Below are 57,742 nucleotides of genomic sequence, written 5' to 3'. Positions count from 1 at the left end.
AAAGCGTGGTGGGCGACTGAAACAGCTGAATTTAGACTTGGAAGCTGCGGGCACGTCGAGAGTCACGGAATTACATGAGCTAGAGGAGTTCCGGTATCTTGCTTTTGAGAGCACACGACTATATAAAGAGAAAATGAAGAGGCTTCACGATCAGAACATCATTGAACGAAATTTCAAACCTGGGGACAGGGTACTGCTTTATAACTCAAGACTGCGGTTATTCCCGGGTAAGCTAAAGTCAAGGTGGTCTGGACCATTTCGTGTGGTTGAGGTGTTTCCATCCGGAGCTGTGGAAGTTGCTACTGAAGATGACTCTCGTACATTTAGAGTCAATGGTCAGCGGTTGAAATTGTATATGGGCATGAATGAGCCTAAGGAGATGACCGAGCTGCATTTGAATGAACCCCAGAGGTCGAGCGAACCTTAATTTCGCTCACATGAGTCGTGCCGCGACGTTAAATCAGGCGCTACGTGGGAGGCAACCCATGACATTGTTGTAATTGTAACCTTTGTAATCTAAAAAAAAAAAAAAAAAAAACTGGGCGTTAGAATCAGAGAGGGGGCTCGACCGCGGTTCCACCGCGACCGCGGAGAAACCGCGGTCAGAAGGCCTCGCGGAAACTCACTGCCGCGGTTCTACCGCGACCGCGGCAGAACCGCGGCAGATACAGACGCGGCCAGGTAAGTATTAGTTTTTTTAATCTTAATTTTTTTTTCTTTTTTTTAACACACAAAACAACCCCCCCCCCCTATCTATTCCCCAATTATTCCGCCCCAACCCCCATTCCTCTCTTTCTCTCTCTCTCTTCAACAAAATATCACCCTTCTTCTTCTTCCCCAAACCTCCATTCCCAACCTTTCTTCCCAACACCTGCATTACCACATCCCCCTTCCCTTCCCTCTTCAACTCAAGTAAGTTACTCTTCTCTCTCTCTATTTCTTTCTCTTCTAAGTAGTGTAATTGTTAGATTAGTAATTTTATTTAAACCCTAGTTAGGATTAGTGTATTAATTTGCATTTTTTTAATTTTGTTTGCTTTCTTTTATGCTTGCCATTGTTGTAGTTGATGTTGATGAGGTTGTTTGGTGCTAAATTAATTGGGTCTCCATTGTTAATTAATTGTGAAGTTGTTTTGGTGGTTTGGAGGCCTAAAATTAGATTTTTGTGGTGTAGTATGGATTGGGTCATGTGTTGGCCGAAAAAAAAAAAAAAAAATTGTGGCACTAAGTTGTATATTTTTGGGGTGTTTAAGCCAACCTAGGTTTGGGATGTTGTAGTTGATGATTCTTGTTGTGTAGTTGATTGTTGTTATGGTGATATTTGTTGTAGCATGGTTTTTGTTGGTATGGTGATATTTGTTGTAGAGTGGTGTTTGTTATATGGTGGTGTTGTATGTCATGGGTACCATTGAATGGAATAAGTGTGGGGTGTATTATACCGGACGTGGTAAGAAAATTATGGAGCTATTGTGGGGGTTGTTATGAGTGAAGTCAGGAGCTATATTTGGTGTCATTGGGTGGTGAAGTCTGAGTAACCACCTTATTGGCACTAGCTAGGGCATTTGTTGATGGTTTGTTTGATTATTTGCAGGATCAATGGCTCCCAAAAGGCAAAGGCGCTCTGGAGGCACATCCCAACGACCTGCATATGATGAGTCCAGATTCCAATCGGAACTGGCAGAGGACGACTTCAACGCCAAGGCTACCAAAACTTTTATCCATGAAATCCCGATTGATCGGGCAGCCCTCCGAGCCGAGAAAGTGGAGATGTATGAAGAGATACGGAGGCGAGAAATGGAGTTCCTATTTGCTGACCCTGCACCAGTTAACNTAATCGTCATCATTTTGTGGTAATGAGAACAATTAGGATTCTCAAAATAAACTTTCACTCTGTGAAAAATATTTGTCATCGATTTGACATGAGATTTTGTAAAGCACATATAGATGATTATGGTCCATTCATGATGTGAATGTGACAACATCTGATTTATGAATACATATTCATTCTTCAAAGAATATCAACGTGCTAGTGGTAGTGAATATACCGCACTCACCTCTAAAAGGAGGTTTGAGATGATATAAGAAAATAATGTCATTATTATGGCATGAATGGTCATTGGTCACGTACCTATTGCACGCCAAAATATTTTGGCATTGTGATTGTTAAAAGACAACGGTAATGCAAGAAACAGATCTTACATATAATTTTGACCATAACCATAATGGTATAACTTTCTCTTTAAAGAGATATTCACCATATAGGTGTTGATGAATATGTGGTACTACAAAATTAATTGAGAACTCTGCAAGAGCCAATTATACTATTTTGGAGAAACACAATTGATTACCAATAAGGTATTGTGTTGTAGTAAGTCTCAAAGAAACTTATTCAGTTTCCAAAGTATATGCGAAAGCGATTGATTATTGAGACTATAAATAAAGGAAATATTTAATATCTTCTATTACTACAACTTGTAGCGGGATAATATGTATGTGAAAAGCTACCCGCTTTATTCTCCAGTTTGTACTACATAAATAAAAGAATACCACAATGAAGTGAAATTTATTGATATAAAAATCCATATCATAATAAACTTGGAGTTTATTCATAATTGCACACATCATGGTGTAAACCTGAAGTTTATCAATATTGATAATTTATCCAGTTGGCATAATTGGTTTAGCCATGTTAATTCAAGTATGATGTGCAAAAATAAAAGAGAATTCACATGGGTAAATATTAAAGAACTAGAAAGTTCTTTACGAATTCTCTTACATTGCTTGTTCTCGTTAATTAATGGACCAATTAAAATTGGGATTGAATCCCATGAATGCTGGAAATATCAAAGGTGAATATGGGCCCATTCACCTGCCATGTATACCACATAAGATGCATCTATGAGATGGTTACATGTGCGATTATTAATAACCCGCAACATGGTGTTTGCGAGGTAACTTGCTCAATAATTTAGTTTCGAGCATAATTTCCAGATTTTCTATTCAAGAAGTTCATCTTGATAAGTTGGTTTACATCACCGTTCGTTTAGCAAAATAATTTATTAAGTGCCTCTACTTAATAGCTAAACAATTGCTTATGAGAACAAAGTTATCTATATCAGTTTGATATACGTTATATACGAAAGTATATTATTTTCTCCCCTCACAAGTGGTTCAGGGTCAGGAACCAATTAATTCCATCTTATTATCATTGATGTGCGGGGTATATTTTGATTAACACCATAATGCACAAAGNNAACAAGTTAGTTTTTCTAACATGAGGGGGAGACATGATAAACAGTTGAGAAAAAGTTACGTGGAATGAATTATCATTTGTACATCTAGATCCTCGAATAAGATAATATGAACTTCTAAGTTCATAAAAGGATATTTCATTTGCAATATATTACAAAGCATGCCAGACGCATTTGCTGGCCCAAAGAAAGTAACTATATTCTCATTGCAAATGCTCATATTAAGTCCTAGAAGGACAAAGTCTATAGTACGCTTAAAGCATATAGACAAATCGGTTTCAAATCAACTTCTTGATAAAGAAGATGAGCAAATGATCAAAATGATCATAATAAATGAGGCAAGTGATCTAGAAGATCATATGACATAATGCTTCATAAAATCTCAAGAGAGATTCAGGTACCTAAAAATATGAATGAAGAGATCTCTATGTTATGTCTTTATGAAAAAAAAGAAGGTTAGAACCGATATAAAATATTCGTCGACGACATCTATGAAAGCGCTAAATATATATATGAGGATATTAAGTCTGAAGAAACGATTCGAATAGAATTTGTTTCATACGAAAGACATATAGTTTTGGACATGCAGTTCAAACACTTGAAAGTATAAAGTCAATGGTATGTGCAATCAGTTTTCGATATCTTATATGTTGCATGACATGAAAACTTGATATGCATCTAAAGTCTATTATATGGCTTATATGACTTAACTTATTCGACAATCCATGAAGGATTTAAGTTGCTTGAAGCATATACAATTCTTGATCTTGAAGTACCACATCCTTAGTGCAATTTGTGCATATATGTATTGATAATAGGTGAATTTGACTATAATCACACCTTAAATAATCACCTTCTTGTGTAGTTTTAATGCTAAAAGTGATGACAAAATGCTCTTATTAGTGCTTTTCATGATTTGTAGGTGATATATGTATAAAGAAGGCTAAGGAGCAGTTTTGGAGTCAAAAGTGATGAAAAAGAGGTCAACTGTGAAATTTCCCAAGTGACCCGTGCAAAAACAGGCCGAAGATTCAGAGAACTGGATCCACCGCGGTTCTACCGCGACCGTGGCAGAACCGCGGTGGGAAGCAACTGCAGAAGATTGAGATTCCGCGAGGGTGTTTGGCCGCGGTTCTACAGACCGCGGCAGAACCGCGGCAGGCGCAGTAAACTTCAGGGACCAAAGTGTCAATTACGGGATTTTTAGACCTAAACCCTATTTAAAACATTAGACTTCGCCCAAGAGAGGCATGTATTTGATTTTTTAGGTTTCTTAGCAAGGAAAACGATTGTGAGAAAATACTCTAAACATCTTTCTTCTTTTCTTTTGATTTTATGATGAATTCAATCTTAGTTTATTTTCCCATAGCCATGAGTAGCTAAATTCCTTGTCTAAGGCTTTGGTGGGCCCTATTGGGTGATGAACTTCTTGTTTATGTGAATACAAATTGCTAGTTTAATCTTTATTTGTTCAACTTCGTGTTCGTTGTAGTTAATTGACAGGATCCTCAATTAGCTGTGCCTATTTAGTGTGCATAACTTGGAAAAAAGTGCATATTTAGGGTATTGTTGAACAACACCATTCCTAGATTATTAGAGGAATCTATAATTGCGGGTTTAAAGGCGGGATTAGGGGTAACGAAGCCTTGGGTGTAATCTAAGTGAATTGTGCTAAATAAAGTAAGCTAGTGTATCTCGGGAGAGTGCAATAGTAGATTACTGTGATTACTCGGGAGAGAATTGCGGTAAGATTAGCGTTCATGATTGATAGAGATGTGTGGGTAAATTTGTATGAGCATAAACAGAAGGGATTCCATCAATAGGGGAAATCATTGCCTTAGCTTTTTCCCATAATTGTTTACAACCTTATTAATTTAGTTACAGCCATTTAGTTACTTGCAAGCTAGTTGTTAAAGAACACTCAACTGAGAATTTGAATATTTGAGAAGCTGGTTCTGAAGACTTGGTGGGTCTGAAGATAGCGGTTGATAGGTTAACTCTCTGTGGATTCGACCCTGGGCGTAATACTCGGGTTATATTTGCAACGTCCGCAGAGTCCTTTTTATAAGGCATAGTTGGGCGTGATCATGTATCTTGCTATAATTATAAGCATGATAATACGATAGCGAGAATCTCTATGGAGATATTGAAGAGCCATTCCACGACATTATATGAAGACATTATATATCTATCAAGAATGATGATTTCAAGGTGCAACATATCCATTCAAGTTAATATGGCCGATTTGTTCATCAAATCTCTACCAAAGATCATTTGAAGACGGTGCACAAGATTGGAATGCAAATGCTTAAGGATGTGAATTGATGCTCTCATCAGGGGGAGTTAATACGCGTTGTACTCTTTTTCCCTTACAAGTTTTGTCCCACTGGGTTTTCCTTGCAAGGTTTTTAACGAGGCAACCAAAAGGCGTATTTTTAGATATGTGTACTTTTTTTCCTTCTCTAGAATTTTTTTCCCACTAGGTTTTATTTAGTTAAGGTTTTAACGAGGCACATTATCTGTTGAATAGACATTCAAGGGGGAGTGTTATAAATAGAATTTTATTTATGGTGAATGTCTATATTTAGAGAGATTCTAGGGTTCATTGCTTGGTGGCTAAGTCACTCTTTCCCTATAAATAGAGGGTTCTATTCCATTGTAATTCATCCCAAAAAATTCAATAAGAATTTCCTCTCTCTCTTTCTCTGCAATAATGTTTTTTTTCTTTTATTATTTCATAACACTCTTATGTTTGAGCATTGATTTAAAATAATCTTTTAAATGTATGTCTGAGCAATTTAGTCCTTTATTTTTATGATTGAACACTTTAAACAAATCATGATAAATCTATAACAAAGGAAAAAGATCCCATCCTCAACTTTATAAAAGAAGAATAGACTATGCATGTATAATACATGTATCATTCATATATAATTTTCGTATATAATCAATACATAATGTATTTATACCGACTAGAAAAAATAAATATAAATTTCAATTGATAAAATGCTTCTAAAATTTCCAATTACTAGCACGTGCAAGGTTTGTAGTTGGCACCATACTAAAAAAGAAAAAAAAAAAAGACGAACCTAGAAAAACGTGATATTGCTTATAGAGTACTTAGTACTTACTATTCAATTAAAAAAATACCATCAATTTCAGCAATTCATTTTCTCAATTTCCATGGTCTGCTGAAGGCGCCATCTTTGCAATGGCATGCCTTCGCAGGCTCCGTTCTTCCCTTCTTGTAAGCTTTATTTTACCTCTCTTTTCTATGTCTTATTCCTGGGTTTTGTGCACTTCATATTCCTATTATATCTTGTTTATGAATATTTTCTTTAGTGCCTTTTGTTTTTGTTTAAGATCAACATTTTCTTTGACGATGTTTAGAATCAACATTTCATCATTTATATAGGTACCCTTTATTTTGCTTGGTTATTCGTGGTAGCAATGTTATCATATCTTGTTTATATTGCTTGTGGGTTGGTGAAGAAATGCTTATTTATGAACATATGCACGCCATAGGACTTCATACCCTTATAATCTTGTGCATCTGTATTTTCCTTTGTGGTTTGACTGTGTGTAATTGGAGGATAAGAGTACCCTTTTGTTAGGTGTCAGTGATGATGCGAATTTTTGTTTTTCTTTTCGGCTTGGTAATTAATGGTAGCAATTTTATTTCATAGCATGAGCTTTTGTACCTGTCTTGTTTATATAGTGTGGGGTTTTGTATTGGTGCTTTCTAAGAGTACCCTGTGCAGTGGTGGAGCCAGGAATTTATATAAGAGGATTCAAGAAATACTACAATCAAATGTCATAGTTGAGATATGAACTTGTCACTTAAAGCAACTCACTGAATGCTTCCAACACATAATATATAAATGTCATAGTTGAGATACTGTTATTAGTTGTCGCAATTTTATTTCATAGCATGAGCTTTGGTACCTGTCTTGTTTATATAGTAAAGGGTTTTATCATGCTTCTTATGTACAAATGTCGCCCTTGTACTTGTATACTCTTGTTAGCGGCGGAGCCAAGATTTTACAGAAGGGGATTTTAAAACATACTAGAATATCACACATGGGATTTGAATCTCTGACCTAATGCAAATTTTGAACCCCATTTGTCACTTCACTAGGATTTTCCCCATTTATATATACAAGCAAATCGGTTGTACCCTATTTGCAATGCATAATATAATTTTTCAACCAAAAGTGATTCAAGTGAACCCCCTTGCCTCCCTTTAGCTCCGCCCATGTGTATAGATGTCTTTGTGGTTAGTTGTGTTTTAATCATCATTTCAGCCATAGGTATGATTAGAGGCTAATCTAGGATTCTAAGATGATGAGTGCACCACCATAGCTTTAACATAGATTTGGCATTAGTTAAAGAGTCATTGTGGGGGTTCTGTTTTAATTTGGTTCCGGTTATTCATTTTGGTTCATAGATGTGCAAATATATCATCCACCCAAAATAAGTTCAGTTCAATTCAGTTTTTTCTCTTGTTTGAATTCTATGCAACAAGCAAGCAACAGAAGTCGCAGAAAAGCGCCTATGATAGCGTATGATTATTCCCATTTGTGACCGACGGTTGCTTGCAAGAGGTGGCGATCGGCAGTGTTCCAAAGTGCCATAACTTAACCTAAGCAATATTTCTTTTTTACATGGTTACTAATAGTATAAATTTTATTTCATAGCATGAGCTTTTATGCCTTTCTTGTTTATATTGTGTCGAGCTTTGTATTGATGCTTCTTATGAACATATGTCACCCTAATACCTGTATAGTCTTGTCTGTGTATGTCTTTGTGGTTATTTGTCGTGATATGCTTTTCAGCCATAGGTATGACTACCTCTTAGATAGGTGTCGCTTATGGTAGCAAATTCTATTGCAGAGTACCTGTCTGCTTATGCAGTTTCTGTTTTTTGTATAGATGCTTATTTACAAACTTATGCAACTCATGTACCTATATAAACCAGTGTATGTACGTATGTCTTTGTAGGTGTTTGTGTATTATTGTTTGGATCATAGATATGAATACAATTTTGATAGTGTCACTGATAGTAGCAAATTTTGCTGCAGAGGACGAGTTTTTCTCATTATGGATGTAAAGAAGGTATTTGTTTTCTCTTCTGTTGTGTGTTTGTTGAAAGATCTTTTAATTTTGTGTTGGATTTTTGTAAGTATTTTTGCTCTATTAAAAAACCTAATGAGATTGCAGTTTTTCTTGGAAATACAGGGTTTTCTCGTCGATATAGTAATTTAGCGTGTTCAGAGCAGAAAATATTGAAGTTGGAGGACCAAGATAAATTGTTAGCAACTGCAAATGATCCATTTTCTGAGGAAGAAATCTTGAAAATTAGGGAAGAATACAATGCTGCGAAGGAGAGGTTTCTAAAGATTCCTGATGCATTGAAACAAATGCCCAAAATGAATCCTAAAGGTTAACCACGTCTTCTCCTGTCATAGTGTCATTCTATAGTACATTTAACCTTCTATGAGAACTTCTGCTACTGTTTGAGGATTGGATTGAAATTAGGTGGCTGATAATGTTTTACTTTTAGGTGTATATGTTAATAAGAACGTGCGGTTGGACAGCATAGAAGTCTATGGATTCGACTATGATTACACGTTGGCGCATTACTCCTCCAATTTACAGAGCTTGATTTATGATCTTGCTAAACAGCATCTAGTTAGTGAGGTGTGTTGTTGTACTCTTGCCTTGTGGTAACTATTTCCAAGAATAAACTTAAAGAAAAGAACATGTAGGATTATGTTTTGTGGATAAAGTAACCTTACCTTTCTGATGATGGATTATTCTCTTATTCATTTTGTGCTTCAGTTCAAATATCCTGATACTTGCTTGGAATTCAAGTATGATCCTAGTTTTCCCATCAGAGGGTTATACTATGACAAATCAAAGGGGTGTCTCATGAAGTTAGACTTTTTTGGGTCAATTGAGCTTGACGGATGCTACTATGGCAGGCGCAAGGTGAAGTTTAGCAAGCTCCCTATTATGTTGTGATTTTGATTTCTTTCATAGAAAATATTGGGAATATACCTTATACATCTTCCTAAGAAATTGTAGACAATGACAATGAAGAGGATGAAGTGTTGGGATCTTTTAAAAAAGAGTTCAAGTTAATGGGTCGAGTTGTTTTTGGTTTGGGTCACATATTCATGTGGGACCGATGAATCAATGCCACGTATTTCATTGAAAGGCCCACATATTCCTTGTCATTCCGTTAAAATGAGGGGCAATTTTATGCTTAAAAAGAACGTTGAGGGCAATTATGGTCCAATAAGTGGAAGGGGGGAATTTTTAATCCATTTCCAATATGTTAGATGCATATTTAACCCTTTTCCATATTTTTTTTAGCAACAGATCAATAGAAATATTATTGATTATTGATATTACAAAAAGATAATTTAGAAGACGTGGTAAAAGCACAGGAAATGATGATCAAATAAAAAAACCCAAGAAAAATAAATAAATATGGCTCAAAAGAGCAAAAAATCTAACATAATGGGAAGGGGTGGCAAGGCGCACGGTGGGGTAAGACCGGCAGGCGTAGCTGGAGAGAAAGCTATTAGGACATGTATGCTCTTAAAACTAAGCAAATTGGTTTGATGAGTGTCCATGGGTGGGTCTTGCCGTTAGCTCCACAAAGATAGGTTTATCAAGACTAGTAAATCTACCTCATGAAAAATCAAGACCATTACATATGTTACATCTGTATTTCTGTGATAGGTAGATAGTTGGCTAAGTGCTTAGTAGCTCTGATGTACTCTCTCGTCATGTATTGACAGTGGCTTGGTGCAGTCGTAAAATAAAATTCAATTATAAAAACAAAGAGGAAAAAGAAGAAGAGAAGGAATATAACATCTATGTTGTTGAGAATAGACACTCTTTTTCTAGAAGCCCATCTACACTTGTCCATCCAAAGGCAAACAAATAGCCTGCTTGAACTATGGGCCAGGAAGGATTGGAGTATATCTTTTTTTTTTTTTTTGGGGGGGGGGGGGTGGGGGAGGGAGGGAGGGTTACAAGATATGGATGCCTTCTTAAATATTGGGTTTCTACTGGAAGTTGGATGCATTGCTAGTTTAGTTGATTTGTCCTATGTCTCAGAAATTTGTTAACACCAGAAACAATCTAGTAGATAATCTGACGCTCACTGATGTTAAATTTTGCAGCTCAGCCAGGAAGAAATAGATGAGATGTATGGTACAAGACATATTGGCCGTGATCAAGCGCGGGAACTAGTTTGTTTGATGGATTTCTTCTGTTTTAGTGAGGTTAGTTTGTTAGTTTATTGATCTCTAGTATTTCTTAACATTTGACAGTTTTCCCTTTAACATTGGCTTTTTAGCGCACTGAAGAACTCATTTGACATTAATAACAAGATTGCACTCACTGGGCATGTTTATGTAATATATTTAGTTGCATGGGCCTTTTGAATCATGAAAAATATTGGTGGAAATGTTAGAAATTTAGGAGAACACCAATCTGCAAGTATGTCAGATATGCATCTAGGAACTTTATTTGCTGTCCTTTTTGTTGGGGAGTGGGGTTTGGGGGGATTGATCAAGACCCTTCGAAGGTGCAGTTTGAAGATGGCTGAAATTAGTGAATTTAGGATAGAGGAAATGCTTGTATATAATGATATTTCTGATGTAAAATCTGGTTACAAGATCCAAGATTTGAGCCATTGATCTTGGACACTTGGTAGTCATATCTTATGGCTTTGTGGTGTAACAAATAAATATTTGCAGAGCAATAGTGATGTTTAATGAATCTCTTCTCTTTAAGAATGTTTTCTTTAAATAAAGTAGAAGGATGCAATTAGATACATAGTTGAAGGATTTTTTTAGTGACTTCCAGACCTCTTGGGTTCTCTTTATTTTCTTCTTTGCAGGCATGCCTTATTGCTGACATTGTGCAACATTTTGTTGATGCTAAATTGGAATTTGATGCTCGTTATGTATATGAAGATGTGAATCGAGCGATACAGTATGTTCATAATAGCGGCTTAGTTCACAGAGGAATACTTGCTGATCCCCCTAGATACCTTGTAAAGAATGTAAGTATAACCATAGTTGCTCTGTATATTTTGCAACTTTTAGAACTCTTAACTTCACCTAAGTTTTGCACTTCTCTTTTCCAGGATCAGCTACTACGCTTTCTAAGGATGCTGAAGGATAAAGGAAAGAAACTTTTCTTGTTGACCAATTCTCCCTTTTATTTTGTGGATGGAGGGATGCGCTTTATGTTGCAGGTATTTTCAAGTGGAAAAAAAATTTATAATTGATTTGGTACCTTACCTGGCTAACTTTTATGCAAACTTACACCTTTCTTGGAACTTCATTACCATTTTTGTACTTGTTACATCAGCAGACTATGTTCATAAGTTTGTGTTTGTCTGCGGCGTGTATATAGAGAATGTAAGAACACTCAACTGAAATAGTTTGACCTCAGCTAGCTGAAACTTTGTTGTCTCTTACTGGCGATTTAGCTCTAGTTGCATAAGTGGACTATGGAGTTCGTAAAAGGAGCCGGGAGTTGGTGGTGGAAATTAGTTAGTGCTGGTGTCTTCTTCGTTTTCTAATAATTACTTGACATTATGAAGATCCATAGCAGAATATCATTTTTGGTAATCTACTGTTTCCTTTTCATCTCCCTAATTCCCTTGAATTCACAATATATATATATACACACACACACACACACCCCTCTGTATCTGTGTAATTAATCTACAGGCGTTCATGTATTCTGGTAATGAAACTCCCACACATTCTCTGCATGTTTAATGTTTGGTCTAAGCCCGTCCGGGAAGTGACAGCGTTATTTTTTTTTTTGGGCATCGGGTCAAACTTTCTTTTCATGCTTCATTCAAGTGCTTTAGCTGCATACATCTGTAACTGTTGCTCAATTCCCTTTTTCTGGAGTTACAGATTTACTGATTTAATGAAGCAAGTTGCTTTTGTTTGTGACACTAATATATTAGTTTGAAGTATAGTTTAGGTGTGTCCGAATCCCACAACAGTTCTGTTTAGTGTATGAGTTGTAGTCTTTTTTCATCTTCTTGGCCAATTCTCACCATTTCAACTAGCTTTTAAGATTGAGTTTGGCCCAAAGTTCATTTTATTAACATGGTTTTGGAGTCGGATCCATCCCTGGTGTTGGGCTAGCCCATGTTGGACCAACCATGTTATGTCACTCCACACTCCAAATGTTCTGTCCTGGCCGTGCTAGAGGGTGTAAATTCGGTTGTGTATGGATTATAGTCTCCTTATATGGTCTTGAATAATTCTCACCACTAGCTAGCTTTTGATGTCGAGTTAGACCCAAGTTTTATTTTCTTAATGAAGTGCACGCTGTATTACCACTTCTTTTAATTTGCAGTTATGGGCATTAACATTATTAGATGAATCAAGATTTTGGTGGTACCGATGAGCCTATCCTTATTTTCCCTTGGAACATACAGTTTGATATTTGTGTCCTCTCTTTTCGAGTCTGCTTTGATTGTATTTTCATTGTTATATTGTTCCATCAGTCTGGATTCTCCGATTTGACACCTTTCCTATTTGGTATATATTTCATTAGGATTCATTGGGTCAGCAAGACTCCTGGAGGGAACTTTTTGATGTTGTAATTGCTAAAGCAAACAAGCCAGCCTTTTACAAATCTGACCATCCATTTCGGTTTGGTTCTCTACCATTAAATTTTCTGTCAAATTTTCCTTGCATATAACATTGGTTCCAACTATGCCATCCCCACCCACCATAAAAAGAAATCTTTTTATTATTAATAAGAGAGTTCTGTTTGTTTTTATAAATATATATAAATATATATATATATATATATATATATATATATATTTATTTATTTATTTATTTATTTGGTTGTTAGGATGTATCACATCCTCTCGTAAGTCCCAATTCATGCTATATAAAACATTCCATGCTACTCTCATATACAGTACTGCCCTCATTGTATTTATTGGATGTTTATGCAGCTGCTATGATGTGGAGAAGGACACGTTGGCTTTTACGAAAGTTGATGCTTTCTTTCCCGGTAAAATTTACTACCATGGATGCCTTAAAACGTTCTTGCAGATTACAAAGTGGAAAGGTCCAGAGGTAAGCTTAACAAAATACTACAGCTTTTCCACGGCAGGGCTTTTTATTCTATTACATGCGAGTTTGATAAGTCAACTTAGGCAGACCATCTCGTTTGTGTGTGTTATCCAGTTCATTTTTCTACCTTTTCATTATATTACTGAGATATACTCTCATGAAACTTTAGGTGATATATTTTGGGGATCACCTCTTTAGTGATCTCAGAGGGCCTTCAAAAGCAGGGTGGCGGACTGCTGCCATCATCCATGAATTGAAGGTATGCTTTCTTTTAGTTTCTGGTCTCTTTATGTTTCACCTATTTCTGTGTTTGTCGTAGTCTCCATCTGTACCATTTTACATCATACTGTTGCTATTTGGTGATGTAAATGATATTTCTTTTATAATGATTTTTTTCAATCATTTGCTAAATAGCTTTAATCATTAAAAATTGTGACTTGTAGTACTCTTTATTGCTTTTAAAAATGTAAATTTAATGTAAAAAGCCACCTCTACTTAGCTATAAAGATGATTGGTTTTCGACCTAGAATTCTTCGTCCCTGCTCGTCCATTGTAAATTGTTGAAGTGCAAACTCTTGATTTGAATATGAAGCATATTTCTGTACGTTACAAGGTATTATTAGTTTAAACCACTTGTATAGTGACTGGAAATCTGGATCATATATGGATTCTACTGGATACCTGCTACCTCTCACTAACACAGGTACTAACACAGGTACTGAATAACTCTGTCCACTACGTTTAGGCAGATGGCAAGAGATCACCTAGTGTTTTTTTTGTCTTTGTGGGGATTTGAACTCTAGAATCCAAGTTTTAAACCCACTTTATTGACCACTAGATCACACCCTTGGGTACAAGAAAATGCTTCAGTTATTGCTGCTATCTTTATCAACTCCTTGTCGCAGAATCTAAAGGAGGGGGAGGGGGGAGGTCGTGTATGTGCTCATATTATTTGGTGTCAAATGCCCTATATTCCGTCCTTTCTTGATCAAAATCTAATTAATTCCTGTTGTTTTTTGTTGTTTCCAGAATGAGATCATAATTCAGAATGACAATACTTACAGATTTGAACAGGTACAACTTGATAGTCTTTCATCCTTTACTTGAAACTACATGTTCAGTTATTAAATTATATGATATGTGCTGCAAGACGGGTTCTGATTCTGTTTTCATGTTTTATATATGACTTGATTATTTGATTCTACAATTCCCATGTTCATGACTTTGGAGGACCATAGTATGATGCAGTATCTTCAGTGGCGGAGCCACATGCACAAAAGACCCCTTTGCCGGAAAATTACACTGTTTAGCTCGGTAATTTTAAAAAAAAATATGTATATATACTATATAATGACACCCTTCACTTCTTGGTGAGTTTATGTCTTTATATTTTGACTCCCCTTAATGAAAATCCTGGCTCCAATTGAGTATCTTGTACATTGAATTTTAGAAGTTTTTAAATGTACCTTGGCAGATCTATACGAAATATCATTATCTTCCTAGAGCGTATTCTTATTCCTGTTTCTTTCCTAGTTTGCACTTAGCATGCATGTTCACATTGGAACGCTTATCAATTTAATTTCTCAATATGTGTGTTCCCTTGGGTTAATGTCCCATTAGAGAAATCGCCAATTATTTCCACTGATTTGTCTTTGGCGATCTTGCACTCTGCTTAAATGGACTACCTATTATATAAGCAGATTGTTCATTTAGGACAGTAAGTTTTCTCCGTAGACTGCTTCAAACTAGTTTAACACAGCTTTTTCTCGATGTATTGGTTGGCTTGCTTTTATTTGGCCATATGTCTCATCAGAAGATGTTTCCAGTAAATAGGCTTACATTATCCACACGCTATATAAACCGTCCTACTATTATGGCCGATTGTTTCTTGTAGTTAGCTATTTCAATTTTAGTACTAACCAGCTTTGTTCTCTTTCCGTCCCTCCCCATTCAGGCGAAGTTTCACATAATACAAGAACTTCTTGGTAGGCTTCATGCTACAGTAACTAATAGAGATACAAGTGAAGCATACAAGTCTCTCCTTAGGGAGCTCAATGAAGAGAGACAAGAGACTCGCTACAAAATGAAAGGAATGTTCAATAAATCATTTGGAGCTACATTCCTCACTGATACTGGTCAGGAGTCTGCTTTTGCTTACCACATTCATCAATATGCAGATATCTATACTAGTAAGCCTGAAAACTTCTTGTACTATCCGCCTGAGGCTTGGCTTCACGTGCCCTTTGATATAAAAATCATGCCACACCATCTAAAGGTATTTTTTTCTTTTCCTTAAAAAGTTCTAGGCATGTCTTTTGTTTTACTACTTTAGACTAACATGTGCAAAAGTTCGTCCATAACTTTCTTGAAGTATTTATCCCTCCGTCTCAATCTGTATGACTTAGTTTGATTTGTGTGGTTATTAAGATCTATTACAATGCTTGAATATAATTATATTGAGTTCGGTAGATACAACAACAACAACAACATACCCAATACAATCCCACATAGTGGGGTCTGGGGAGGGTGGTGTGTACGCAGGCCTTACCTCTACCTTGTGGACTAAGTTGCGCGGACTCTTCGATTTTGGTGCCGTCCCCGTCCTGATACGAGACGGGGACGGGAGCGAGAACGGGATACGTCCCGGGTTCGGTCAACTGACTCTTACCCCTACCTTGTGGACTAAGTTGCGCGGACTCTTCGATTTTGGTGCCGTCCCCATCCTGATACGAGACAGGGACGGGAGCGAGAATGGGATACGTCCCGGATTCGGTCAACTGACTTCGGACACTTTGACCGGAGTCCATCGACAAATTTGGGAGAAAAATTGAGATTTTGATTTCTCAAAATCAAAAATAAAACAGACATACAAAGTATTCCGTTTTCTAAAGTGGAGATATTGTGCCTTAATTATAAAAAATGCTCCTAGGCACAGTTCCCTAGGACACTCTCTCTCCTACTTTCTAGGACTGTAGAGTAACCTTCCCGGCGTCTTTCTTGCCGGAAAATCCCCTTTCTTCCTTAAGATACAAAGATATTTCCAAACTAGTTATAATATGAAGGAAAACATTATATACTTTGCGGTGGGTTTCAAATCATACGAGATAGAGAGATGTACAACAAATTCTGAAGAATGGTTTGAATGGACAGAGCGTAGAAGGAACCTAATCAGAAGGACTACATTCAGCAGAAAATCGATGTTGTGGCTGTGTGATAACATGAAAGAAGCATCAAAGGTGAAAGGTAATTATGTGAAAAGGTGGAAAACCAGAGATAAAACATCAGAGACATACTGTGCAAGGAATTTCAATAGTTATGGTCGTTATATTTCCATCATTGGGGTAATAGGTAGGGGAAGATCGGTCATTATTGTACCAGAGGCAGCATTCAATGCAGGGTGGCTCGAAATTGCATTGAAGATAGAAAGGTTCATTAATGGAGGGGAGAGGAGAAATGTCTTTAAAGCTTATAAGGAGGTTGAAGGACTTCAATATTCCAACATTGTCAGGAACCATAAATGGGTAGGTAGAGAATTGAATGATGCAAAAGTTAATGAAGATGGAGGCATCATTCATATATCTGGGAACTATAAACACAATGAGCTGCTGGGTAGGTGCTTGGTAGGGTTCTTCCCGGAAGATAGCCCAGAAATAGTGACTTTATCAGAGGTTCGAAAATGGGCTTCATACTCTTGGAAGCAAACAAAGGAAATCAACATTTATGAGATGGACAAGCACAGATTCCTCTTTGAATTCTCATCGAAAGCTACAGCCGACCAAGTTCTGAAAATAGAATGGTTCTGGAAGAAGTTTAAAGCGAAGCTTCAATGGTGGTCTCCAATGGTGGGAACAAGCCCGGCCCTGACAAAAATAAAGCACACATGGATAAGGATAGTGGGGCTTCCTCTTCATCTGTTTGAGACAGTGTTCAAAGAAATTGGAGATGTATGTGGTGGTTGGATTGAAACAGAGGAGGAAACGGAATTAGAAAACCATCTGAAATGGGCAAGATTAAAGGTCCATGGAGATGGTTCTTCAACTCCTAAAACCGTGAAGGTGGAATCTGAAGGTATGGTCTTTGAAATGCAGATCTGGTGTGAATTGCCGGCGAGGTCCATCACTGGTAAGAATGGAGAAGATAACAGTTTGAACCAGTGGGTAAAACATCAGCGGGTAATAGAGTGTAACAAAAGCACAGTGGGAGGGGCTCGAGGTAATACAATAATGACAGGATATGAGGATACTTGGTCTAAACCTAGTACCTCACGTGACATGTCACATGAGTTTTTAAAACCTTATAACAAGGCCAAACAGACTGATACAGTAAAGAGAATGGGCCCAGATTTTTTGGCCCAAAAAATTTCTGAAGAAAAGGCCTTTAATAAGGCCACAGTTAGGCCCAGATATGATCCCTTCCATGAAGATTAAAAGCCATCCAGTTCGAGCCTTTGAAGGAGAATAACATACTAGTACTGGCGGAGAATTTAAGAGACAAAAGCAACAATGAAGCAACAGAAGAAGGAGAGCAAGCAAAGGGAATGGAAGACGAGAAGGAAGGAACAAAACAGATGGTGCTGCTCGAGGTTAATGAAACAGTAACAGAAGCAGAGAATGAAGGAACAACAGTAGAAACAAGCAAGAACAGCAACATGCAGATACAAGAAGCAGAAACATATAGAGGAGATGCATGGGCAATAGAAGTGGCAGTGCCTCTAAACCAACGATCTTTAGAACCTGAAGAAGACCTAGAGTTTGAAGCATCTATTTGGGTGCACCAGAACATTATAAAGCTTAGTAAAGAATTTGGGGTAGACTTTAATGGCTGTGAAAGAGAAGCTTTGGAATTGTTCATGAAAATTGACAGCAGAAGACAAGTAAATACAGGCAAAGAAGCATCATCAGGGAATCAGACACCAAAGAAAAAGGGGATCAAAGAATTAAAAGGACTAGAGTTAGGAAGCAATTTTAAGAGTAATGGGACAAGAAGTAGGGGGGAGTCATTATCAATCAGAGTTAATGTTAGTAAACATATTGTCATGGAATGTGAGGGGGCTGAATAGGGCAAGGAAAAGGAAAGTTATCAAAAGCCTACTACTAGAATGGAAAGCAGATATAGTTTGTCTTCAAGAATCTAAAATTCAAGGGGATATCAGGGAGATTGTTAGAGAACTTTGGGATCACAGGTGGGTGAAATATACTCAATTGGAGGCCAGTGGAACTAGAGGGGGAATTTTAATAATGTGGGATGGTAGAGCTTGGGAGGGGGAAGTATGTGGGGTGGGTGCTCATTCTATTACTTGTAAATTTCTTGGCAAGACTCAGGACTATATATGGCATCTATCAGCTGTATATGCTCCCAATGATAGAAGGGATAGGGAAGAAGTGTGGTGGGAGTTGGCAGGGGTAAGGGGCCTCTTTTCTGGTCCATGGGTGGTGTGTGGGGATTTTAACACTGTGAGATATCCTTCGGAAAAAAAGAATTGTTCCAGAATCTCAAGAGGAATGATGGATTTCTCAAATTTCATTGAAGATATGGAGTTGGTAGATATGCAGCTAGCAGGGGGGGAGTACACTTGGAAGAAAGGGGATAGACATGTTATTGCAGCTAGACTGGATAGATTCTTAATTTCTACTGATTGGAATGAAGAGTTCAGAAGCATCAAACAGCAGAGGTTGCAAAGGGAGAAATCAGATCACTTTCCATTGATGCTCAAATATGGAAGATGGGAACCAGTCAAATCATACTTTAAGTTTGAAAACTGGTGGTTACAGGCTGAGGGATTTAAAGAAAGAATTGAAGAATGGTGGAATTCCTTTTTTTATGAAGGGAGACCAGACTTTGTACTGGTCTCTAAACTCCAAGCTTTGAAGACCAAGCTCAAAGAATGGAGCAGAACCTTGCAAGGCAACCTAGCTTTGCAGAAGGCAAGTGTTCTCAGTCAACTTGCAGAGATGGAAGGAATTCATGATCAAAGGAGCCTGACTGAAGAAGAAATCCTCTCAAAGAACTCATTATCACTGGAGTTTGAGGAGATTGCTAGTAATGAAGAAGTAGCATGGAGGCAGAGGTCCAGGGCTTTATGGCTAAAAGAGGGAGACAAGAACACCAAGTTCTTTCATAGAACATCTAATGCTCATAGAAGATACAATAATATAGATCAACTGGTGGTAGAAGGGGAGTCTTTACAGGCTCCAGAAGACATCAAAAGGGAGGTTATCAGATACTATAAGAAGCTGTACACAGAGGAAGAAGAATGGAGACCAACAGGGCCCAATAGCATCCATCAAATGATTACAGAGGAGGACAACCTAATGCTACAAAGCCCATTTGGAGAACAGGAAATATGGGACAGTGTTAAGGCATTTGCAGGGGATAAAGCACCAGGACCAGATGATTTTTCAATGGCTTTTTTTAACAAATGCTGGAAAGTGGTAAAAAAGGATGTTGTAGCAGCAGTCCAGAACTTCTATGAGCAGGAAATATTTGAGAAGAGTATGAATGCTACCTTTGTAGCATTGATTCCTAAGAAGGCAGGGGCAAAAGAGCTAAAAGATTTCAGACCAATAAGTTTGATCAGTAGCATATACAAAATTATCTCCAAGCTACTGACTGAAAGACTCAAGAAAGTGGTCAACAAGCTGGTGGATCATCAACAAATGGCTTTCGTTAGGGGAAGACAGATCATGGATGTTGTCCTAGTGGCTAATGAATGCATAGATACAAGGATCTCAAGCAAAGAACCTGGGATTCTGTGTAAATTGGATATAGAGAAGGCTTATGATTATTTAAACTGGAGGTACCTGCTACAAATTTTAAGGAGGATGGGATTTGGAGGGAGGTGGATTAGATGGATATCATACTGCATTTCTAATGTAAGTTTTGGATTTTTTCCTTCTCAGAGGGGGCTAAGACAAGGGGACCCTCTTTCCCCTTTTCTATTTATCTTGGCCATGGAGGGACTGAATGAAATGCTGAAGAAAGCACAGACAAACAGCTGGATAAGGGGATTTAAAATGACCAATAGAACTGACAACAATGGAAGGATTTCTCACTTACAATATGCAGATGATACCTTGGTATTCTGTGAAGCAGATAGAGAGCAAATGAAAGTCCTAAGAGTGATATTCATCCTGTTTGAAGCCACTTCTGGATTGCACATCAACTGGCAAAAAAGCCTTATTTATCCGGTTAATGATGTAATGGAAATATAGAGTCTGGCAAATGTTTTGGGGGGGAAGGTGGGGGTTCTACCTACTATATACTTGGGGATGCCTTTGGGAGCCAAGAGCAAATCAAAAGGAATATGGAATAATGTGTTGGAAAAATGTGAAAAGAAATTGTCTAACTGGAAGAACCAGTATTTGTCAATGGGAGGGAGGCTGATTTTGATCAATTCTATTTTGGATGCCATGCCTACATACATGATATCTTTATTTCCAATGCCAGCTAGTGTAGTGAACAGAATTGATGCCCTTAGAAGAAACTTTCTATGGGAAGGTAACTGTGACAAAAAGAAGTTTCACCTGGTTAAGTGGGGTGATCTAATCACAAGCAAAAAATCAGGGGGGTTGGGGATCAAAAATCTGAAAGTGCAGAATCAAAGTCTGATGCTGAAGTGGTTGTGGAAATTTGCAGCAGATGAGCAATCTCTGTGGACAGAAGTGATTAGGGAAAAATATGGAAAGGAAGGAAGCTGGACAACCAAGACAGTAAGAAGACCATATGGAGTCGGTCTGTGGAGATCAATTAGGAACTTATGGCCAAAACTAATCAACAAGGCAAAGTTCAAAGTTGGTAATGGTAGAAAGATTTCACTATGGGAGGACAATTGGCTAGGCCAAGGATCTCTGAAGGGACTATTCCCGGATATTTTCAATTTGTGTCAACAACAGAATGCTACTATAGAAGAGGTGTGGTCAAACCAAGGATGGAATCTCACATTCAGAAGACTGTTAAATGATTGGGAGATTGACAGGGTTATGGAATTCTACAGTTCTCTGCAGCAGTTCAGTGGCATCATCTCAAACCAAGTTCAAGACATGATCAAATGGCAAGGCAATAGTCAAAGGAAGTTCTCAGTTAAAGATGCTTACAAGGAGTTCAATCAGTCCAATAATCAGGTGGAATGTTGGCCATGGAAGATGATTTGGAAAGTAAAAATACCACATAAGGTGGCATGCTTCACATGGCTACTGGCAAGAGAAGCAGTTCTAACTCATGACAATCTAACTAGAAGAGGTTTTCAATTGTGCTCCAAATGTTATCTATGTGAAGAGGAGGCAGAGACAATTCACCATCTCTTTTTGCACTGCAAGTTCACCTCTCAGATATGGAGAATCTTCATCAGTCTGAGGGGAATTCAATGGGCAATGCCAGGAAGAGTCCTTGATATTCTGGCAAGCTGGAGTAAAATGGGCACACCTTGTAGAGAAAGAGAGAGATGGAGAATTGTCCCAGCATGCATATGGTGGACAGTTTGGGAAGAAAGGAATCAAAGATGCTTTGAAGATAAGTCTAGCAGCATTCAGAAGATTAAGATGAAATGTCTAGCTCTTTTTTATTTTTGGTGTAAAGGTTAGCTTTTGGAGGATCATGAATCCATTTTAGATGTTTTAGAGTCCTTATAAGAAGAAGAAGAAGGACTAGGAGTGCCTAATTTTTGCTAGGGCATCCTTTTTTTGTAATTATGGGGGACTTCACAATTTTAGTGAAGTCTTATATCAATATACAACTATGTTATCTTTTTCAAAAAAAAAAAAAATAAAACAGATTGAGGAGAATGAAAGAATAATGTCCATCTTGGAGAATGAAAGATTGAATTCTACAATATTCATGTAAGTTTTTCACAGAATATTTCTCAAAATTTACAATGTTTTTTATAGCTCTATTTTTTATTAGCCGAATCCCCGCGCACCCGTATCCATATATGGATCCGCACCCCCGAATCTTAAAATTTAGATTTTGCCGAATCCGATACTCGGACCCTCGGCTCAGGCAAGCATAGGTACCACAATACTAACAAGAAAAAAAGACAGGACAACATCGAAAAACCATGTAAAAGTAGCATACATATCAAGATAGTAAGATGACCGAAATGCAAAACAAAAAACGACAGGTATTCAAATAAGCCTACTACCAACCAAATGCGAGAGTACGTACTAACACTACCGGTATGAATTATCTAGACTACATAACCTACGATCCTAATCTTCGACCTCCACACCTTCCTTTCACGGGTCATGTCCTCGGTCAGCTGTAGCTGCGCCATGTCATGCCTAATCACCTCACCCCAACTCTTCTTCGGCCTACCTCTACCTCTCCTAAGGCCCTCCAATGTCAACCTCTCACACCTCCTTACCGGAGCGTCTGTGCTTTTCCTCTTCACATGTCCAAACCATCTAAGCGTGCTTCCCGCATCTTGTCCTCAATAGAGGTCACACCAACCTTGTCCCGAATCACTTCATTCCTAATACTATCTAATTTGGTGTGCCCGCACATCCATCTCAACATCCTCATCTCTACTACCTTTTTCTTTTGGACATGGAAGCTCTTGACTGGCCAATCTCAGTCCCATACAACATAGACGGTCTTTCCACCGTTGTATAAAACATACCTTTAAGTTTTGGTGATACCTTCTTGTCACACAAAACACCGGAAGCAAGTCTCCATTTCATCCATCCCGCCCCAATACGATTTGTGACATCTTCATCAATCTCCCCATCCTCTTGTATAATAGACCCAAGGTACTTAAAACTTCCCCTCCTAGGGATGACTTGTGAATCCAGCCTCACCTCCCCTTCCACTCCCTGAGTAGCACCACTAAACTTACACTCCAAGTATTTTGTCTTGGCTCTGCTCAGCTTGAAACCTTTAGACTCCAGGGTCTGTTTCCACACCCCTAACCTCGCGTTAACACCGTATCGCGTCTCGTCAATCAAAACAATACTGCAAATAACATGCACCACGGCACCTCCCTTGGATGTGGCGAGTCAGTACGTCCATCGCCAGGGCAAACAAAAAAGGGCCGAGTGCGAAGTATATCACCCTTATTCTTATACCAAGGAACCATTGTGCTCTATCTCCACTCTTCGGGCATCTTGGTAGATAATTAATGTTAAAAGAAGTGGTTTGAAATGTGAAAAGATGTTGTATACCTTTACCGATAAAAAATGTGAAAAGATGTTGCATTAAGCTTTGAAATAACAAAAATATATTTGCATATTTTCATCTGATTCGGGTTTTTTTTTAGGGTGGGTGGGGGGGTTATTTCTTTCCACTTAAGATGTCAGGCTTTTGGGTAGACCAGAAAGGGAAGTAGATCAAGTAGATCAAGTAACTTTCTTGGTAGGAGATAGCAAGTACCTTGTGGAATAGTCGAGGTGCAGGCAAGTTGGTACAAACACCATCATTACAAAAAAAATGAAAATAAGGGGAAGTAGGTTAAGTAGTTTGGGTCCTTTGGGATGGATGGAGTAGAATAGGCAGAATGAGATTATCAAGAAGCTTCTTCATGTTTAAGGGGTCTAAAAGAGTTTGTCCATCTTCCAAAATTGTGATTTATATTGGCAGTGTTTCAATTTCATTTGAAGTAGTTTTGGTGAGGACCTAGGACTCGGTCATTCAGCTTTTTCAGAACGATGAATCATGAAACTTAGATGCCAAAAGTTTGGGATTTATGCTGTTCGAGATTATGAATTTTGATCAAAATTTTGCACATCTGATCGGCTGATCCCTTATGTGCCTGCGTGGAATTGATTTCAGTTGCATGAATTGTATGATTTTGTATCTTTTTTGCCGCTCTCACTGATATGAAGTTCTCTTTACAGGTTCCATCAAATTTGTTCAGGAATTGATTACAACTATCATATTGCCAATGCTAAGGGATCATAAACCAGTGTACTACTAACTTTTATGGAGACCTGGATATTCTTAGACAACCCATGTCTGGTAGCAATTTTGCTGATATTTTTAGTAGATTCATTAGCATTCTAGTGTTCCTTCAGGGACATTTGATAAAATTGGAACGATACGGAGAAAATTAGCATTCTAGTGATTGTAGCATATGCCCTTGTTCCTTATTGTAACATAGTTGTTTTTATGGAGGGAAAGCAAGTCTATGGGGCAGTATTCATAGTAAATGATTAATATTCAATTGTTCTTGCAACTACCAGAATAAAATGTAAGAACCAGTACTTGATACATGTCAAATACATAAAGAAGCTGATTTTAGAATTTTGAATCATCTTGCCGAATCCATTTTGTTCTATCGTTTCTTTTCATCTTCTTGTGCTGAGGGTCTGTCGGAAATATCCTCTTTACCCTCCAGAGTAGGATTAAGGGAGTAGGGTTAAGGTCTGCATACACACTACCCTCCCCAGAACCCACTTGTGGAATTATACTGGGTTGTTGTTGTTGCTTGCTGAATCCATTTGGTATCACTTGGATTCTCTTTATTTTTTCTGTTCAGTGTAAGTTGTGATACTTTAAAGAAATGTTTGGAAGTGCAAGGATTTTTTAGTGTAAGATTGACTAAAAGAATACATCTTTTTTAGCACCCTACGGTATGATCTAGCAGTCAATAAAGTGGATAAAAATCATAAGAGACTAGGTTCAAATTTCAACAGAGATAATAACCGTCAGATAATTTCTTTTAATCTGCCTAAGCTGTGATGGTTAAAGTTATCTCATACCTGTGCTGGTAAGAGATAACTAGTACTTGTTTTGACGTGGTTGTTAAAGATTTTATAGTCGGGCTCTAATATAAGTAGTAAACACCGAATGAGAAAGTAGATCCAACTAGTCAAACGTAAAAAGGCCTAAGTAATTAATGGAACCTTGACACCTTCCTCGAGTAGAATATATCATAAATACAAACGATTACAAGGGACAATCCCATGAGAAATACCATTAGCAGAAATAACTCAGGATATTTAACCAAATATAAAATAGCTAATTCAATGTTAAATACTTAAATCTGAAGCTCTTCTTCTCTATATTTTTCTCCACATCGATGCCATGTACTATCACACGTCCATTGTTGTAAACATTCCATTCCATGACATTAGCGTTATTAATAGAAACATTCTCGTCGTGAGGCAATGTAGTAATAATAATATGGTAGCCGGGGAGTAGAGTTTTTAGCTTATTGGAGTTTTTGTAACGAGAAAATTCGAGATTTTCTTTGTTGAGTTTCAAGGGGACAATTTGATATTGAAATAATCTATAAGGAGGGCCAGTGTATTTTTGGAATATTTTGAGAAAAGCTTTTTCAGCAGGGCAATTCATACCGGGTGTTTACACCAAACTATATTAACTCACTATGGTTAATTAATTTAATTAGATGAGAATGCATATAATTTACCATGGTTAAATGATTGAAGTCCATATGCAAGACACATGTCAAGTATCTATTAATTTGGTGTAAACAACCGGTGCGGATAAGTTTTCACCGGCAAAATGGTGAAATTTGTGGTATTAGGAGAGAAGAAATAAGATGATTTAAGGTATTTTCAAGAATAATTGACATTGAAACATAGCCTTTCTTGAATAATATATTTGGAAGGTTATTGCTGGAAATTAATTTAGAAGATGAAGAAATTACTGGGGTTGAAAGGGTAACGAAAGAAATAAAGAGAATTAGGAAAAACCTAGTAATTGTTGCCATGATGAGAAATTTAGAGAAGTTTTTGAAGTTAATCTTTGATTTGAAAGAATTAATGGAGTTGTTAACCTAAGGTTGTCTATATATATATATATATATACACTTTTTCGGTTATTATTTTGATAGCGGTTATACAATGTCAATGTCCCTACTTTCTATAACATAACCGAGATATCTTGTGGCACAATTTCTATGTCGTCTAATTTGTTTAGCATTTTCACCTCACCAGCATCTTCCTCAATCAGAGCTCGTTGTGCCAGGCTTTCTAGTGCGATTTACATCTCTTGTATGGTTTGCGAGCTTTACACAATGAGCAAGTTACTCAGTACGCACCCGGAGGCAAGGGCAAATTTAGGGGGGCGGAAGGGTGTTCACCCGAACCCGCCAAAAAAAAACACTGTATATGTAAGGAAAAATCTGTCTTTTACCTCTATATATTATGTTTTGAATTCCCTCAACACAGCCCAAAAGCATAGCTTAGTGGTTCAGGTGATTCAAAATTTTTGTAAAGTCATTGGTCCTTTTTTTGAACCCCCTTGACAGTAATCCTGCCTCCGCCACTGCCCGGAGAATAGCGGCCGCAGATTTTTCAGGGAACTTTTCAAAACAAAAAAAAATTGTGTAGCGTTTTCACTAGCAAGTTGATTAGGAGGTCACGTATTAATTAAAGATTATTTTTCCTATTTTATATTACAGGAGAACAAAAAGTAAAAGAGAAGTCCTAATATATCTAATAATCTAAATTTCTATTTGGGGATAAAGAAAAACAAATCAGTTCCTTTTAGAATAAGGCTCCTATTCAGTTTAGATTGGGAATTTCTCCAGGCTGATGGAGTCCGAGCAATTGGAATAATATTTTTATATTTTGAAGAATTAATCCAAATAGTCGTCACTTAAATTAAAAGTAGCCGGTGAATATATAATAGATGCATAATTCATGTATAAAATATATATATAATTATATATAATTAATGTATAATCTATATATACCGGTTAGAAAAAGTAAAATTTGAATTTGACCGGCTATTTGTATAACAATCCTCTAAAACTAGCTTATTTTAAGAAGCGCTCTTAAAAAAAGTACGTTTGATATTTGACTAACAGGTTGTTTGGATGATTGTTACATATCGTTTCATAATATATCGTATTGTATTGTTTGATGATTACAATGTTTGAATAGATTATATCGTTTGACGCCTTTTCATGATATCACGCACCAATATGAAGAATAAACTTGCAGTATTATAAACAAAAATTACGATACGGGGTAAAATGTTATATGAAAATATATGATAAATGATAAAACAAAATTATTTAATTATAATGAAGGGTGAGATTGTAAGAAAAAGACAAGGCAACAATGCGACCACACCAAATCGGTCGTTACATAAAGTGCACATTTCGTCCTTATGTAACGACGGATTTAACGATACAATACATTAAAATTTAAGTAACAATCAAAACAAACATGGTATTTAAAGTAACAATACGATACGATACAATAGGTAACAACTATACAAACAAGTTGTAAGCAATTTAAAAAGTATTTTTGAGTAACAATAATATCATTAACTTCATTGTGATAACCCTATAAACCCTAAGTACAAATTACCTAATTTATGATGAAAGAAAATAGCGTGCCAATAATAAAACTCAACATATAAATAAAGAAAAAGAGTTTAAAAAAGACAATATTATTATAAAACTCAATAATTTAATCAAACAGAGGCCTTAATAAGGGAACGTTGACATCTTCCTTTTCTTCTTTATCAGATGTGACAACCTTGACATCTTCCACGTCATCATCTATATAATCCTCATTCTCCAAAATACAATAATGCATAATATAACAAATAAAAACAATTGCAACACCAACTTCCATAAGAAGCAAAGTTAGTTGAAATATATATTCAGGATTTTTAATCCAATATTCAATATAATCTTCAAACTTAAAACCATACTTCTTCTTTTCAATATTTTTCTCCACGTTCGATGAACTATCAATATCGCGATCAGGATAAACTAGTATTTCCAATGCAGGATCAAAGAATTCGTCGACCCCATGTACTATCACACGTCCATTGTTGTAAACGTCCCATTCGACGATATTAACGTTGTTAATAGAAACATTCTCGTCGTGAGGCAATGTGGTAATAATAATATGGTGGCCGGGGAGTAGGGTTTTTAGCTTATTGGAGTTTTTGTGACGAGAAAATTCGAGATTTTCTTTGTTGAGTTTCAAGGGGACGATTTGATATTGAATTAATCTATAAGGAGGGCCGGGATATTTTGGGAATATTTTGAGAAAAGTTTTTTCAGCAGGGCAAAATATGGTAAAATTTGTGGTATTATGAGAAGAAATAAGATGGTTTAGGGTATTTTCAAGAATAATTGACATAGAAACGTAACCTTTTTTGAATAATGTATTTGGGAGATTATTGTGTGTAATTAAATTAGAAGATGATGAAATTACTATGGTTGAAAGACTAAGGGAAGTAATAAAGAGAAGAAGTAAAAACCTGGTAATTGTTGCCATGATCGTTGAACTTTTAGAGGAGATTTGGAAATAATTGAATGATAAAATTATTAATGGAATTATTAACATAAGGTTGTCTATTTATAGATTCTTTTTGTTTAACATAAACCTTGGGGAATTGGGATTTCTTTGTTGCCCTTTTCCTACATGAACTCGAATTTCTCTTAAGCTTCTTTTGTTACTTATAATTTTATCCTATAATTGTGCTATACGGAAAATATAATAGAAAAAGAAAAGAATACAACAACAATGAACACAATAAAATTTTACAAGTGGGGTTTGGGGATGATAGTGTATATGCAGACCTTATCCGTACCCTAAGGAGGTAGAGAGGCTGTTTCCGAAAGACCCTCGGCTCGAGAGAAAGAATAGGGACAAACAAATATCAACAACAAAGACCAGAAAAATAATACCAATAATATATGAACCGGAAAGAAAGATGGAAGAAAGCAATAGCAAAAGCAATAGCAACAAACACTAACAACGACAAGGTGCTAGAAAACCGAGGCGTAAGAAAACAACCATAATACTAGCAATTTAAGAACAACGACAGGATACTAATAGACTAGCCCTAATACACCTGGAACGGATCAGAAAAATACCCGATTACCTACTATCCTTCTACCATAATCTCGGCCTCCATACCCTCCTATCTAGTACCATGTCCTCGGTAAGCTGAAGTCTCGCTATGTCCTGCCTGATCACATCTCCCCACTACTTCTTAGGTCGCCCTCTACCTCTTCTCATACCCGTCAAAGCCAACTGTTCACAACTTGTAACTGCGGCATCTAGACTTATTCTTCTCACATGCCCGAACCATCTAACCCTTGCCTCTCATATCTTGTCCTCCATGGGGACCACGCTCACCTTCTCCCGACGCTAATCCTATTCAACCTAGTGTGCCCATGCATTCGTCTCAACATCTTCATTTAAACTACATTCATCTTCTAGATATAGGAGTTCTTGATTGATCAACACATTAACCAGTACAACATAGTCGATCTGGTTTATGATATGCTTGTGTTTTCCTCCACTTAAGCGTCACACAATAAGATCAGGTCGGATTTTTCTTCTTAAATTCACAGTTTTAATTTATAGTGTATTAGAGTTTCACAATTAATAGCACTCAGAATGCTATGTTAGAGTTACGCTCGTAGGAAATTTTCGAATTTCAAGAATAATTCATGGAGTTTTTATTAACTCTACCATACGAATATAGGTTTCAAATTTCAGCACGCGGGTAATGCAATTTTTTTTTGTAAGAGGAAAAACGCGCAGCCGCTACAATTTCTGCTACAGCCTCAGCCCTTCGGAGTTACGCTCGTAGGAAATTTTCGAATTTCAAGAATAATTCATGGAGTTTTTATTGACTCTACCATACGAATATAGGTTTCAAACTCCAGCACGCGGTTAATGCACATTTTTTTATTTTGTAAGAGGGAAACCCGCCGCCACTACAATCTGTACTACAACCTCTGCCCTTCGGCGAGCACTTTGTGCGCACTGGCCTTCAGGTGAGCACTCTGTGGTGAGTACTTTGTGCGCACTGGATAAACCTTGCACTGGCCTTCGGGTGAGCACTTTGTGCGCCCCCCGTGTAATAACCTGCAAATCACACAGGGAATGCAAACCGCACTAGGCAAGACCTGTGCGACAGGCTCTACCCAAAGACATTAAGGGGATATTCGATCCCAGATCATCCGTATAGATTACCACCCTCCAAACCAACTGGGCAACCCGAAGGGTGTTAATGCACACTTAGATACATGAATAATTCATGATATTTTTGTCCAAATTTTGCTTCTGCATTAAAAAGTGACTATTATTAAATTTCAAATACTGGCTAAACTAAAAGCAGACCCAAAAGTGGCTACGCCTTGGAAAATTTTATTTTGTGTCTCATACAACTTACGCTAGTTGTATGAGGCAACTTTTTGTCTCACAATTTTGTGGACCTAGAATTCTGTGAACCTAGCAGTGTAAGATTGGGGTCCACAATTTTGTGAGACAAAAAGAAGTATCATACAACTAGCGTAAGTTGTAGGAGACACAAAATAAAACTTCTCCTGCGCCAATCAGCACTAATGACTTTGAAACGGCGTCGTTCCGTACCCTGCTTAAAACACAGGTTTCTCGATTAACAAGCAAATCAGTTCTCCTTCCTCTTCAAATACCATTTCGCACTGAAGAAACCTCCAGAAGAAGTCAGAAGCTAAAAGAAAATGGTGTTAATCGAACAAGTACCTTCTGAACAAGCAAAATCAAACTCCAAACCTAAGCAAACCTCTGAATCAACGACCACAAAGGTTTCGCCGCCCGCCGACAGTTCTTCGACGGCGACGGCGGCGGAGAAAGCGCCGTCTGGTTACGCCTCCGATGGATACGAAACAGCGAGTGACACCGAACTGAACGAGACCGAAAATGGAAGTAATAGAGAATCTGAAAAAGCAGTCAATGCGACGTCGTCTTCTTCTGATGGCGATTTGAAGGAGAACACGCAGCAGCCTGAAACTAATGTAGTACAGTTGAATGAGGTTAGGTTTTATTCTTCTACACTTTTTTTGTTGATTAATTCGCGTTGCTGTTTTCCGCTGCTGTTAGGTATTTGTAGAGTGATTGCGACTAGTTTAGGTAGGTTTAATTTAGGTTAATATTGTGTATACTAATGTTTTTAAGTTCCTTAGTTATTGATTTTTTTAATTAGATGTTGCAATGTGCATTGAAAAAAATCAGTGATTAGATTTTAAAGCCTGAATTGAGGAATTCATTTCTCATTTGTTGAAATTCTCTCTAGTGATTCCTTTTTTTTGTTTTGTTTGTTGTTTTGGTAAGTTAAATTTCATTTTATTTATGTTACTCCATGGCGGTGTCAGAAAATGTTTTTGTGATGATTGAGTGGCTCTACCGCAAACACAAAAACAATTTATTAGCCCGAATTATCTGTACATAATAGTATCTTCTCCTTACACCAAAATTTTATGTGAAATACAGAGTCTTTTGATATATCCCATATTTTTTGCAGCTAGGGATGTCTTGCAATGCTGTAACATGTTGCTATTGTGTACTTGACACCTTCGTGATGTATATTTATGAAACTTCGATTATTGAAAAGCATATCTTTTTCGCAGCTATAGGAAGTTGTCGATTCCTTACATTCCAAATCTTCCAAGAAATAACCAATAGTATGGTCTTCCAATTTGCTTTCTTCTCTTTGCTAATTCTTGTAACTTGCAGCTGGTGATTGTCTCTAAGACTTTCCTGTCCTCACCCAAGTCAGTTCCAGCTAAGAAAGTCAAATATTGGAAAGTTGTGTTGTATACCTGCAATTTTACTCTCTAGTGAATTATGTTAAGTGCATCAGCGAAATGCACCAGATAGCGTTGAAAGCAATAGTGCAGTGTAATCAAGTTACGGGTCTATTGAAATGATTGATCAAAGTGATTAGCTAATGCGATTGGAATAGGTTTTTTTTCTATTCCTTGTATCTTTAATTGGGTTACGGTCAGAGTGGCTTGGTTTGACTCATGAAATAGAAATGATATCATAAAGAAGAAAGAAATGGAAAAAGGAAATGATGAAAGTCAAAGGTCATGAGAGAAATGAGATTAGGGACTATATAAAATGGATTTTCTACCTTCTGTAATAGAAAAGAAATTCTAAATATATAGAATATACCCGTTTATCGCACCTAGCTTTCCTATACCCTAAAACATACTTTAGTATCTTGAATTTTCTGTGCTATATCTATCACTAATTGTGCTAATGGGGTTTATAACATTGTAGGAAGAGGCTGTATCTCTTTACAGATGGACTTTCTGTATGTGTATGTTGATTTTTTCTTGCCATCACCTTAACATCAACAGTAAGAGGAGAACATTAGTACGTTAAGAAGTTTATTGATAGCAAAGCAACCATTTACTAGCATTTTAATATCTCTATTCTGATCGTTCTTGTCCTACATTCTATAAATCACGAACTCAAAAAGAAAATTTGCTTGCCTCCTTAGCTTGGCGGAAAGATTGCCTTCCAAGATTAGGTAAGTTGCTGCCAAGAAGTGCCGCCATCCCAAATCAAAGATTAGAAAATGTGAAACTTGTGTAGAAATCTAGCTGACATTTGTTTTCAACCCTGGGCCTTGGGGTAAAAGTGGCACTGAAATAAATGGACCTTTTCTTTTGTGGGTCATGCAATTTTAACAACTACTATTTCTTTTTCCCCATTTGATTTTTCCTATTCGACATTGAGGGCTTTCATCATAAATATACTTGCATGAACCCGATCTGCCTAGCCTTCTTTCTCTTGTTAATATGTTTTAAGGTTTTTGTCCATTGCCGTTTCAACTATTACTACCGCCCTTTTGTGGAAATGGTTTTCTCCTTCTTAGTTGGTGAAACTGTACTAAGATAATCACTGTCAACAATTATTAATATGCCGCTTTCATTTTGAGAAGCAGAAAGCCTTGGCTCAAGCAAATGATGCAAAAGTTGAAGGCAATACATTGTTTAAGGATGGGCTTTATGAGGAGGCATTGTCAAAATATGAGCTAGCGCTACAAGTTGCAGCAGATATTCCTTCAAGCACTGAAATTCGTTCAATATGCCATGCTAACCGTGCAGCTTGTTTCTCCAAACTGGTAAGCTTGGCATATGCATTGTTTACACTCTGCATCAGATTTAATAATGTCAAAATTCTGCCATGGGTTGGAAGTGCTGATAGGTTAGTTTTTCTAGAGAATAGTTCGCCAAACTGGTCAGAAGCTTTTACATTTGGCAGCTATTTGTTCATGACTGTATAGCTCTTCATTGATTTGCACTGTCCCGCTCAGATTCTTGCTGCTTTTAGTATAGCAATTCAGTTAGGTGACTAATAAATATTGAAATCAACTTTGCAGCTTTGCTGATCATTTGAACTTGTGGATTTGAACATTCAAAAGAGACCTGTCACCCTACTATTGACTGGATATTAGCAATTCAGACTGGCTAGTAGAAGCCATGTTTGATTTTTTGAGCTCTTTATGCAACCTGTATAAGAGCTATTCCATATAGGTTTTCCAACCTTCTCTTGTTGCTGGATATAGATGGAATTACCTTTACCTGATCAAACAGAAATTCCGACCAGCTAAGAAAAGAACTAGTAATAGTCTTGTCTTCTAAACCCCTTACCCCTTTAAACCTGCTTTGGTTGGTCCTGTAATTAAGTTTGCATGACACTCATATCTGGTCCGGAATATGCGTAAAATAAATCTTGAAACTGAAATCTATGGAGAGGGGTGTAGACTATGAGAAAGATATCACATCATATTCAATGCTAATATGGCTTTATGCAATACCTTCGCGTGGAACGGTTAAATTCTACCTATGTAGAAAGAGTTCATCCTTCTGAGATAGCATATGATGGAAGTACATCAACTGATAGGCGGACTACAAGATTCCCTTTAACTAGTGCTCGGTTGTTATTTAACGATAATAGCTTTCACCAACTTCATTAGCTCTGATGTGTTCTCATATGTGAACCATACTGTTTCATTGTGGTTATCTCAGGTTTGTTTTTATGTTCCTTTTTTTCTTTTCCAGGTAGCTAATATTACTCATAGGTGATTTCATATAATTTCTGCTTGTGCTGTTTCGTCTGCAATGTTTCTACAGATTCAATTTCAGCTCACAGCAGATTTTATCTGCATTATCTGAAGTTAGCACCTAAAATTTACGAGAAAAACTGTAGGATTTAACCCCCAAAAATCAGTCTACTCAAAATCTATATCGACCTTGTCAATTTTGTTGTCTCTATTCAGTAAATTGTATTCTCTCCCCTTTCCACCTTCGTTCTTGTGTCTTGCTGAATGACAGGTCTGAGTTGAGATGATGGTATTCCATCTGTACTTGCAGTGGCTTGTAAACTTTGATTCGGAAGTCTATTCTAATCTGACATTTGGAGGGGCAGTGGGAATGGTGCGGAGGGGGACATTAGGTAAATTGGAGGAAGAAGGTAGCATCACAAGTCTTGAGACTGGGGAGGGGGTAGTGGCAGGGGTGGGTAGTGGAGGCTGGCTGAGTCTGGGGCTAAGAAAGGTCTTTGTAGTTGGGCAGGGGCTGGCATAAGGAGGGTCTAGTGAGGTGTTGGCTGCAGACTTTACTTGTTGTTTAGGTGCTTTATGTAGTGATATGTGATAAGCCAAGACATTTAAAGACATGTTAAGGACCAGGATAGCTAGTACATCTAAGTGACACCAAGCCACGAATGATGAGACGGAAGTATTATTCCTCAGTCTTGTTGAACTGGTCATTAGTGTGAGCAAGTGATTGCCTAACTTCTGTCTGATCCTCTTTCCTGTACTTTTGATGAAAGTGGGATGAAAAAGGAAATATTAGCTGTTATGCGGAACAGAGGAAGTATACTGCCCATTGAAGGAGACGAACTTTCTATTTTCATCTTTTATAAATTATCTTGTATTGGACAATCTGTAGTGCATATGTTACATAGTATCCTTCCTTTTTTTTTTTTGGGAAAAGGTAAAACCATCTTGCTTAATATTTTATATATTTTATATATTTTATAGAGGTTCTATATCTTTATAGGATGCTTTACCCCTTTTATACATCTTGTATGCGGAGTTCGTGTTCACATCAATAAACTTTTACTTAATATAAAAAACAACAAATAATAGTTCTTAAAATTAAGGGTTTCTCACTTATTGCTAATATACAAATCTTTAATCGAACTAAAAGAACTCATGACAAACATCTTGGGATCTGGTGTAAGTGTAAGCTATTTCAAAAGAAATAATCTCTTAGCAAACATGCGATGGAAAAATCATGTCATACCCCTATATCTGACATAATGTTTGAATTTTGTACCTTATATTGCTAACATTATTAACAGCAGAGACAATTATTTTGGTCCAAAATTTGTTGATTTTGGAGGAAAACTAGATGTAGACACGATATGACTCTCATTTTACCGATGTGAGAGTCATTTGTCATCATGAAACAATAGATGTTTTGATGGAAAGAAACTTCAGTCTACTTGTGTAAAGTATAGGGTGTTTACAGTCGTTGTGCTCATGGTGTAGGAGCAATATATGATGGCAAACCCAGCTTTTCTTTTGCAATTTTTGGAGGAGATGATTTTGTAATTGTATATGTGAGCTTGCTATCTTAACAAAATAGCTTACCGTATCAAAAAAAGGTCATTTGTCATTGTGTTGGACAGGAAATCAAACTAATATTCCATAATCTTAAAGGGTATGTGCATATTTTTTAAGGTCTGCTTTTTCCACATTTTTGTTTCCCTTTATATTAGAAAAATTTCCACAACATTCTCTCTTTCCCATATCTTTGTTTTTTACTTTTTCGAGTATAGTTTGTAAGATATGAATGTGTTTAGCTGTGTTTGTTTTTGTCGCATCTACTAATGATATCAATTGTACTTTTTCATTTACAGGGAAAACATGCTGAGACAATCAAGGAATGCACAAAAGCATTAGAACTAAATCCTACATATATGAAGGCTCTGGTTAGAAGAGCAGAGGCACATGAAAAGCTTGAACACTATGATGAGGCTATTACTGGTAAACATTGGGTTCTGAAATTGTAGTATGATTGTTCAGTACTATGTCATTGTAATTGGTATTTCTTAGCTGCATCACTATATAAATAAATAACTAATATTCATACTCGCATTTAATGGGCTATCTGGTGGAGATCTTGTGTTTCTCCATCAGGTTCTTCTATGTCTTTTCCATACTCTCTCTTCCCCACTCTTTGACCTGGAAAAAGAAAAAAAAACAGTCTCCGTATGTTACTCATGTACCTCCGGTAATAATTGCACACCACTCAAATGGTTCATGTTATTGGTGAACAATGGAAAAATTGGACTTCTACTTTGGCTCTTTTCTCCTGTTCTAATTTATTCCCTTTGTTTTTTTCTTTTCCAAATCTTGCAGACATGACAAAGATCTTAGAATTGGAACCCTCAAATGACCAAGTTAGGAGAAGTGTGATGCGTTTAAAGCCATTAGCTGATGAGAAGCGAGAAAAGATGAAAGAAGAGATGATTGGTGAGCTTAACGATCTCCTGTCTTGACATAGATTAATTCTCTATTTTCTTTTCTTATTTAACTCTATATAGTGGAGATTCTTTCCTATAGAATTGTTAATGGTTAAAAATTTCTTCCCACTTATTTATGTTAGTCAGTGGGAAGGATATCTAGTTCGTGTCTAACTAACTCCTGGCCAATTATTGAAATAAACAGCAAAAAGCTAAATAGAGAAGTGTGTCATTCACATGGTTGAGGACTACTATGTTTTAGCACTCAGAGATTCCTTGTTGCTTCTCAGGCTAGTTGTTTGGTGAAGATTGAACATGACTTGCATGCTTTAGCAATTAGTCTCCTAAATTTTCACATCATTCATTTGTCTGCATTCTGTGTGTGGAAGGCCTCATTATGTTCTTGAATTATTACGGTGAGGTGATTAAAGAAAATCGTCTTATTGAGAAACAGAAAATCATTGTTTTTGAGAATGTCAGCTCCCATTAAACCCATAAAAGAGACAAAGCCACTGAGCACAATGGCTTCCTTATAAGTGGACTGATCAACCAGTATTCTATGGGCCTAGACCTTCGTTACTGTTTGATCTGAGACAAAGTATGGTATTCAGTTTATCACGATTTCTCGTTTTACTTTCAAGCAGTGTAGGCACTTATTAATCATGTGCATTGCCCACCTCTATTTTGTGGTTCTTTTGATATTATTGATTTGTATTAATTACAGGCAAGCTCAAAGAAATGGGAAATTCCATTTTGGGTCGATTTGGTATGAGCGTTGACAATTTCAAAGCAGTTAAAGATCCAAATACTGGTTCCTACTCAGTTTCGTTTCAGAAGTGATGTGGGTAGCCATGTTGACATATATAAATATCAATTTTCTTGAATGAAAGATTAAGCAGAACATTCGAGCATATGCTGGTTTTGAGCAATGCATGACACTATTGCTTTCAAGTATATAAGTTTTGGCCGTAAGTTTGAATTTTGATGTCTCTAAAGGTGAAAGCGCATAGCTCGTAGCCTTGATGTTTCTAGTTTTGCATGACCAGTGGAGTGTAGACCTTATATTTGATGAAATCTAGTTATGATTTCTGTGCTACCAAGTTGTTGGTTTTTGGTTTTGGGGTTGATCCAGACGCCACCATTATTTAAAAAAGAAGAAGAAGAAGAAGAAGAAGAAGAAGAAGAGTGACTGAATTAGGGAGCTAGTAAATCATTTAAAAGAAAAACTTGTCGTGGAGTCCATTGCTCGAGTATATAACAATAACAACAACGACCCAATAAAATTCCACTAGTGGGGAGGGTAGAGTACGCAGACTTTACCCCTACCCCGAAGAAGTAGTATCTTCGGGAGGTTGTTTCTGAAAGATCCTCGGCTCAAGAAGACGAAAACACAAAGAACAATGTCAGTACTTCCAATAGAAAACATAGGAAAAATAACATCAAGAAAATGAGAAAGTAGATGCAAAGGAAAAAAGATAGACAGTGTATAGATCCGGCGCTATGAAAAACAAAATAGTAGTAAAATAGTAGTAAGATACAACATTACCATGCTCGAGTATATACTCTCTTAAATTGAAACTGAACTATAAAAGAAAGAAGATTAACTAAAACAGATTCGACTGGCATAAAACAACTTATCAGTATATACTTGTTGAAAGTACTAAAATTAGTATTATCTTATAAAATAAAGACTTTAAAGTAAAGAAATTAAAGACAACTATATATAGAGAGAGATTGATATTATTCAACTTCAAACTGATGTACATAATGAACTGAAATCTTTTCTATTTATAGAAGAAAGTAAGCTGCTGTGTAAGCTGCTACAAGCTGTTGTGTAAGCTGCTACTACAAGTTGCTGTGTAAGCTGCTACAACAAGATGTTGTGTAAGCTGTTACTATACCAGATATGGATAATCTTATACTAAAAGTAATATTTATCCATAACCGGGTACCGAAGTGATAAGCTTCTTCAGGAGGCTTATTTCCAATAGAGTACTAAATAGATAAACATATTTACGGCGGAGCCCCATATGGATAAACTTCTTCAGGAAGCTTATTTACAACCTAGTATGAACATCCATAATATAATATATTTATAACACTCCCCCTTGGTTGTTCATTAAAAGATAATGTGCCTCATTAAAACCTTATAAGGCTCCCCCTGATGAAAACCTTGTTTCAAATATTCGAGTCTCCGCATTCCAATCTTGTATACCATCTTCAAAAGTTGAATTTGTAGGGAATATTATCCGCCAATATTTCATAACGATTTAAATTAATCTCATCAGACCAAGAGCTGTTGCAAGTCATTTCATTGAGTTGCTTGTAACCTGCCTGCATCAGTTGCTTGTAGATAAACTTCAATGGAGTACTAAATGGATAATCTTCTTCAGGAAGATTATCTACAGCGGAGTAATAAATGGACATCCACAAAAATATTTCAAAACACTCATCCTTGGATGTTCATTATTATGTGCCTCGTTAAAACCTTACTAGGAAAAACCCCGTGGGAAAAAAATCCTAGTCAAGGAAAAAGAGTACACTAATAATATCATTGCAAGCTGCCTCATTAAAAACCTTACCAGGAAAAACCCAATGGGAAAAAAACCTGAGCAAGGGAAAAAGAGTACAGTGCGGAGACTTGGGTATATCAGGACCAAGGAGTTCATCATCCTCTTCTGGAGGTAAGAACGGATCCTTAATCCGTGTAGGAGAAGAACTATATCTTGCTAGTAATTTAACAGAAAATGCTATGTCAGGCCTTGTAGCATTAGCAAGATACATTAGTGCACCAATTGCACTGAGATAGGGTACTTCGGGACCAAGGAGTTCCTCATCCTCTTCTGGAGGTCGGAGCAAATCCTTTATCCACTTAAAGAGATCGAACAACCATTGGTGTACTCAATGGGTGCGCTTTGTCCATGTAAAAGCGTTTTAAGACCCTTTCTGTATAGGCAGATTGATGGATAAAGATCATGTCTGCTAAATGTTCAATTTGTAGACCAAGACAAAGTTTTGTCTTTCCAAGATCTTTCATCTCAAATTCTTTCTTAACATATTCAATTGCCTTTTGGAGCTCTTCTGGAGTTCCAACAAGATTTATGTCATCAACATAAACAGCAAGAATAACAAATTCTGGAAATTTTCATTATAAAAACTACATGGACAAATAACATCACTTACATAACCTCCACATGCGCCCAGATTCCTTTAAACCGTACAAAGACCTTTGTAATCTGATCGAGTACATTTCTCGAGACTTTGAACTATATGCTTTAGGTATTTTAAATCCTTCAGGGATCTTCATATAGAATTAATCAAATGAGTCATATAAGTTATGACTTACATTTAAATGGCGTGACATCTTCAGGTGTCTGGACTACAGGTCTGATCCTCACAATCTTTTACAATTATGTGCGCTATATTGCATCAAATATATCGTCGACGATCATTTTGTATCGGTTCCTTAAGCGACATAACTTGTTGAGATCTCATTACTTTCTTTATTTTCATGTACCTGAACTTTTTCTGGAGTTTCATGAAATGTTATGTCTTGGGCTCTTCTAGAGCTTATTTCCTCCTCATTATGATCATTTTGATCATTAGCTCCTTATCATTTTTCAAGAATTTTTACCTTTGGAACTGATTGGTCTATCACGCTTCATGCGTCAATAAACTCTATCCTTCAGGGACTTTAATTTTAATAGGAGCATTTGTAGCTGAAATATGATATTGAATTTTGGTCAGCAAATGCTTCTGGCATTTGACGTGAATTATCTTCTAAGTGAGGATCATATTGATGATAATTCGATTCATATAGCATATTTTTCTGATGTTTATTCCATCACCCAAATGTTAGAAAACTAACATATATTCCCAATCTTCTTTGGGAAACATATCTTTGTGTATTGTGGTAGAGAAATTAATCATATACCACACATCAAAAGATAGTAAAAATATTTGGTTTCTGATCATAAACCAATTGTGAGGGGAGGACTTATCATATATTGTTGGTCTGATGCATACAAGTGCTGCTATATGCAATTTAGAAAATCTTAGACCAACACATGAATCTTTGTTCTCATAAGCAATGGTTTAGCCATTAGTAGGAGGCATTCAATGCTAAACCAGCTTGGATATAAACCAGCATTAGCAAGATGAACTATCTTGATTTCATAATCTGAAAGTTATGCTCTTAATTGAGAAAAGCAATCTCAAATGCCAAACTGCAGGTTGATAATAAACATACATGTAATCATCTTATATATGCATCTATAAGTGGTTCACATGACAGGTGAATGGGCCCATATTCACCTTTTATATATTTCAGAATCAGGGGTCTTAGTCCCAACTTTAGCTGGTAGAATCAATTTATTATGAGAACAAGCAGCACAAGAGAATTCTTGAGGAATCTTCTAGTTCTTCAGTATATGCTTCTCTGAATTCTCAAATAGCTCATTTAAAAATGGCAAACGAAAACTTCAAGTTTATCATGGCATGTGCTATCTCTTAGTAAATTTCTGGTTTACTATGGCACAAACTTTTGCATTAGTAAACTTCCGGTTTACTGTGGCTGCTTTTGTGTAAGTAAATTTCTCATTTACTGTAGCTGCTTTTGCATTAGTAAACTTTTGGTTTAATGTGATACATGATGTAGCACAAATTGAAGAATAAGGCGGGTAACTTCTGGTATCATGAGAGAAAATCATAATCAAATGAATATTATAAAGACAATTCTAAATTTATAAATATAAGAAATTAAGAATTTCAGTATTTTTACCACCAACTTTGTGACAAATATCTCCTTCAGGTATAAATGCCATTAATATCTGAATATTTTATATCAAAGCGGTAACCACATAGTCATTATATCCTTCAGGGAAAGTTACATGACTTGTTATTTTCTTCAGGGAACTCGATAACTAACCAGAACATATTAATGTGGTTGTAGTAGAAAGCATTCTACAAGAATACTTTTGCCTTAGTATGATATTTAATAAAATTTTCCAAGATATTTTACGTACAATGGGTACGTGCGACAATGATATTTATCCCACAAAAACAAGATTTATATACTTTGTTATTCTACCTCTTCAGGAGGTGAGTTATGGTATTTCTTCATTCACTCCAGGGAATGAAAATGTGCTTCAAAAATAACTTTGAATAGCTTATTATTTTGTTTAAGCACAGAAAGACACAATTTCATAATATTTTCTTGCTTCAGGAGAAAATGTCAATTGTGTTACTTCTTCAGGAGTAAATTTAAAATACGAAAAAATGAGTATATATTCTCTCAATCATATTACCTCTTCTGGAGGTGAATTGATTAATATTGTCACATTCACTTCGGGGAATGAATTATATTTATCAAAAGTTCTCATCCTTTAGGAAACAGAAGATAATTATTTGAATGTGCATTAATCACACCAAATCGTGTGATGCTTCAACCTCTTTTGAGATAATGCTACTTTAGGAGCAAATCGAGGCATGCAAGTAATATAGAGAAATTTTCTCTAGCTTATCTTCAATCGTAACTATTGAAAGCCTAAATTATCACTTCTGGTGGTTAACAAAATTTAGTTACAATGAGATATACAAAACATAACCACTTCTGGTGGTTATATATTTCTTGCGAACTCTGCTGGAGTTTAAGTGGATCTAATAATGTTATCCACTTTATAATCCTTTATTAAGATAATAAGGATGAAAACTAATACCAAAATAGGTACTTTATACGTAGCATATAACCAAGCAAGCGATGATAAAGATATTAAACAAAATATAAGCAAAAAGCTCAAATTACTTTACACAAATTTGGCCACTCTAGACGTAAGTGATATCCACATCACTATTGCCACGGAGAAAAGCTCATCACCTCAAGGATATAACCTGCCTTATGATGCTCGGAGTGAACAAGATCTAACCACAGACGTAAGAGTGTCGCCTTACATCAGAGATGAACACTGAAATAGAAATTAAATTCGAAGTAAGTGCTCAAAATGGCAGAGTCTCGTGCTGATAACCTGTTATAAAATAAAGACTTTAAAGTAAAGAATCAAAGACAAGTATAGAGAGAGAGATTGATATTATTCAACTTCAAACTGATGTACATAATGAACTGAAATCTCTTCTATTTATAGAAGAAAGGAAGCTGCTGTGTAAGCTGCTACTGTAAGCTGCTACTGTAAGCTGCTGTGTAAGCTACTACAAGCTGTTGTGTAAGCTGCTACACAAGCTGCTGTGTAAGCTACTACAAGCTGCTGTGTAAGCTATTACAAGCTGTTGTGTAAGCTGCTACAACAAGCTGATGTGTAAGCTACTACAAGCTGTTGTGTAAGCTGCTACTATACCAGATATGGATAATCATATACTAAAAGTAATATTATCCACAACCCGGTACCGAAGTGATAAGCTTCTTCAGGAGGCTTATTTCTAATAGAGTAATAAATAGATAAACATATTTACGGCGGAGCCCCATACGGATAAACTTATTCAGGAAGCTTATTTACAACGGAGTATGAACATCCATGATATAATATATTTATAACATATTACTAATTATGACCTCTTTGTTTTGAAATGTAAATAAACGTTACATAATTCTTCAAAAAGATCCTTTACGTTACAAAAGGATAAAGTACATATTTTCTCTCTTCGTTGACCTTAGTAAGTTGAACATATGAAATTCCATTAATTAATGAATAAAAACTACTCCTACAAGAATACAATAAACCTTTTTTTTTTTTTTTGTGATTTGAAGGATACCATAATACTATACCAATGAAACCCTAATATTATAGCAAAGAAACTTTTTTTTTTTAAAACTACAACAATGGTGTTCGGGTCAGCTTGCACGTGCTATACTAACGAAACCTTATCATCATCTTCTGCTTTTTCACCATCTTCCTGCGTACGACTGAACATGAACATAAGAAAAAACCATAACTCCGATATCACAATCAATGAGAAGATACCAATCCAACAGTCAATACAATAAGCAAAAAACTCCTTTCAATATAACCATTGCTCCTCTTGTTATCTTTCTCCATAGTTGAACTATTATCAATAGCATGGCCAGAGTAACGTAAAATTTCGAATGCAGGATCAAAAAAATCATCGATACCATGCACGATCACACGTTCATCGTTATAAACATCCCATTCGACGATATTAACGTTGTTAATAGAAGCGTTTTCGTGGCGAGGCAACGTAGTAACCACAATAGGATAGCCAGATAGTAGAGTGTCAATTTTTGAGCCTAAAGGAAGAGAAATTTCAAGACTTTCTTTATCAATTTTTGAAGGCACAACATGATATTGAATTAATTTATAAGGAGGGTCGGAATATCTTGGAAATATTTTGATTAAAGCGTCATCAGTAGGGCAAAAGATAGTGAAAGTTGTAGTATTAGGAGAAGAAGAAATAAGATGATTTAAGGTATTTTCAAGAATAATTGACATTGAAACATAGTCTTTTTCGAATAATGTATTTGTAAGATTGGAAGTAAATGAAGAAATTGAGGTCGAAAGGCTAAAGAAATTACAAACGAAGAGAAGAACTAATAATTTGGTAATTGTTGTTTTTGATGCCATTGAAGATATTATTTCAGACAAAGCTTAATTTGCAAATTCTAGTTAAACCCTTATATATAAGTTTTTTTTATTTAACCTAAACCTAATTGAACTAGGATTTGTTATTTCCTTTTTTTTTCCTACCCCAACTATACTTTTGACGATTTAACAAAATAAAATCCTTTACTTATTGAATACCTATCAAACTTGGAAATCTTGTTTGTTTAGTTGGACGGCAAACTTTTGATTTTTTGTTTCAAGAATACTTTACGCAATAAGTTAAAAATTTAAATTACAATAGTAATAGAACTTATAAGGTAACTTTTTATGCGGAGGCCTATCGAGACCTATTGAACTCATAGCACATTTTAGTTACTGAATTCGTAAAAAAATATTTATATATATTTAATGAGTTTACGAGTACAACTGGATCTAAGCAAAAGAAAGAGATATTGAAAAAAAATTACTAATTTCCTTTGCTCAAGTATATTAATTTGGTAGCAAATTGTAATAGTAAATGTTGAGGGAGGGTGAGCACATTTAATGTGGGGTAAAGACTTTTCATATATATATTTTTCGCCATTCTCAAAAATAATAGCTGACAAGATATATATTTTTTGTATGTTTATGTATTATATACCAAATCACGGCTAACAAATACAATTAGTTTCAGTGACTGGCTAGTTTTGTATTTTACCCTTTTCATAATCCGACAGTCAATTACTATCTGTCACACCAAAGAATTTTCTATTATTTTGTCGCTTCAATTTCATCCATTTATTTAGAACTATATTAAAGCGCAAAACCCTTTGTTAAAGTAAACTTGAAGGCCAAATCTTTTTATTTGGTTCTCGAAGACAAGTATATATACAACAACAATAACATACCCAGTAAAATCGCACAAATAGGATCTGACAGAAAACAAGTATATATATCATGAAAAAAAATCTGGATGAAGCACAAAGTGCTTTTTTTTTCCTAGCAGAAACAATGGAACTGCTAGAAAAACAAGAATTAGCTAGGAACTCCATCACTAATCCATCGCTAAAAAGCTCGTAGCTAATGATAATTCCTCACTAATTCCTTGCTAAGTAAAAATTTGTCCATTCCTAATTCCTGTTTTTAACATAGTATTCAAGATAATAGATAATTTTATGAAGGTATCAGAGCTTTCTAGTCCTTACACTACATTATCAAAAGATCACCTTTGCAATAGTCTTGATATATAAATGAACAATAACAACTTTTTGAGAACTCAAGATAATGCAAAAATACACCATAGATCCCTTGCCAGTGATAGATTCTTCCGCCAAAACAAGGACAGCCCAGTGCACTAAGCTCCCAATGGAACGCAAAAAATTAATTGCATACTTTTGGATGTTGCGAACGAACAATCTATGCTAAAGGCACATCCGACTCTTCAAAAATGCTGCCGAATGCATGTCAGATCCTCCAAAAAAGCAGGTGAGGCAACATTTCTAGAGAGTTTTAGCAATATATGATCATGGAACTTGAAAAACAAAACTACAAACACCATTCCCATAAGCACATCCTGTGACCCTGCTACTATGATAATCGTTATGATATCATATATTTACAGTTGCATCTTGCAAAATACAACAATAACAACTACTACAAGTACGCCTTCAATTCCAAGCAAGTTGGAGTCAGCTTATATGAAATATAAATCTTCACTGACCATGTCGCTCCATTTAAGCTCATCGTAGATGACATCTTGCAAAATCACTTAACGTAATCATAAGATGAGAGTCCATCGGCTTAAATGAAATCAGATAGTGGCAGCATACGTAGGTCTTACCAAGCGACTCGATGTAATCCCCTTCTGAGCCAAAGTTGGTACACTGTCATATGAAAGGAATCATAATTTTTAGGACTACTATACCATGCAAAGTGCTTTCTCACAATGCCTAAGTTCTTATACATGCTGAGGTACATCTGTTTAGGCACGGAGAGCAATATCTTCTTCAGGTGCGGAATATCTCTTTCATTAACGATAATTGAGAACTTGCTCCAATCTAATATGTTCGCTAATGGAAGATCATAGTAGTTCGAAATCAGTACAGGGACGCAGCCATGCTGAATAGCATCACTGACTCTAGCTGTATTCACCTCGTAACCTTTGACATGGAGACAGTATCTACTTCTCCGAAATCCTTCCTTGTAAGGGAAAGATGAACTCCCAGAGAATATATCGAAGGAGCTATCGTTCTTCCACAGCTCTAATAAATCTCGTCTTGCAAGAGAATTTTGGACACGACCAGCAAAGAAGACAAGCTTGTATCTGCAAAAAAAGAATAAAGCAAGTGATAGGCACAAAGATGCAGGACACAAGCTTAAAAGAAAAAGCAGTGTTCACATCACTAAATTCACAACTCCAAGAAGTGCGATGTAGACAAAGCATCCCGCATTCACGCAGGGCTCAGGGAAGGGCTGCACCCCTAGAGGTGCGATGTAGACAGTCTACCCTAATGCAAGCATTAGTGGATGCTTCCACGGCTTGAACCTGTGACCTATAGGTCACACGGAGACAACTTTAAATATTATGGAGAATCCTAAGGAGATTGAAAATTCACACACAAATAGAAAATCTTAAAGCAGGAACAAAACCAAAAAGAATAGTAAAATATGTGGAGAACTCTTGTTGCTAAACAAGGAAAAAGTACTTAAGTGACTAGAGTTCTCAATCAACTCATTGAACTCTATGGAAGAAGCCGATGATGGGGCGAAAGTTTGTTGGTTAGGAGAACGAAATATTTACTGGTGTTTTACATGTTATATATTTTAGAACAGTTTCTATCTCTTTTTTGTGTTAACTGAGTTCGACTTATCCACAATACCTGTGATCTGCCTCATTTTTTTAGCTTAAATTTCTAAAAGCATGTCGCAAAATCTTCTAGTGGTCTATTTATCTTTTCATATTCTTCCAATAAAGGATCTGAACTTTTTTGGGGAATCACATTAATTATCTATTAAGACCCTTCATCTTCACTTTTTCCAAATTCCGACTTTTGTACTCGAACATCATCCATTCCTTCCCATAGCAACCTGTGTGCTCCATATGGTTAGTCGAGTCTGAAGCTTAGCTCCCTTATTCCGCTACTTCTGATCCTACACTGGTTAATGATGCGATGGAGGAAGTTTTTTCTTTTTTCATCAATACAAGAGACTCAGAATATCACTGCCTTGGGGTAACACCTACCTTCAGGAGAAGATTACCGAATGATTTTCAAACCTGTCCTCTTTGCTACTACTTCGTCAATATCACCTTTTATAACAACAACAACAACCACCCAGTATAATCCCACAAGCGGGGTCTGGGGGTAGTGTGTACGCAGACCTTACCCCTAACTTGTGGAAATAGAGAGGCTGTTTCCAATAGACCCTCGGCTCAAGCATCGGTGAGTACAAAGGGCACAAAAAGAACCTTTAATGAAGCATGAAAATATTTGTCTTTGATCAACTAGTTTTTAAAGATTAGGTGGATTCTCAATAAAGACGGCGAATCTTCTTATTTTGATTAAGTGGATTCTCAATAAAGCCGCCGCTGTTCCAGCAAGCCAAGCAACTTGCATATATGTCAAGCTCGTCCTTACTGAATGCAATTGTAGTTTACTCCTAACACTAATAGCTTGATATCAGCAAGAATTAGCTAAGTTTCCACTTTTGTCTGCCAGCAGCTACAGGGAAAACAGTTGGAAAAGCCAGAAAATGATTTTCTAATGCCTAAAGTTATGTTCTTGTAGGCAATGGCAGCACAAATTCAGCTAAAAAGATAGATTAATCAGTTACCAGTCGAAACCAGATGACGTGACTCAACATCCCACTAACCAAAAAGCACGCAGAATTGCTTTCACAGACGATACTTCTCCAGCAAATATAATGTATTAGAAGAAATCAATCCACTAAGCACACAAACTGAAATTCATTAAAGACTAAAAAGGGCAGCCCGATGCACAAAGCATCCCACATTCAAGCAGGGTCCGGGAAGGGCCGCACCCCAATGGGTGTGATGTAGACAGCCTACCCTAATGCAAATATTAGTGGCTGCTTCCACGGCTTGAACCCGTGACCTATAGGTCACACAGAGACAACTTTACCATTGTTTCAAGGCTCCCCTTCAAATTCATTAAAGACTAATGAAAGATAAAATGTCCAACGCAGACCTTAATAAAAGCAGTCTACAAAAGAGCTTTACACCAACAGCAAGCAGTATAAAAGTCACTTGTCAACAGAAATTGCAAGACAATGCAGTTAAGTGATACCATACCTCGCATCTGGAGGGTTCAACACTTCCTCGTATTTCCGAGGCCAAACTTGGGGCAACCCAATGTCTTTATGGGCAACGTAAAGCCTTTGAAAGTAGTTCGACGAGCAAGTAACCTGAATTGCATTGTGATGCAATTCTTGGTGCTTAGAAGCAGCGTCTCGACCAATAGAATGACAGTACACATAAAAATGATCAGCACCACCAGATGCATTCCAAAATCTAAACTCCGATCTAATTCTATCAGTATAACCAGCAACAAAATCTTCAATCGCGGCTGCAGAATGCACGCGAGGATGATTTCGCATAACGTTAATAGAAAAGGGCATATAATAAAAATGAGCCTTTTCTGGATTCTGAGTAACTAAAGAACTACCCAAAAGTGCAATCTTGAACATGTGTTCACTAAAGTAATTTCCCAATTTAGGATCAAAGGGATTTGTAAGGGGCAAAAAAATGGTTGAAAAAGGTGAAGATTTGTTACTCATAAAAGCATCAGGATACACAAATATCATAAGGGTTTTCATCATTTCTTCATAATCAGCAGCAAATAACTCCCAATTATGATAAGGACTATTATTAATTAACACATTTTGACCTTCACTAGACCAATTTTGCACCTTTTTTGGTTCAAGATTCTTCACTAATACTTCCTCTTGGCCATTAATCTGAACAAAATTTCCATTTTTATGTATAGAACTATTACTTATTAACACATTTTCCCCTTCACTAGACCAATTTTGCAGCTTTTTTGGTTCAAGATTCTTTACTAATACTTCCTCTTGGCCATTAAACTGAACAAAAATTCCATTTTTATGTGTTAAATCTTTCATTTTTGTTTGTACCATTAGTAGAGCTCCTACCATTACAACTACAATTAATATTACAGAAAAGGGTCTAAGAAAAAACCATAATCTAAAAAGTTTATAACTTTGATTAAAAGAACACAAAGCCATAATTTAATTCAAAGAGAAAAATCAAGAAACTTATCTGGGTAAGCTTAAAAATCCTTTCTTTTTTCAACCCCAGTTGAGAAAAAACACAAGAACCTTCTTTAGCTACTCCAATTAGCTGCATATATGAATATTTTTTGGTTTTGTGTATAATATATTGTGTTGGAAAGACATTTAATGTCTTTTTACTTACAGAATTGTTCAAATGGAATTATAGGACTAATGGTTGAGCTAAGCAGGCGGCAAAATTTTAATAGTATGATTTAAGAATGTTAACGTGTACAACATAGATATGTTAAATAATCTTGAAAATAACGTAGGACATCTCGAAAATGTCAGCAAAAGAATTAAGATAAATGGCATATATGAGTAAACTCAACTTTGGTGTATGTATATCCTTGTGTCTGTTATTTTATTATTTCTTCTACGGCCAAGGGCCAAATATATCCTTGTACTATGAGAAAATATTTAAATATACCCTTCGTTATACTTTGGGTCCAAATATAGCCCTATCGTAATACTATTGGTTCAGATATACCCCTTTTCTGTTAAGTTTGTCCAAGGTGGACATTCAATCCTACGTGGCACTGACATTTGATGAGGTGGATTCCATATGGCATGCCACCTCAGCGCCCCTAATTTATTTTTTAAAAGACTAAAATTTGAAATACAATATTTTTCGTGGTAGCGGTAGTGGTGCCATAGTGGTGGAAGGAAAGAAAATCTTAGTGGTGGAAAAAAATAGAAGGGAGGGGTAAAATGGGTTAGGGGCGCTGAGGTGGCAAACCATGTGGCATCCACCTCATCAAATGTTAGTGCCAAGTAGGATTAGATGTCCACTTTGGACAAACTTAACGAAAAAAGGGTATATTTGAACCAATAGTATAACGACGGGGATATATTTGCACTCAAAGTATAACTATGGTACATTTAAACCTTTTCTGATAGTATATGGGTATATTTGGCCCTTTTCCGTTTCTTCTATTTCAGTTTATACATTATAATTTAATTGAGCACGGAATTAAGAATTTTCTTTTTTAATCTTAAATACAACAACAATAACAACAATCTAGTGTAATCCCACTAGTGGGGTCTGGGTGGGGAGGGTAGAGCAGACCTTACCCTTACCTTCATGAATGCAGAGAGACTTTTTCCGGTAGACCTTTAGCTCGGGAAAGGTAAAAGAAGGACAACATCAAGCATACCAATCGGAAAACCGAAGCAAAAATACAAAACTAACAGCAGGTACTGTAATCAGGAAGCTGAAACAAAAGCAACAACAAGTAATAATAGAAGTCAAGGGATACGACAATATACAGATAGGATAACGCTCGGCTACCTATCCTAATCCTTTACCTTTATTCTCAACCTCCATATCGTCCTATCTATGGTCATGTCCTCAGTAAGCTGGAACAACGCCATATCTTGCCTAATCATCTCTCCCAATACTTCTTCGGCCTGCCTCTACCTCTCCTCGGGCCCTCCCAGACCAACCTCTCGCACCACTTCACCGGAGCATCTATTTCTCTCCTCATCACATGCCCGAACCATCTAAGTCTCTCCTTCCGCATTTTGTCCTTCACAAGGGTCACGCCCAACTTGCTGGGACGGCCCAAGGGTCAAGCCACTAAAGCAAAGGCTTTAGGCCCCCAAATTTTGAGGGCCCCAAATTTTGATATTCGTTCCGCATAAGGCCTAGTAAAAGAGAGAACACATTTTAACAGGATTTAGTTTAACCACAGGACTCGAACCCAATATAAGGTAAGTTGGATCATATATATCTCACAACAATCTTTAGAGGTAGGATCTAAATATATTGGGTATGTTAAAATAGAAAAAATAAAATATATTTTATAAAAAGTAAATATAACTTTTAATTTACTATTGATGTAGTTTAAGCAAAAATTGGAGAAAGAAAATCACTCCCCCTAAACCCTTGTCGCGAATATAAAACTTTTCATTATTTAAATTTTACGATTGACATCATTAGTGAGGTACCTATATTATTATTCTCCTTTTACATTTCTCACTAAAATCGTGTAATAAACTTTCAGAATCTGTTTTTTTGGTATCTTCAATAGTCCAAGTCTTATTTTTTATCTTTCTCATCAGAAAACGGGTACTACATTCTTATATTCTCTTCTTGGTTTCTACAAAAAAGCGTAAGTTCTCGATAAGTTATATTGTTCTCTGTAGAAAAAAAAGAGTTTTATTTTTTCTATGAAAAAACAAGAGTTAAAGAGTACCGTTGAATAAAACTATATTGCGCATTCTTTTTTTCCCTTTTTTACCCCCTCAGGTTTCAAGCATTTCAACAAGTATATTAGAACATCAAAAATTATTTCGATATCAAGTTATAAACTTCTTGAATCTGGTTCTATTATCTAAGATAAACAATATCTTAGGAGAGATTAAATTATTTATAAAAGAAACAATTAACACCTTATTTATTTTAAATAAATACCATTTAAAAAAATTATATTCTATAGATACCTTTTAATGTTTATAGCAAAATATCTAATTTTGGTACCTCCTACCCCTAAGCCACTAAATACGCTATTCAGTTACAGTATTTTCTTTCTCTCTCTTATTTGATACGTGTCATTCTCTTCCCCCCCCCCCCCCCCCCACAGAAAACTCGAGCCAGAGGTTATTAACGTTCTTGGTACCCGGTTTAACACCCCAAGAGGAAAAAGAATCGGAAAGCAAACGCGGCCTTAACCAATCGGAGAGGGACTGTGGGTTAGGGAATGGGGCGGTTGGTAGGGTTACGGAGGTTGGTGGAAGAGGGGTTGGACATAGTGGGATTTCTGACGAATTGACGAGGGTTTAAAGGGAAAGAAATAAGTGGGGTGAATTTGCGGATAATAGAAGTAGTGGGGTTAGAAGAAGAGAAGAAAACGAAGAGAGAAAAGGCAGTGAAGATGAAGTCAGGGAAGGAGTCAACTCACATTCAGTTATGTGATTATTACCTAATTATTGATTATTACATATTCTGTGAGTTTGACATTCTGTTTTAGATATCTCCTCCGTCAACTCACATTCAGTTCTTCGTCCGTTTATTTTCCGGCGTCAACAAAACCCTAGTCCTTCACGCCCATTCCACTGACACAGTTTTATCAGTTCACAGAAAAATCTTCCCTTCGGCATTTTTCATATTTTCAATGTATCACACTGTATTTTTTATGTATTTCATTGTATTCATTGTCTTTTTTTTCATTGTAATTCAATGTATCTCGCTGTATTCCATGTATTTCATTGTATTCACTGTCTTTTTTTCCATTGTATTTTAATGTATCCCGCTGTATTCTATGTATTTCATTGTATTTACTGTCTCACTATATGCCATGAATGTATTCATATGTTTTTTTAATTAATATAATTTATGTATTCAGATGTATTATATAATTCCTCTGAAGATTGCTATGTTTTTAGGTATTTTTCGGTTGAGAATCTTTTTTATAACTGAAAATATAAAATTTGTGTGTTATAATTGAGTTTGTTGAGTTATATTAGGAGTCTATTATGTTAATTGATTCACTTTCCATTTAAAAACAGTGTAATCCCCTGTTTCACGCCATGAATACAGTCGAATACAGTAGAATACAATAATCTGTCCAGCCGTAATCCCATGTTTCATGCCATGAATACAGTCGAATACACTCGAATACAACAACTGATTAGCTGGACTTCCTTGATTCAAGCCTATTTCTGCTACTGTATTCATGGATACACTAGCTTAAATAAATCTAATATATCTTATAACAACAGAAAACGTATCTACAATCCGTAATATAGCAAATGATATCTATAGATAGCTAATTACCACTAAACCACATATCCACTATAATTATTCACATTCGTCAAACTTACTTACTCACGCCAATCTTCCGACCATTTCAGTATATTTTAGTTGGCCAATGCTATAGGCCTCATTTATTATGTGTTTCACTTAATTAATACCCAACTAATTGGAACAGTAAGGGCAAATCTGCAAAATTACTTCTTTGTTATTCTAAAATATCAAAAATATTCTGAAACAAATCCAATTTGCTAAATAGATTAATATTTGAAATTGGAATAATAAAAAAAATATCACAACTAGATACCATAATGGTCTCCAAAATAGGACATGGATCTCCAACAAAATCATTAGGTATTTGATGTAAAAACTGAACGCTTCGAGGTCGTTTGGTACATAGGTTAAGGTCCATGAGGACACTAATTCCGAGATAAAATTTGAGATTAACTTTATCCCATATTTGATTTTGGATATTATCTAATCCCAGGACAATTTTTACACTAAAATAGTGGAATTAATTATTCCATATAAAAGATGGGATAACCAATCCCATAGAATATCTCACCCTATGGGATTTGCAATTAGCGAGACTCAGAGTGATTGCAAGCTATGCTCACTCGGCAAGTGCAGAATCAGCTCACTCGGCAAGTGGAGAATCAGAGTGAGTCAAGCGAGAGGGAAGCTAGTGAGAGAGAATCCAAGTGAGCTAGCAAGAATGAGGACTATACCGACAATCAAGGCGATAAAGAGGCCACTCAGTCGTCAGTCTAGCGACTCTACCGCCTAGCAAGCAACTGAACTCGCTAATTAGAGACTGAGACGGACACGAGCTCAGTCGTGGATTTCATGGGATATCCCATCATTGTACCAAACGATCCCTTTATAGTATAGATTAACTCTTTCCACTAGTTCGAGCCGTGGAATCAGCTACTAATACTTGCATTAGGGTAGGATCAGAATCCTACATGAACACATGATGTTTTATGCACCGGACTGCCCTTTTTATGTTTCACCTGGTGAGCCACCTCTGGGTTTATATAAAAGTGACATTGTTCAAGTACACCAGTATTTTTCAACAGCAGAAATGCTTTTGAGATGTCATTCTTATTTCAAGATGTTGGCCCAATAAGCTAAGTAATTACAAATAATCAAGATTATTTCTCAAGTCCACCTAAACAACTACAACCTATATTACACTTGTGCATCTCATTTCCACTCAAAACTTAATCAACTTCACTTTTATGATATGCTATTGCACAATTTTACAGGCAAGAATGGATCCCTGAGTTGGGAAAAATGTATGGATTCCTATCAATTATGCCCCCATAGCATTTTCTGCGCGATTTTCCGCTGGAAGCTGCTTCTTGGCCAACATTTCAGCGTGTTGTTCCAAGTATTCTTTGCTGTTTATCTCTGTCAACCTGCATTACATGGAAAATTCCGATATTGTTACGGGTTCGAGTCACGAAAGCAGACACTAATTCTTGTATTAGGGTAGGCTGTCTACATCACACCCCTTGGGGCTGAGTTGTTTATTGAACAATTTCGTAGAAAGGAACAAGTGATTGCGAATGCAGCTGAAACCACGGGTTAATTTTACGTATGGTCATTGAACATTACCTACTATAACATTATAATAAGATAATTATACTTTACCCAACTATAACAGTAAAGTCACAAAACTTCGCCCACTATAACAGTAAAGTCGGATTGAGTAGGTATATTAGAAAAGCACTCTGACTTGCAAAATCATTTATTTAGCCAAACAAATTAAGATGAAGCACTTTACCTACTAATGGTACGATCTTTTGCAAAACCCAACTCGTTGTCCACACAAAGGTCAAAGTCGTCGTTCTTCCTTGACCTTGAAGATGTTCTAGGTGCCATGTGTTGGGCATCGGATATTGTCACAATTCTTTCGAAAAGTTCAACTGGAGTTCCCTCGGCTGTGCATAAAAGTCGAGCTCTATTTTCATATATTACCTGATAAGAAAATCAAAGAGGGAACAATCACTTCTCCATAAAGATAAGATGTGATCCCGAAACACTACATGTACTTATAATAATATTATTTAAGAAGTGATCACTAATCAAGAAGAAGAGAACGCACATCAACCAAGGTCACAAAACGGTATGCTGCAGTTTTATTGTGAAGCCCAAAAATCGGTACGCCTTCTAGAGCCAGCGTATGAAAGTTTTCTGGTTACACATAAAACAAAAGGTCAGTAAAAAAACTCGAGAAATGATTATCGTGTTCAACTGAAGTGCGCTATCAAGAAACTCCAAACTCATTATCGTAAGCATATACTGCAAAGAGCAGCTAAATTAGAGCAAACAAACAAGAAACAACAAGACCAGAAAACAGCCACAAATCACTTACTACATAGTCCAAAATAGTCTGCTGCGCCAAGAGGCCGGTCGCAAAGGTCCTCAAACGAAAAATATGCACATCCATTAGCACCCAGCGGAACCTAAGCATAGAGAAAAGACAAAATTAAGTCCCTTTAGTCGTAAGACCTTTTTACATCGTCATATCAAATGAAAAGCTAAGCTTACTCGACAAACCTTTAATTTCCTTCCCATGACAACTTCCACTTCTTGTGGAACCGGTTGAGCACCCCCAACTAGCATTTGGAAATGCTTTTTAATAAGGCTTGACAGATCTTTTCCGATAAAGTAGAAGCCTTGTTCGGCCTACAATTAAATTAAATAGGAAATAGAATTAAAACATGAGCATAGATTAGCAAGAACAGTAGAAATAACTGCCAAATGAACTTGTACAAAGTTGAATACTATACCGAAGTCAACTTCCTGTAGTCCACGGCTGAACCAATTTCACGTGCTACACATCTTTCCTGCATCAATATAGTTTCCCAAGTCATTAAGCCAATCAACATGAGTTGGAAATCGATGTTGAGAATGTTTAGATACCTTTAAAGTAGCTATAAAAGGAAGGAAAAGATCCCTCTGCAGTCCACCTTCATAAAGGTTATCGGGAGCACGGTTTGAAGTAGCAACGAGAATCTGCATTTATATTGATGAAGGATCAATAGAAATAATACATAGGAGTTATAGGACTAAAAGACACAGTGTACGGAACAATGAATTACTCACAACGCCATTGTTAAATAACTGTCTAAATAAGCGGTTCAGTATCAGTGCATCAGCCACATCAGTCACCTATATTAACAAGAGAAAACTTTTATGGAACCGAAATCTTCTCATAGAAGCTTAAAACACAGTGAATATAAGAAAGAAAAGTTCCGACTATACGGACATACCATGAATTCATCAAGACACAACAAAATGGACTCATCTGATATCTCTCCTGCCACAACTTCTAGGGGATCCGCCACACCTTTGTGCTTCTGCAATTAAATAGATGGCACAACATTAAAATTCCTCATTTCACAGACCCCAGCATAATAAACAGATTGAAATTAAACAAAGTAAAGATTAGGTTCATACCTGCAATCGGCTGTGAACATTCAGCATGAAGTCATGGAAATGGATTCTCTTTTTCCTCCAACTGGCAGGCCTGACATAAAATGTCCATAGATTAAGATAAAACATTTGTTTTTCGGTTCTCGTATAAATGCAGATACAAACATCGGCATGTGGCAAGATGAATCATCTCGTCTAACAGTAAGATAAGTTTGATACTTACAACTGGTCGAAGAACAGGTCCATTAACATAGTTTTGCCTGTCCCAACTCCCCCATAAAGATATAATCCTTTGACGGGGGCATATGTTGACTGTGGCATGAGACGAGACCATAACCATCTACTCCTGCAAATTTACCAGAGTGATGTAATGCGTCAATACAATGAAACAGAAACAATCGCGCTCCTAGTCAAATGTAAATGTTGCCAATTTCAAGATACAGATCCACAATTCAATTGGTACTCAGTGTGTACCTCCCGGCTTTATCAGAAGAGGCATATTTGTCTAACCGGCAGTCTTCAGCTTTTTCGATGAGCTGATCATAAAGTCTTTGGAGTTCTTGCAATGTGCCTACCTACAAAATCATTGTCAGAATCTATTTTCAACAAGCAATAATGAGATAAAAATTCATAACAAATTCAATGATTCCCAAATTAACTTCATTCTGATGTAACTGAACCTAAGTTTAAAGTTTCAAGTCCCATCAGTTATCAGATTTTTTGGCAACTATATTTACAATTATTAACAGTAAAGTACTGATTTTAGGATATAAGAAATTCTCCAGAGTCTACCACATTTTACCACTTCAATACCTCCAATGGATTCTGTGATCGAGTGCCACTAGATAGAATTTCTTAATATGAAAGAGTCACCGCACATAGTTTAAAACCAGAAATACTCCAATTCTTTTTGAAGGAGCTGAGAGGAAGTAACGCCTTCCCCTGAGAAATAGGCGGCATCGACATAAAAGTGAGCTAATTTGTGATCATGAGATCACACTGATGCATCAGTCCTTTCTTTTATATAAGTCACTGTTGTCATACCTATAAGCAGG

General features: G+C 36.5%; 4 protein-coding genes across 6 annotated transcripts in view; 2 read left to right on the top strand and 2 right to left on the bottom strand.

The window, feature by feature from the left end:
• Positions 6,381–24,631, top strand: LOC109234551 (5'-nucleotidase domain-containing protein DDB_G0275467). 2 transcript variants are annotated; one of them, XM_019400579.1, is made up of 14 exons: positions 6,381–6,497; positions 8,332–8,365; positions 8,489–8,692; positions 8,814–8,950; positions 9,092–9,241; positions 10,447–10,548; positions 11,169–11,333; positions 11,418–11,528; positions 12,857–12,954; positions 13,269–13,392; positions 13,559–13,648; positions 14,419–14,463; positions 15,344–15,664; positions 24,216–24,631. In XM_019400579.1, the coding sequence occupies exons 1-14, from the start codon at positions 6,462–6,464 to the stop codon at positions 24,240–24,242; spliced, it is 1,644 nt and encodes a 547-aa protein (XP_019256124.1). In that variant the 5' UTR covers positions 6,381–6,461; the 3' UTR covers positions 24,243–24,631. The 2 variants fall into 2 exon arrangements, with proteins under 2 accessions (XP_019256124.1, XP_019256123.1); XM_019400578.1 differs by having other exon boundaries at positions 8,471–8,692.
• Positions 30,718–37,728, top strand: LOC109234550 (tetratricopeptide repeat protein 1). Of its 2 annotated transcripts, none has more exons than XM_019400577.1 (5): positions 30,718–31,120; positions 33,040–33,219; positions 36,027–36,153; positions 36,529–36,642; positions 37,357–37,728. In XM_019400577.1, exons 1-5 carry the CDS (start codon positions 30,809–30,811, stop codon positions 37,470–37,472), a joined length of 849 nt encoding a protein of 282 aa, XP_019256122.1. In that variant the 5' UTR covers positions 30,718–30,808; the 3' UTR covers positions 37,473–37,728. The 2 variants fall into 2 exon arrangements, with proteins under 2 accessions (XP_019256122.1, XP_019256121.1); XM_019400576.1 differs by having other exon boundaries at positions 33,037–33,219.
• LOC109234549 (probable glycosyltransferase At3g07620) lies at positions 45,621–49,695 on the bottom strand. The gene is made up of 2 exons (XM_019400575.1): positions 48,492–49,695; positions 45,621–46,505 (listed from the first exon to the last, which is right to left on the bottom strand). The coding sequence occupies exons 1-2, from the start codon at positions 49,442–49,444 to the stop codon at positions 46,019–46,021; spliced, it is 1,440 nt and encodes a 479-aa protein (XP_019256120.1). The 5' UTR covers positions 49,445–49,695; the 3' UTR covers positions 45,621–46,018.
• The window catches only part of LOC109234548 (lactation elevated protein 1-like), an 8,045-nt gene continuing 4,614 nt past the window's right edge, over positions 54,312–57,742 (bottom strand). The window contains exons 4-15 of the mRNA XM_019400574.1: positions 57,162–57,262; positions 56,911–57,033; positions 56,712–56,781; positions 56,525–56,611; positions 56,358–56,423; positions 56,175–56,267; positions 56,042–56,098; positions 55,809–55,937; positions 55,624–55,714; positions 55,354–55,442; positions 55,033–55,226; positions 54,312–54,664 (exon numbers count right to left, since the gene is read on the bottom strand). Coding sequence (XP_019256119.1) covers positions 54,559–54,664; positions 55,033–55,226; positions 55,354–55,442; positions 55,624–55,714; positions 55,809–55,937; positions 56,042–56,098; positions 56,175–56,267; positions 56,358–56,423; positions 56,525–56,611; positions 56,712–56,781; positions 56,911–57,033; positions 57,162–57,262 — 1,206 coding nt within the window. The 3' untranslated portion in view covers positions 54,312–54,558. The remainder of the gene's footprint in view (positions 54,665–55,032; positions 55,227–55,353; positions 55,443–55,623; positions 55,715–55,808; positions 55,938–56,041; positions 56,099–56,174; positions 56,268–56,357; positions 56,424–56,524; positions 56,612–56,711; positions 56,782–56,910; positions 57,034–57,161; positions 57,263–57,742) is intronic.

Source organism: Nicotiana attenuata, chromosome 11 (genome assembly GCF_001879085.1).
Source record: "Nicotiana attenuata strain UT chromosome 11, NIATTr2, whole genome shotgun sequence".
Classification (NCBI taxonomy): Eukaryota; Viridiplantae; Streptophyta; class Magnoliopsida; order Solanales; family Solanaceae; genus Nicotiana; species Nicotiana attenuata.
The sequence above is the reverse complement of the archived record's forward strand: the minus strand, read 5'-3'. Positions and strand labels throughout refer to the sequence as shown.

What these genes read in the sequence shown, in the direction of transcription:
- LOC109234550 (XM_019400576.1), top strand. Translation starts at nt 30,809, where the DNA reads ATGGTGTTAATCGAACAAGTACCTTCTGAACAAGCAAAATCAAACTCC. An exon ending in CAGCTTGTTTCTCCAAACTG is followed by an intron (nt 33,220 to 36,026) that starts GTAAGCTTGGCA and finishes TTTCATTTACAG; the next exon opens with GGAAAACATGCTGAGACAAT. An exon ending in GATGAAAGAAGAGATGATTG is followed by an intron (nt 36,643 to 37,356) that starts GTGAGCTTAACG and finishes TATTAATTACAG; the next exon opens with GCAAGCTCAAAGAAATGGGA.
- LOC109234551 (XM_019400578.1), top strand. Translation starts at nt 6,462, where the DNA reads ATGGCATGCCTTCGCAGGCTCCGTTCTTCCCTTCTT. An exon ending in AACAGCATCTAGTTAGTGAG is followed by an intron (nt 8,951 to 9,091) that starts GTGTGTTGTTGT and finishes TTTGTGCTTCAG; the next exon opens with TTCAAATATCCTGATACTTG. An exon ending in CCATCATCCATGAATTGAAG is followed by an intron (nt 13,649 to 14,418) that starts GTATGCTTTCTT and finishes TGTTGTTTCCAG; the next exon opens with AATGAGATCATAATTCAGAA.
- LOC109234549 (XM_019400575.1), bottom strand. Translation starts at nt 49,444, where the DNA reads ATGGCTTTGTGTTCTTTTAATCAAAGTTATAAACTTTTTAGATTATGG. An exon ending in TTGAACCCTCCAGATGCGAG is followed by an intron (nt 46,506 to 48,491) that starts GTATGGTATCAC and finishes CTTTTTTTGCAG; the next exon opens with ATACAAGCTTGTCTTCTTTG.